General features: G+C 39.3%; 3 long non-coding RNA genes across 6 annotated transcripts; 1 reads left to right on the plus strand and 2 right to left on the minus strand.

Moving 5' to 3' along the window:
- Window positions 1–12771: 12771 nt before the first annotated feature.
- LOC136255640 (uncharacterized) lies at window positions 12772–18248 on the minus strand. Of its 3 annotated transcripts, XR_010701012.1 has the most exons (6): window positions 18110–18248; window positions 17922–18052; window positions 17760–17862; window positions 17556–17710; window positions 15881–15979; window positions 15549–15674 (listed from the first exon to the last, which is right to left on the minus strand). It is a non-coding gene; the product is annotated as an uncharacterized lncRNA (long non-coding RNA). The 3 variants fall into 3 exon arrangements; XR_010701013.1 differs by lacking the exons at window positions 15549–15674; window positions 15881–15979 and adding an exon at window positions 12772–12950; XR_010701014.1 differs by lacking the exon at window positions 15881–15979 and having other exon boundaries at window positions 15559–15674.
- Window positions 18249–18437: 189 nt separating this feature from the next.
- On the minus strand, window positions 18438–28635 carry LOC136255645 (uncharacterized). The gene is made up of 6 exons (XR_010701023.1): window positions 28559–28635; window positions 23511–23666; window positions 23235–23431; window positions 19925–20061; window positions 19630–19827; window positions 18438–18650 (listed from the first exon to the last, which is right to left on the minus strand). It is a non-coding gene; the product is annotated as an uncharacterized lncRNA (long non-coding RNA).
- A 2995-nt stretch (window positions 28636–31630) lies between these two features.
- Window positions 31631–33143, plus strand: LOC136255647 (uncharacterized). 2 transcript variants are annotated; one of them, XR_010701026.1, is made up of 5 exons: window positions 31634–31911; window positions 32009–32156; window positions 32409–32450; window positions 32554–32618; window positions 32704–33143. It is a non-coding gene; the product is annotated as an uncharacterized lncRNA (long non-coding RNA). The 2 variants fall into 2 exon arrangements; XR_010701025.1 differs by having other exon boundaries at window positions 31631–31911; window positions 32409–32618.
- The last annotated feature ends 38946 nt before the right edge of the window (window positions 33144–72089 follow it).

Raw genomic sequence — 72089 nt, forward strand, 5'->3', positions numbered from 1 at the left:
CTCTCTAAAATGGTCAACTTTAGATTTACCTACTGAAGAAGGTATAAACTAATTCACCCATCTAAAGCATGATAATAGGCTAAGCAACCAGGACAATGATGAAGGTGTTGGTTGGGTGACAATGTCATAGATAGTTTGACTTTGTTTCGCTTTGATTTCTGGTGAATTTACAACTCAATATTTTTTTAATAGTTCCCATTAAGCTTTAGCTTTAAAATTTCTTGTTTGTATGTATGTATGTATGTACTTGTATGTATGTTTGTTAGTTTTTTAAATTTTATAGGGTTTACTTGGTGAAGTTGGAGAGAGTGGCATAGACCCTGGCCCTAATGTATGTCTCCAGTAATTTCACTATGTCATTAATCCTGTTTTAGTCATACTCAGGGTAAGGATGGCAACCTTGAACCAACTGGTGCTACTGGAGCACAAGTGAGTCATCTTTTATTGTTTGTATAGTGTGTGTCATGTTGCCTTTGTTTCTGATTCTTTATTAAGAGCAAAATTATTGTAATTTCATACCATTAGGGAAGCCCATGATCATTTGGTCGGAAATGCTATAAGAATTGTTTATGAAACAATTCACGGCAGGGAACTGAGGGCTCCCAGGCCCAGCTGGCTTGCCTGGAGGGAAGGGAGCATCAGGACTCAATGGAACTGCCGGCTACCCCTCTGGAACCTGGTGATGATAGAGATGACATTGAAGATGGAGGCCAAGGAGAACTTGTGAGTGTCCGGTTTTTTATTGGTGTATGTTACATCGTGGAGACTTAGCTTACATACATTGCTTTATTATTGTTCGTGTGTTGTGTGTGTATGTGTGTGTGTTTGTGTGTGTGTGTTTGTATGTTTGTGTGTTTTGAAGTGTTCACTCAGTCATTTGTGTGTACCATTCGTACCTGTGTATATGCACACCTACATATGTAAATACACACTTAATAATAAATAAATAAACCCCACTCTTAATAAACCCCTCTGTGGTGGTTAACACGCCAGTTACAGTTGTGAATGTTGAATGTGCTGTACATGTATGTAATGGTTTTACAAAATTTAGTTATTTCTGTGTAACCAGACCCTAGTCTGGGTTTTGGTAGCATACAATAGAATTAAATCTGCACTCTTTTCCCCGTGCTGCAAGAGGTATGATACAGTTCCAATAGACAAGTTGTGATATCACCCTGTAGGAATGTGAGGTGTTGATAAGGTGGTAAAAATTTTGATCAGTTTTCATTCTTCTGCACTTTTCCAGTCAATACCTCAGTCCCATTGTGTTATACGTCCCACCATGCTTGCTTCACACACTATGACGGTACATCTCTATGTCTAATGGCCATGCAATTTTACAAGCAATTAGTATTCATAGGTGTGATCTACATATCAATTGAAAAAGTGCCCCAACGTCTTTTAAGTTCTGCCCCTCCTCTTGCCTTGAAAGACCTGTTTTGCCTCACCTGAAATTATTTTCTAGAAACATTCCTGCCAATGGTTGTTTTGATAATTGATTGAAAATTGAACAATCATTCATTCAATCATGTTTTGACAAAATTTTAAAAATTCTGGCACAAAAAGGCAGATTGGTCCAAACCGTGAGAATCCCCCTGGTCATGCCATTGATCATGTGATCATTTTTAAAGCAGGTCTTATTTATATTTGTAGTTGCTACTTGATGCTTTATACACAGGGTAGATGATCAACTATCACGCGCCATTGTTGGTTGAGGGCAAACAAGATCTTTGGCATAATATGGACAAATTTCGCGGATCTTCTGAAATAGGTAGTATTGACGATCTGTACTTAATCCATCTGGTACAACCTGAGATGGCAGACAATGGGGTGAGGGATGCCACAACGAATCCTTCACCAACACAATTTGGCACTCATTGCCAGAGTTGGAGCTCTTCACAAATACTGTGCCAGGTGAGGTAGCTTTAATATGAAAATGCTGCATTTGGGTAATCCCTTTTAAAGCAGTTTTCTTTGTGTGCTCCTCAAAGAACTCACTCCATTTGTAGGTTGGAACAAAATAATCCCCTTCAAGAGTGCCTACTAGTTGTGGAACATTGACAAATGAAGAGGTGCTGATCACATTGGCAATGTCATCCAGACTGCCAACCTTTGTGCGGCGAAAGGTCTGCTTTGCAAGTCAAGTCCAAAGCACCAATCAGATGCGAACTTTGTATGACCCACTGGTAAGAATGATATTTTTATCTCCCGATGTAAGCCAGTGAGTACACGCCACATTAGGTATCCCATCATGTATCTGTTTTTATTTTGTCCACAGCAATTATCTGCGTGCAATGTCTCCCCTAATCCATGGTTGGCAACAAAGTGATGATTGAATTAGCACCTTTTCCAACGTTGAAGGATTCATCTATCAAATATGTCACCAGCACAGTATGGGAGGTATTGGTTTGCTTTTGAAAACAGCTACAGTGCTTACTTGCCGTGGTATAACCTCGCAGCATACACCGAAGATGGCACATTTACGTGGCGTAAGGAAGTACACAGGTCCTGGCTGGAAAGGGTCGCTTGGATAATGCACCTATTGGAAACGAACATGTGTATGTAAGTTACAGTGAACATTTTTACCTGCTGCGCCATGTCAAAGTTGTAGTGCCTTTTCACTTCTGTACTCAGTTGGAGGGTTCCGTCTACTTCAAACTGGTCTTTCAAGTTTTGTCGAGTTGTCTTGCATATGGTCCGATATGCAGTCCTCTCCTCACTGATGATTTTAAGATGGTCCCTAGCCAAGCGTATCACCTGAAGAAGGTACAAAAATATAGTGATGTCTAAATCCAGTGTATAACATACTGTACGATGGATGTGGTTCAATGTCATCTCTTGTTTTTTTTGTTTTTGTTTTTTAATTCTGGTCTTCAGAATGGAACAAAATATGTTATTTTCATTGTCTATAGACTTTGTACCATACACACAATCCATTGTACAGTGTGTTATATAACCAGTAAATTTATGCAGGGTAAATCTCTCTAATCTGACACTTCTAACCCAAGATATTTCTGATAGCTAGCTAGACCTGTAGGATTTTACATCCTTTATAGTTAAGTGTCAGATTGTAGATTGCCAGAATATGAAAATACCCTCTCTTTTTCGTGGTCTGATCGGTTGGTGACCTTCATAATAGCAGTACTATTTTGCTGGCATGTCCAGCATAAGTCACTGCGTGGCTTGCTGATGATAACATGTGGGAGCAAGTCCTGCCAATATTTGCAAAATGTCCTGTAGGCCACAGGACCTAAACCCAAGGCAGCAGCACTTTCAGTTAAACAGCATTCCTTGTATCGCCGCCATATTTTCTATACAATAATACAAAGAATGTTTTAACTTCTGCAATGTTTCTCATGCATCAAAACATAATTTCATAATGCTTATAATGAATTCTTGATAAAAGGCTTTTCATACATAGTCCATTGGCTTTAGAGAAGTTGCTGAGAAATAAGCTAAGTTGTATATAAGTACATAAGCAGCTACATTATTGCATTTTTTTGTGGGAGAACAAAAGTACTACCACATATTGTCTTTTCCATGCAGTACAAAGTAGCTATATACTGTAAACTTGGGCAAATGCTGTCACTGGAATGACAGTGGTCGCCTCCCATGTCATAAATAATATAGTATAGGGATTGACAACAGTGACGTCACTACGGACAATCCTTGTCACGGGTTAGACTTGTCGTTAAGGGTTGACCAGTTTACAAAATATGACCTTCATACAAATCTTCAACCATTGTGGAGTTAGTTAATACCAAAAAAAAAATTGTACCTTGTCTTTGTCCTGAGCAATAGCACCACACAATTATTGGTGCCATGCCTGGGCAACCAAGGCGATGAAGTTCAGAGACAAACTGGTAGTGCACTGCTGTGATTTGATTGCACTCTCCCAATGAAACATTGAAAAAAAGTAAATTCACAGAGAAACCAAGTCAAGTTAGTAAGATATGACCACTCAAAGTCTGAACCTGTAATGAGTATTGTTGGTACATAAAACTATTAGTTCCTATGGAATGACATCACTGTTGTGAATCCTGTCCATACTATATCTGTGTTAGAATGCTGTGGCTAACTTTTTGTATTAACAGCTGCTTGGTGTGGGTTAATTAGGTTCATGAGGAAGGAGACAAACTTAACTTATGGCTAGCATCACTAGTAGCATTCTCTGACGCACTATACAGTGAAATTTGTCATAGCGGCTACCTGTTTATAAAGGCCATTACAGCTAAATAAAATTCTCTAATGGAGAATTTGTACATAAACTGCCTGTTTAAAATATTGGTCTGAAGGTAACCACTTATATGAGTATGTTTTGCTTACCTTATTGCTTTTAGATGATGGTAGCAGCTTTATGTCATCCCTCTTGTACCCGGGAATTCGGCACGCAACAGAATGGCATTCTGTTCTGAATAGTTCTGTATGAACTTTACCAGGTTGGTGATGTGTACATTTACAGCCCAAATTTGGTACACATTGGATAAAAAACAAGGGAGTTATGCGCAATATTCAAAAAATTCAATGCGATATTTTGTCATGGCCACAGGATAAACCGTTTAAAGTAATGACTTGAAAATTGCTCTGTACATGAAGTAACCATTGTAGTGCAAACCTTTTGTGGTTTGAAAGAAATCGCACTAACAGTCATGGAGTTATAACAAAAATGCCAACCATATGTAAAATGCGCACAATTGAGTTTTGTTAATAAAGAAAAGTAATACTTGCCACACCTACCAGGCAAACTAGTTAACGGAATGGCTGAAATCAGGTGGAGAGGTAGATAAATGTGATCTTTCAGTGGTTTACAAGGAATCAGATTAAAATCCACTGAGCTACACTATGAAGTGAACTAGGCGTAACAAGTGCACAATCAAGATACTCTAATAGTGCAGTCACCCTAATAGAACATTCAGCTGTGCAATTAGTCACTTTATTAGAACATTCAGCTACAATCAAGTCACCATATAGAGAGTTCAGCTAACAACATAGGGAGTTCAACTACAATCAAGTCACCTGTCAACTAGTATCAAAAACAAATATATAGTCCTGTAGAGAGTTCAACTACAAACAAGTCACCCTGTAGAGAGTTCAACTACAAACAAGTCACCCTGTAGAGAGTTCAACTACAAATAAGTCACCCTGAAGACAGTTTAGCAGCAAACAAATCACTCTGTAGAAATTTCAGCTACGTCTCACCGTAAAGAGCTTAGTAGTGATCAGCTAGAAACAATTCACCCTGTAGAGATCAGCTAGAAACATATCACCCTGTAGAGAGATCAGTTAGAGACAAGCCACCCTGTAGCGAGTTCAGCTGGAAACAAGCCACCCATAGAGATATCAGCTAGAAACAAGTCACCCTATACAGAGTTCAGCTACAAACAAACTTTTTCAGTAGAAAGATCAGCTAGAAGCAAGTTATCCTGCAAAGAGTTCAGATCCATTTGAAGTCACCCTGTAGAGAGCTATATGCATTTAAAATCATCCTGTTGAGAGATCAGCTCAAAACAAATCACCCTGTAGAGAGCTATATACATTTCAAATCATCCTGTAGAGAGATCAGCTCGAAACAAATCACCCTGTAGAGAGATCTGGTAGAAACAAGTCACCCTGTAGAGAAATCAGCTAGAAACAATTCACCCTGTTGAGATCAGCTGGAAACAAATCACCCTGTAGAGAGATCAGCCAGAAACAAGTTACCCTGTAGAGAGTTCAGCTGGAAACTGTAGAGAAATCAGCTAGAAACAATTCACCCTGTACAGATCAGCTAGAAACAAATCACCTTGTGGGAAGATCAGTTCAACACAAATCACCCTGTAGAGAGATCTGATAGAAACAAGTCACCTTGTAGAGAAATTAGCTAGAAACAATTCACCCTGTAGAGATCAGCTAGAAACAAATCATTCTGTAGAGAGATTAGCTAGAAATAAGTTACCCTGTAGACAGTTCAGCTGGAAACAAGTCACCCGTCAAGAGATCAGCTAAAAACAAACCACCTAGAGATAATTCAGCTACATTTCATACAGTGATTCAGCTAGAAATAAGCAACCCTGTAGAGAGTTCAGCTACAAACAAACTCTTTCAGTAGAGAGATCAGCTAGAAGCAAGTTATCTTGCAAAGGGTTCAACCACATTTGAAGTCACCCTGTAGAGAGAACAGCTAGAAACAAGTACGTATAGCCTTGTAAAGAGATAAGCTACATTTCAAATCACCCTGTAGAGAGATCAGCTCGAAACAATCACTCTGTAGAGAGATCTGGTAGAAACAAGTCATCCTGTTGAGAGTTCAGCCAGTAAGAAGTCACCCTGTACAGAAATCAGCTAGAAAAATATCACCTGTAGAAAGATCAGTTTCACCCTGTAGCAAAATTAGCTACATTTCAATCACCCTGTAGAAAGATCAGCTTGAAACAAATCATCCTATAGAAGGATCGGTTAGAAACAAGTTACCCTGTAGAGAGATAAGCTAGAAACAAATCACCCTGCAGAAAGATCAGTTTGAAACAAATCACTCTGTTGAAAGATTAGTCAGAAACAAGTCATTCTGTAGAGAGATCAGATAGAATGAAGTCCGCACAGTGTAGTACTACCAGAGAACAGTGCCATGAAATACCTATGGATAATCCATGTACAGTAAATTAATCCCCATGAAAGTCATTTGTGACCGGATCTGCGAAAACCCGACATAATGGCGCATTTTTCAAATCCTTTATTATTGAACATTTATAATCTACTTAGCCGAGTGTATGCTCTGGCCAAGTTTCAGCCTTGTATGCCAACAACTTTTGGAGTTACAGCCCTACAAAGTAGCAGCAACAGAAAGATCGATTTGTACAGCAAGTATTGGGAAAATATATTACAGCTGCTTACGAAAACGATTGTAACTTACAAACGCAATGCAGTACAGAGTTGTAACTTGCGCCATCGTGTTCGCCATGAATAGGGGAATCCATTACGTGGTAGGTTTTTCCACCTACCACCTTTCTTCACTACATACAGAGACGAATTCAGTGAAGAAAAATCGATCGCGTACGGTCGCTTCAACTTGACATAAACAAACGCCCATAACTCACGTATCCTTTAAGCTACTGCTACGAAACAAAACTTTTCGAACTCCCCTTGAGTAGGCGAATAAGATTATATCCATGTTTTTATCATTACACCCTTTCTTCACAAAGAACAAACCGTTTAAAAATTTACGAATTTTTTTTTCATTTACGCAAATATTTTATTCATTGCAATCAATAGCCTATACTGAAAATTTAGGCTTGCGCCATTATGTCGGGTTTTCGCAGATCCGGTCACATTTCATTGTAATATCCATGTCATGAAATATTCATGAAAAGTGGAGATTTCATGGTAATTTTATAGCACTGACAAATTATTTCATGGCACAAGAAAATTTCATGGTTGCAGTGGCTATGAATTGTCAAATTTTCATACGCAGTGTCCATGGCACCCTGTAGAGAGATCAACGTGATCAAGTCACCCTGTAAGAGCCCAACTGCTTTTCAAGTCACCCCATGGAGAATCCAGCTATGAATAAATCTCTCAGTAGAAAGATCAGCTAGAAATAAATCACCCTGCACAGTATTCAGTTAGAAACAAATCCCCCCGTAGAGAGATCAGTTAGGTAAGTTACCCTGTTGCCTGCAAAGAATTCAACTATTTTTCAAGTCACCCTGTAGAGAGCTCAGTAGAAACAAGCAGCCCTGTAGAGAGATCAGCTAGAAACAAATCACCCTGTAGAGAGATCAGCCAGAAACAAACCACCCTGTAAAGAGATCAAGTCACCCAGTAGGGTGTTCAACTACATTTCAAGTCACCCTGTAGAGAGTGCAGCTAGAAACAAGTCACCCTGTAGAGAGTTCAGCTGGAAACAAGTCACCCTGTATAAAGATCAGCTAGAAACAAATCACCCTGTAGAGAGACCAGCTAGAAACAAGTCACCCTGTAGATAGATCAGCTGGAAACAGGGAGAATTCAGCTACATTTCGTAGACTAGAAATAAGCCACCATGTGGTGAGTTCAACTACAAACCATTCACCATGTGGTGAGTTCAACTACAAACTATTCACCATGTAGTCAAAGAGTACAGTTACATTATGGGGCTCCTTGTAGGACTACATACACATTTCCCTTTAGAGTATACAGCTGTAAACAGTTTAATAACCTGTGTGACTTATTTTTATGATCAGACAACACAATTAAAAAAAATATTGCCTAAAGTATATGTAGCTAAACAAATCATTAAAATCTTCTTCATAATAATCTTCTCTCTAGATCCGTGGTAAAGAAAAAGACAAGTTAAAAGAAATACCTAAAGCTGGCTATAGGCTGGCTTTAGGTATGAAGTTACAAAAAGAAGTGATATCTAATCAAAAACAGCCAAGCTGTAAAAAAAAGGGTGCAGCCTCCTCCAAAGAAGCCAGGGTGAAAAAAGATGTGAAATCAAAGGTGGCAGCCAAGAAATGGCTGTGATGATAGGTTAATGGCAAAAATTTTAATAACGACAATTCAGGTGAATTTGGTGCTGAATCCTAGTGAAACTTGGAGGAGGCAACACAAATTCACCTGAATTGTCGTTGTTAAAATTTTTGCCATTAACCTACCATCACAGCCATTTCTTGGCTGCCACCTTTGATTTCACATCTTTTTTCACCCTGGCTTCTTTGGAGGCTGTTTTCTACCTAGAATTACCACTGAAGTCTTCACTCAGCATTGTATCAAGTAAACTAGATAACATACAGTTCATTAAAATTTATTGCAAGCTTTGAATGCCTTATCAGTTTACTAAAATTTTATGAGGCAGCTGCCTCACAAGCCATCCCGGAGACATGCATGGCTACAAGGGAAGCCTCGTGCACTGACATAACCTAGACCTAGTCAAAGGCTGTCCAGCCCCATGTATGAAAGTGAATACTGGTCCCTCTGGTATTGATGCTGCTGGTTGGCGGCGTATGTGTACTTCCTTCCAGTCTGCATCTGCTGATTTGTGTGATTCCCTTGCCTCTGTTGCTAGACGGATGGCATCCACTTACGTAAATCCTCATGGCCTTTCACCCCTCTTGGCTTGCCGCCTTATTGCCCTTGACAAGAATCCAGGCGTTCGTCTCATCGGTATAGGTGAGACGAGTCGTCGGATTATATCCAAAGCTATTCTTTTTATGGTGAAGACTGACATTTTGGAGGCTGCAGGCAACCTCCAACTTTGTGCTGGTCAAGAGGCTGGCTGTGAAGCTGCAGTCCATGCTATGCAAAGCCTTTTCCATTCTTCTAACACCCAGGCTGTGCTTTTGGCCGATGCCTCCAACGCTTTTAATTCCTTAAATCGGCATGTTTCTTTACACAATTTACACTTTATCTGCCCTCCACTTGCTGTTACTCTTACCAATGTGTATAGGGAGGCATCCTCTTTATTTATTGATGGTGAATGTCTACTCTCTGAAGAGGGGACCACTCAGGGTGATCCCTTGGCTATGGCCATGTATATGCGCTCTCTACTGTTCCTCTTATACGAAAGTTGGATGGCTTGGCCACCCAAGTATGATTTGCAGATGATGCTGCTGCTGCCGGGTCTCTTGCTGACCTGCTGGTCTGGTGGAAACAGTTGTCTGGTTTGGGTCCTGGTTATGGTTATTACGTGAATGCTTCCAAGTCCTGGTTGGTCGTTAAAGAAGATTACTATGACACTGCCTGCACTTTATTTGCTGGTACTTCCCTGCGCATTACAACTGAAGGTCGTCCCTACTTGGGAGCTCCTCTTGATTCCCCTGAATTTAAATCCATCTTTCTTCAGGAAAGGGTATGTCAATGGCGGAATGACATTATTCAGCTTTCCAATTTTGCCTCCAGTCAGCCACATGCTGCATATTCCGCTATGATTCACGGCCTGTCATCTCGTTGGACCTTTTTAACTAGGACTGTGCAGGCCCGTAGCCAGGGGGGGTTCGGGGGGTTCGGAAGAACCGCCTTCTTGGAAAAAAGGTCCACAATTTTTGGTATACAAGTCCAAATTTTCAGGAGCAAAAGTCCATTAGCTACAGTTTACTAGATACCACTAATAAGAAACTAAATTAAGCGCTTCGAGTAACTCATTCATTGCATGGATTAAATGCAATGCAAGATCGAGATACTCTAATAGAGCAGTCAACCACTCTAATAGAACAGTCACAATATTTGGACCTTTACTAAAGGTCCACTTTTGGTCAAAAAGAACCCCTCTTTCAAAATCCCTGGCTACGGGCCTGCTGTGTGTGATTTGTCCTCTCAACTCGCTCCCCTTGAGGAGGCTATTCGTCTGCACTTGCTGCCAAAGTTATGTCTCCATGCCCCTAATGACTCTGAACGGGCTATGTTTGCTTTGCCAATCCGTCAAGGGGGCCTTGGTGTATTTGACCCTTGTAAATCTTCCCAAGACAACTATCAGTTTTCCACATCTGTTACATCCCCCCTAGCATCTGCCATCCTGAATCAGCTTTCTTGCTTTGATTCCTCCATCCTACAACAACAGCGTGCTCTTAAACAAGAAGCTCTATCCATCAAACGTCAGAATCTCTCTCAAAGATTTTCAGAGTTTTTCTCGACTTTGTCCAACAATCTCCAACTGTCCCTGAAACTTGCTGGTGAGAAAGGTGCATCCTCCTGGCTTTCCACTTTGCCTTTGGAATGTCATGGATTTGCTCTGCACAAAGGTGGCTTTTGTGATGCGTTAGCTCTCCATTATGGTTGGTCTCCTAAGAATCTTCCTGTCAGCTGTGTCTGTGGCAGATCCAACAACATTGAACATGCTCTCAGCTGTCCGAATGGAGCCTTCCCTACCATCCGCCACAATGACATCCGAGATTTGACTGCAGAATTAATGTCAGAGGTTTGTCATGATGTATCTACTGAACCTCCCCTTCAGCCCTTGAGTGGTGAATCTCTCTCCCTACGTACAGCTAACCAAGATGTCGGTGCTCACTTGGACATCAAGGCTTCTGGATTCTGGGGTTCTCGGTTTGAACCTACTTTTTTTGATGTTAGAATATTTAACCCTTATGCCCCTTCAAACCATTGTAATCCCTATCGCCAGCATGAAACTTCGAAGCGCCGTCAGTATGAGGAGAGAGTGTGAGAGGTGGAACATGGTAATTTTAGTCCTCTTGTTTTTTCAACTTCTGGAGGCATGGGTGCCTCCACCCTTGTGGCTTACAAACGCCTGGCCTTCCTCCTATCCTGTAAGTGGAAATCACCGTACTGTAGGGTGATGAGCTGGCTTCGCTGCCGTCTTGGCTTCTCCTTATTGCACTCTGCCATCATGTGCATAAGGGGTTCTCACTCCTCCTCTGGTCATCCCTTTAAGGGTCATGTTCCAGCATCAGTTGACCTTGCACTGGGGGAGGGGCGTCTTGGGGCCGTTTAAGCCCCATTTCCTTTTTTTTTCTATTCTGTGTTCTGTAGGTTCTGTTTCAGTAGCTCTGTAGGTGTAGGAAAAGGCTAAACCCATTTTATAGAACATCTTAGCGTAGAGTAGAGTGTGGTGGATGGGAGTGCCAACTTGGGCCGGTTCTTCTTTCTTTAAAAAAAAAAAATGAAAGTGAATAGAGGGGGAGAGGTATTCACGATGTGTTCCTTGGGATTAGCTAAAGCCGGGTAGTATCGCAATGCTGTATAGAAACCTTATAGCTAGCCACTCAGAATATTGTAATGGTGTATGTGTATAATGGCTTCAATTAATGGAGCAATTAACGCTGGGTGGCCACAAAAGCCAAGCAAACCAGACATGGTTAAACTTAAAAGCTCAAAATTAATTTGGAAATTGAATTTGGCAAAATCCAATTTTCAAAACTTCAAAAGAATAAGACTTTAGCTCGTTGCGCGCTGTGTGAGCAAAGCACTAAAGTTTAATGCTTTTATGTAGTAATAATTGGATGATGGAAAGATCCCCGATAAGGGGATCTTTCCATCATCCAATTATTACTACATAAAAGCATTAAACTTTAGCGCTTTGCTCACACAGCGCGCAACGAGCTAAAGTCTCATTGTTTATAGTTTAGGAAGTTGGATTTCGCCAAATCCAATTTCCAAATTTGAACTTTTAAGCTTAACCATGTCTGGTTTGCTTGGCTTTTGTGGCCACCCAGCGTTAATTGCTCCATTAATTGAAGCCATTATACGCATACACCATTACACTGCTCTGAGTGGCTATAAGGTTTCTATACAGCATTGCGATACTACCTTTAGCTAATCCCAAGGAACACATCGTGAATGCCTCTCCCCCTCTACTCACTTTCATACATGGGGCTGGACAGCCTTTGACTAGGTCTAGGTTATGTCAGTGCACGAGGCTTCCCTTCTATAGCCCGGGACGGCTTGTGAGGCAGCTGCCTCACTAAAATTTTGGTTGATAAGGCATTCAAAGCTTGCAATAAATTTTAATGAACTGTATGTTATCTAGTTTACTTGATACAATGCTGAGTGAAGACTTCTGTGGTAATTCTAGGTAGGTTTCAGAAATTTGACATGCAAGATCGATATACCCTAATAGAGCAGTCAGCGTATTAAAAAATCCTGGCAAAGCCCTTGATATCACTGACTTGGCAGAGCAAGTTCCATGCATGTGGGAAGGGGTTGCCCCCGCATGATTCACGATCTGAAAAGATGGAAGATGATCTGGAAAGATGTTAAAGTTTCATATACCTTTAAGCTTACTAAATTTCACTGGCTCCCATCCGAGCTACCAACAATGTTACCTTAACAAAATCTTAGCTATTTTTCGAATACATAATATTGATCATAGGCACAATCAAAGTATTTTTATAATAATTTACAGCAAAATTTATTCTGTACACTTAAAAATAGGCGCTTGTTCAATCCATGATAACGCCTTCCACTAAGCTGCACATCCACCACCATAGATTCTGAGGACTTTAAGCCAATACCACCAGTGGTAGAAGGCTGCCACAAACCTGCAAAAAGACAGAAAACATGTATTGCCTACATGCACAGTGGACAACAGTTGTGCAGAAAAACATACAACTTTCTGCATAGTGTGGGGAAACACAGGGTTCCAGCCATTAAGAAGAGTTACCTCAATAATGGTCTATGTCCCCGGACTCATGGAAACAGCAAAGTTACCCCACACACAGTACACTGAGACCTCATTTAGTGACCACTTCTGCAATTAGATCATGCAAGTTATAGTTAAATCATTAAACTCAGTGACTGGTCATTTACGAATATACCGACTGTTCTATTAGGGTAGTTCGATCTTTAGCAAGGGCTACCTGTATAATATAGATATATAATGTAGATAATACATTTAGCATGCTTCCTTAAAGCATTAGCCACAAGGAAACCATATCGTAGAGAGTAAATCTTACAGTAATGTCTATATTCAATGGCTTCAATTATCACCTATAAGCCACTGCAACCACTGTCACCATATTATTAAAGGTTGGAAGCACTTTAAATTGAAACTTTGGAAATTGGAATTCATTAATTCCAACTTCCAAATACTATATCTATGCAAAGCATAAAACTTTAGCGCTTGGCGCGCTGCGCGCTGCGCGCGCCAAGCGCTAAAGTTTTATGCTTTGCATAGATATAGTATTTGGATGGCGGAAAGATCCCTGCATCCTATATACTAGCTATCATTTCTTAAAAGGTGTACAAAGGAATTTGGCATTTGGATTTAAACTAATTCCAATTACCTTAGGAATAAGCTCTTCGCGTGCGATTTAACACGCCAACTGCTGATTGCCTTTCAGCTCTGATTTAAGAATCATGATGGCGGGGAAATGCACGCATCCTGCATGCATCCATGTAATGGAAACCCTATAAAGCAACTCTTACAACACAAGGATCTTGGTATCATTTTCTCCTACAATCTCAATTGGACAGGCCACTATAAAACTATCTGACTACTAAAGCATATCAGATTCTAGGCTTGATCAGACGTACATTTAGGGTCAATTGTATAGAAGCTAAAAAGCAACTCTACATTTCCTTGGTTAGATCACAAATAATGTATTGCTCACAAATATGGAGACCTCAACTAATAATAGATATAACTACCTTGGAACGTGTGCAGCGTAGAGCTACTAAATTCATACTTAATGACTACATCTCACCTTATAAATCAAGGCTACAACAACTAAATTTATTACCGTTAATGTACATCTATGAACCGACTGAATTAATGTCTCTGATCAAATCCTTGAATACACCAACAGACAACTTTGACATCAAAATTTTTATCTCTTTTAACACCAACAACACTAGATCTGGAAGTCACTTAAAACTACGCCATCCTAGGACATTATCCACCTCTCATCATCATTTCTATTTCAATCGAATTGTAAGAATTTGGAATCATCTACCTGTTATAAACTTATCTTTACCACCTCATGTCATCAAACAAAAGCTAACAAAACATCTATGGGACCATTTTACAGTTAACTTTAACTCTGATTGATCCTGTTCATTTCATTACTTATGTCCATGCCACCGATGCTCAAGACAACCAATCTCCACCAATTTTCTCCCTCTTTAATGACACTGAACTGCAAATTAGTAATAAATACATAGTTACTCTACATAGTTAAGCAATAAGTAATTGTAATGTAGTTAATTATAATTAATGTATAGCTGTACATTTCTGGCTGTGGGCACAGGTTGCCCACAGACTTTTGATGCAGGTTCTCCTGGATAAGGGGATCTTTCCATCATCCAATTATTACTACATAAAAGCATTAAACTTTAGTGCTTTGCTCACACAGCGCGCAACGAGCTAAAGTCTTATTCTTTTCAGTGAAGTTTTGAAAATTGGATTTCGCCAAATCCAATTTCCAAATTTGAGCTTTTAAGCTTAACCATGTCTGGTCTGCTTGGATGTTGTGGCCACCCAGCATTAATTGAAGCCATTATACGCATACACCATTACAATATTCTGAGTGGCTAGCTATAAGGTTTCTATACAGCATTGCGATACTACCCGGCTTTAGCTAATCCCAAGGAACACATCGTGAATACCTCTCCCCCTCTATTCACTTTCATACATGGGGCTGGACAGCCTTTGACTAGGTCTAGGTTATGTCAGTGCACGCAGCTGCCTCATAAAATTTTAGTAAACTGATAAGGCATTCAAAGCTTGCAATAAATTTTAATGAACTGTATGTTATCTAGTTTACTTGATATAATGCTGAGTGAAGACTTCAGTGGTAATTTTAGGTAGATTTCAGAAATTTGATGCAAGATCGATATACCCTAATAGAGCAGTCAGCGTATTAAAAAATCCTGGCAAAGCCCTTGATCTCACTGATCATGACTTGGCAGAGCAAGTGCCATGCATGTGGGAAGGGGTTGCCCCACGATCTGAAAAGATGGTAGATGATCTTGAAAGATGCTAAAGTTTTATATACCCTTAAGCTTACTAAATTTCACTAGCTCCCATCCGAGCTACCAACAATGTTACCTTAACAAAATCTTAGCTATTTTTTCGAATACATAATATTGATCATAGGCACAATCAAAGTATTTTTATAATAATTTACAGCAAAATTTATTCTGTACACTTAAAAATAGGCACTTGTTCAATCCATGATAACGCCTTCCACTAAGCTGCACATCCACCACCATAGATTCTGAGGACTTTAAGCCAATACCACCAGTGGTAGAAGGCCGCCACAAACCTGCAAAAAGACAGAAAACATGTATTGCCTACATGCACAGTGGACAACAGTTGTGCAGAAAAACATACAACTTTCTGCATAGTGTGGGGAAACACAGGGTTCCAGCCATTAAGAAGAGTTACCTCAATAATGGTCTATGTCCCCGGACTCATGGAAACAGCAAAGTTACCCCACACAATGCACTTTCTTTTAAGCACATCACCAACCTGGTAAAGTTCATACAGAACTATTCAGAACAGAATGCCATTCTGTTACGTGCTGAATTCCCGGGTACAAGATGGATGACATAAAGCTGCTACCATCATCTAAAAGCAATAAGGTAAGCAAAACATACTCATATAAGTGGTCACCTTCAGACCAATATTTTAAACAGGCAGTTTATGTATAAATTCTCCATTAGTGAATTTTATTTAGCTGTAATGGCCTTTATAAACAGGTAGCCGCTATGACAAATTTCACTGTATAGTGCGTCAGAGAATGCTACTAGTGATGCTAGCCATAAGTTAAGTTTGTCTCCTTCCTCATGAATCTAATTAACCCACAACAAGCAGCTGTTAATACAAAAAGTTAGCCACAGCATTCTAACACAGATATAGTATGGGCAGGATTCACAACAGTGATGTCATTCCATACGAACTAATAGTTTTATGTACCAACAATACTCATTACATGTTCAGACTTTGAGTGGTCATATCTTACTAACTTGACTTGGTATCTCTGTGAATTTACTTTTTTTCAATGTTTCATTGGGAGAGTGCAATCAAATCACAGCAGTGCACTACCAGTTTGTCTCTGAACTTCATCACCTTGGTTGCCCAGGCATGGCACCAATAATTGTGTGGTGCTATTACTCAGGACAAAGACAAGGTACAATTTTTTTTGGTATTAACTAACTCCACAATGGTTGAAGATTTGTATGAAGGTCATAGTTTGTAAACTGGTCAACCCTTAACGACAAGTCTAACCCGTGACAAGGATTGTCCGTAGTGACGTCACTGTTGTCAATCCCTATTTTATACTATATTAATTATGACATGGGAGGCAACCACTGTCATTCCAGTGATAACATTTGCCCAAGTTTACAGTATATAGCTACTTTGTACTGCATGGAAAAGACAATATGTGGTAGGGCTTTTGTTCTCCCACAAAAAAATGCAATAATGTAGCTGCTTATGTACTTATATACAACTTAGCTTATTTCTCAGCAACTTCTCTAAAGCCAATGGACTATGTATGAAAAGCCTTTTATCAAGAATTCATTATAAGTATTATGAATTAAGTATTATTACTTGTGAAACATTGCAGAAGTTAAAACATTCTTTGTATTATTGTATAGAAAATATGGCGGCGATACAAGGAATGCTGTTTAACTGAAAGTGCTGCTGCCTTGGGTTTAGGTCCTGTGGCCTACAGGACATTTTGCAAATATTGGCAGGACTTGCTCCCGCACGTTATCATCAGCAAGCCATGCAGTGACTTATGCTGGACATGCCAGCAAAATAGTACTGCTATTATGAAGGTCACCAACCGATCAGACCACGAAAAAGAGAGGGTATTTTCATATTCTGGCAATCTACAATCTGACACTTAACTATAAAGGATGTAAAATCCTACAGGTCTAGCTAGCTATCAGAAATATCTTGGGTTAGAAGTGTCAGATTAGAGAGATTTACCCTGCATAAATTTACTGGTTATATAACACACTATACAATGGATTGTGTGTATGGTACAAAGTCTATAGACAATGAAAATAACATATTTTGTTCCATTCTGAAGACCAGAATTAAAAAACAAAAACAAAAAAAACAAGAGATGACATTGAACCACATCCATCGTACAGTATGTTATACACTGGATTTAGACATCACTGTATTTTTGTACCTTCTTCAGGTGATACGCTTGGCTAGGGACCATCTTAAAATCATCAGTGAGGAGAGGACTGCATATCGGACCATATCCAAGACAACTCGACAAAACTTGAAAGACCAGTTTGAAGTAGACGGAACCCTCCAACTGAGTACAGAAGTGAAAAGGCACTACAGCTTTGACATGGCGCAGCAGGTAAAAATGTTCACTGTAACTTACATACACATGTTCGTTTCCAATAGGTGCATTATCCAAGCGACCCTTTCCAGCCAGGACCTGTGTACTTCCTTACGCCACGCAAATGTGCCATCTTCGGTGTATGCTGCGAGGTTATACCACGGCAAGTAAGCACTGTAGCTGTTTTCAAAAGCAAACCAATACCTCCCATACTGTGCTGGTGACATATTTGATAGATGAATCATTCAACGTTGGAAAAGGTGCTAATTCAATCATCACTTTTTTGCCAACCATGGATTAGGGGAGACATCGGTCCACTTGCACGCAGATAATTGCTGTGGACAAAATAAAAACAGATACATGATGGGATACCTAATGTGGCGTGTACTCACTGGCTTACATCGGGAGATAAAAATATCATTCCTACCAGTGGGTCATACAAAGTTCGCATCTGATTGGTGCTTTGGACTTGACTTGCAAAGCAGACCTTTCGCCGCACAAAGGTTGGCAGTCTGGATGACATTGCCAATGTGATCAATGTTCCACAACTAGTAGGCACTCTTGAAGGGGATTACTTTGTTCCAACCTACAAATGGAGTGAGTTCTTTGAGGAGCACACAAAGAAAATTGCTTTAAAAGGGATTACCCAAATGCAGCATTTTCATATTAAAGCTACCTCACCTGGCACAGTATTTGTGAAGAGCTCCAACTCTGGCCAAATTGTGTTGGTGAAGGATTCGTTGTGGCATCCCTCACCCCATTGTCTGCCATCTCAGGTTGTACCAGATGGATTAAGTACAGATTGTCAATACTACCTATTTCAGAAGATCCGCGAAATTTGTCCAGATTATGCCAAAGATCTTGTTTGCCCTCAACCAACAATGGCGCGTGATAGTTGATCATCTACCTTGTGTATAAAGCATCAAGTAGCAACTACAAATATAAATAAGACTTGCTTTAAAAATGATCACATGATCAAGGGCATGGCGTCAAGTAACAACTACAAATATAAATAAGACCTGCTTTAAAAATGATCACATGATCAATGGCATGACCAGGGGGATTCTTACGGTTTGGACCAATCTGCCTTTTTGTGCCAGAATTTTTAAAATCTTGTCAAAACATGATTGAATGAGTGATTGTTCAATTTTTAATCAATTATCAAAACAACTATTGGCAGGAATGTTTCTAGAAAATAATTTCAGATGAGGCAAAACAGGTCTTTCAAGGCAGGAGGAGGGGCAGAACTTAAAAGACGTTGGGGCACTTTTTCAATTGACATGTAGATCACAGCCTATGAATATTATTTGCTTGTAAAATACATGGCCATAGACATAGAGATGTACCGTCATAGTGTGTGAAACAAGCATGGTGGGACGTATAACACAATGGGACTGAGGTATTGACTGGAAAAGTGCAGAAGAATGAAAACTGATCAAAATTCACATTCCTACAGGGTGATATCACAACCTGTCTATTGGAAATGTATCATACCTCTTGCAGCACGGGGAAAAGAGTGCAGATTTAATTCTATTGTATGCTACCAAAACCCAGACTAGGGTCTGGTTACACAGAAATAACTAAATTTTGTAAAACCACTATATACATGTACAGCACATTCAACATTCACAACTGTAACTGGCATGTTAACCACCACAGAGGGGTTTATTAAGAGTGGGGTTTATTTATTTATTATTAAGTGTGTATTTACATATGTACGTGTGCATATACACAGGTACGAATGGTATACACAAATGACTGAGTGAACACTTCAAAACACACACACACACAAACATACAAACACACACAAACACACACACATACACACACAACACACGCACAATAATAAAGCAATGTATGTAAGCTAAGTCTCCATGATGTAACATACACCAATAAAAAACCGGACACTCACAAGTTCTCCTTGGTCTCCATCTTCAACGTCATCTCTATCATCACCAGGTTCCAGAGGGGTAGCCGGCAGTTCCAGTGAGTCCTGATGCTCCCTTCCCTCCAGGCAAGCCAGCTGGGCCTGGGAGCCCTCAGTTCCCTGCCGTGAATTGTTTCATAAACAATTCTTATATCATTTCCAACCAAATGATCATGGGCTTCCCTCATGGTGTGAAATTACAAATAATTTTGCTCTTAATGAAGAATCAGAAACAAAGGCAACATGACACACACTATACAAACAATAAAAGATGACTCACTTGTGCTCCAGTAGCACCAGTTGGTTCAAGGTTGCCATCCTCACCCTGAGTATGACTAAAACAGGATTAATGACTTACTGGAGACATACATTAGGGCCAGGGTCTATGCCACTCTCTCCAACTTCACCAAGTAAACCCTATAAAATTTAAAAAACTAACAAACATACATACAAGTACATACATACATACAAGAAATTTTAAAGCTAAAGCTTCATGGGAACTATTAAAAAAAATATTGAGTTGTAAATTCACCAAAAATCAAAGCGAAACAAAGTCAAACTATCTATGACATTGTCACCCAACCAACACCTTCATCATTGTCCTGGTCGCTTAGGCTATTATCATGCTTTAGATGGGTGAATTAGTTTATACCTTCTTCAGTAGGTAAATCTAAAGTTGACCATTTTAGAGAGGTGGTCTTACCATAGAGGTGGTAGTTAAGACAGGTTCCACTGTAGTCCAAAACACTCCAACATAAAATTTAAGTATCTCAACATCTAAGTATCTTTATAAGTGTATGTGACGAAATTTTACAAAAACTTCGATCTACGCACACAACCTTGAAGTTGACTTTTCACCATAAATGGATAGCCACATCAATACACTACACTTTTGCACCACAGCCAAGCCAATACTTTGCCAAGGCTGCTTTCTCGAGTGGATTTGTACGGGCGTGTGTGAGCTACTGGGAGCACACTGGCACCTTGGAATGGCACTGGGCAGCTGGAGCACGAAGCTACAGACGTGGACTGTCTTGAGAAGCTGTCCAGACATTTTCTAAGTGTATTTCCTTCACTTTGAACGGTGCTGGTGGCAATGAGCAGTGCTGGTGGAAATGGTGGCCCTATAATAAGGCTGGACACTCCGTATAACCCGCTCAGCCATTTTCTCTTCATATATCAATTGCCCTCCCACCGCCGCCACACCACCCTAGGTAATGTACGTGTAATATAGATACCGTGGTGAAAAAGGTTCCTCAAAATCATGGTTATGTCAATAACTAGCCTACTGCTGACTAAAGTGTGTTAAATAGCATACACTACTGGACAATAAATCCATGCTGTTACCATGGAAATACCATGATCCTCATGAAATACCCATGGAAGTTGTACTTGGTATTTTTCACGGGTAATGAAATACCTATGAAATGCACGGAGCAAAATAATGTACCCACGAACAACCCATGAACAAGTGAGTTTTCATGGGTTTGTATGTATGCACAACCCATGAAAAGCCTGTGAAATCTCACCTATGAAAAACCTGTGGAAAGCCAATGAATATTATTCATAGGTTTTCAACAGGTTGTTCATGGCTGTGATTCACAGATTTTCATGGTATACAAACCCATGAAAACTCACTCGTTCATGGGTTGTTCGTGGGTACATTATTTTACTCCAGCATTTCATGGGTATTTCATTACCCATGGAAAAAAAACCAACTGCAGCTTTCATGCGTAATTCATAGGATCATGGGAATTTCATGGTAATAGCATGGATCATTGTCCAGTAGTGATAGGTGGCTGCATTCACGGTGAAAATTTCAAACTCGTAACTTTTGTCCTTCCCGAGCTATACTCGATTAAAATCTTTAAAACCGTGTATCTCACAATCTATTCTTGTGCATAGATCGACGGTTTTCTCAAATTCAGTCACATATAAGTATCTAAGTATCTTTGAAAATTTCCACGATACCTATTATGAACCCACTATTGTGGTTCATGACATTCAGCTAAAGGCTAGTGTATATGATTTATGTAAGAAAGTGTTTCCAACATTACTTACTTTCAAGGACACATGTTTGCATGCATGTGTAATGGTTGTGTGCATAAGCATGCATAGGATATTGTAGCACGAACATGTTCCTTAAAGTGTCTTCAAAAGACTTACAATTTCTCTTAATCCCTTAGTTGATAGCAATGTATTCTCAATAGGTCAAGGACAATCCTTCCTGAAGATGAACAAACGATGCTGCTAGCTGTAACACTTTGTGTTGGGTGTATACAGTGTGTGTGTGTGTAGAAGCTGTATGCGTGAGTATTTGTGTGTGCTTGTGCATGTACAAAGAGGGAGTTGACATACACATTATACTAGATAAATTAAAAATATGGTATTTTAAAAAGGTAAATAGGCTGTGGCGTAGCTACCATTGAGGCAACCAAAGTAGCTGCCTTGGTAAAAATGCTTAACAGCAGGCTGAGCAGGCCTGAGTTTTGGCACTCCGGATTTTCTACTCAAACGTTACTAGACAGAATTGCTGTACCCCAGTAGCTGAAAAGTGGTCCAGCACCATCAAGGTACCATAGGCTCCAGCCCTGATAAGTACTACAGCCATACATTTTATTTTGTGTGGTTTGAATTTGTAAAAGATCGAGATACTCTAATAGAGCAGTCATCGTAATATACTCTAATAGAGCATTCAATACAGATTATAGCCACTATTCCCATTACACTGCTTGATCATTTACATTTATGTCTATAGTCTTTACATTACTTTTTAACTGCATGGCATTACATTGAGATAATTGATTATGCATTAGCTGTCACAATAAAAAAAAAAGCTTGCTCCACATTCCATTTCAAAGTAAAATTTCCTTGAGGGGGAGCATTCCCCCAGACTCCCTAGCTCGACATGCTTAACACATGTAGTTGAACATCACAAGAATTATCTCTGACTTAAACATCACATCAGATCAATAAAAAGTAGTGTGCATGACTACGACCTCCATTACAGTTCATGGATGGCCTGACTGTTCAAAATATCTCCAGAGTAAGTTGTGTTGCATGTAATTAAACTACTCTTATGATTGAAGCATGGTATACTATAGCATTAACTATGCTGGAGCATCACTTATGACATGTAGAAAAACGTTCAGAGTCTTCTGAAACAGTTTCCTCCATCCAACCAGATAGTCAACCTGCAAATGCTGTACCACCCATACTTGAAAAGTATTTGTGAATCAGTTGAGTCAGAAGCAGACCCTCAATTTGGTCAACGTATAAACTTTGGGTCGGTAAAATTTTTTCCTGGCTACGCCACTGATAGGGATTGCTTGAAAAAGCAACAAAACAAGAAGGGATCACTGAAAAAAGTGATCCACTTCTAGCAACTTCTTTACTCTGCGCTATTATATATCACATCGTGCCCAAGCTGATCTTTTGAGTCACAAGGACCTTGACATGGCACTTACTGGAGCTATGATGGCATTGACCAACAACAGAGAGCACATCACAGATGGTGGACACACAGTTGAAGAAAGACAAAGAGCACACACAACATACATGCATAATGGCCGTAAAGTGTGCCAGCAAACCTTAGATTCCTTCACGGGATCAGCAGGAGAGACTGCTGGCATTAAAAATCATTACATCACCGATATTTGATGGCTTGAGCATTCATGTACTGGGAAGTTACCACCCAATGTCACTCCATATGAGGTCTTCCAGCATATAGTCCGTTTTATCAGCGATCACCCTGAAGAAAATGGCATCCTTCTTCCTGCACGGATTCCTGGATACAAGCGGGACGATATTAAGATATTGCCATCAAGCATAAGCAAAAAGGTAACACTGTAGAGTTGATGACTTACTTTATTTTAAATTTTCTAACTCCAGAACACCCTTTATGATGAATCGTGTATAGTCAGTGGCATGTTATCAGTCGGTCTATCAACATTTTGCAGATACTGGAAGACACGTCTGCCTCATATCATCATAGGGAAGCCAATGTCTGACCTGTGCTGGACCTGTCACCAAAATAGTGAAATGATTACAAGATCAATGAATCGATGTGAAGGTGAAAAATCACAGGTAGTCTGTTAGTATACACTTGCTATGGGGGCAGAAAGTGATATCGATCAGAGCACTGCAATGCATGCTGGCCTTCATGTAACTCAATTCCAAAGATTAATGTACCTAGTTTGTTCATCACTGTAGATTAGCATAAGTATGATAAGCCTTCTTAAATGGCAACTAACCACAAACATGTATAGGTCAGTCCCTTGCACATGATTGAAGGACATTGTTTGCATTCCTAATATGGTTTGTGGCAGTCCTAGTTTGAGAACAAAATTGTTTGTTCAGTTTAAGAAGCCATACGAGACTTTTACTAACTTTCTTGTTTATTAAAATTAGAGATGTACCAATACCACCTTTACCGATACTTCCGATATCAATATTTTTAGCAAATAATTTGCCAACACCGACACTAATATTAAGCACTGAAGCCTAGACAGCATTAAATCTAGGGTTGTTAGGCAGGATAACCCCCTAACAGGAAGCAATCAGTACTTAATACAATGACATGATTGCCAGCAAGTTGCTCAACTTGATCTCAAAAAATTATACTGGCTGTGAACTTAACTTTGTGATCACTTGAATTAAGATCTCATCTTTACACAGAAAGGGAGGATAACTCCAGATTGAGTCAACCCCAAAACAAACTAATCCTCGAATAAACACTAAGCCTATATCACCATTTAAAAGTCAGACTCCTACAAATTAACATCTGTGCTTTGCCTTTACACATTGTATATTACTGCAAACTCCATAAAACTTGCTTCTTTCTGAGGAATAGCTGCACTGGCATTTTTACAAAGAATTCATGAGTTCTAATTTATTAGAATACACACGAAGCCAATGTAGCAGGTTAAACACATAATTATTTGCTACTTTGTTAGCCCAGCCAACTCATTCCCTACTGGAAACGTAGTCAGGGATGGTTGAAGATACAGTACATGAGATGAGTGTCCTCTGGTGGTATCAAAAGCTTTGTATTGCCGATACCAATCTGTTCCAATACATTGGTATTGACTAGGGCTCTTAGTTTCAATTAATTTATAAATTAATTAGCCATCAATTATCAAAACAACTATTGGCAGGAATGTTTCTAGAAAATAATTTCAGGGGAGGCAAAACAGGTCTTTCAAAATTATGGCCAGGAGGAAGGGGGGGGGGGATTTAAATGATGTTGGGGCACTTTTTCAACTGACATGTAGATCATAGCTTACGAGTACAAAACAAGTATAAATACACTCTAATTGCTTGTAAAACTGCATGGCCATTAGACATAGTGTGTGAAGCAAACATGTATAGAAAATTCTGCCAGAAACAAATTGCCCTGTAGAAAGATCAGTTAGAAGAAGTTACCTTTTAGAGAGTTCAGCTACAAAGAAACCATTCTGTAAAGAGCTCAGCTGCAAACAATTCACCTATACAAAATTCAGCTACAAACACATCACCCTGTAGAGAGATCAGCTAGAAGAAGTTACCTTGTAGATCGTTCAGCTACAAATAATTCACCCTGTAGAGAGAGCAATTAGAAGAAGTCACCTTGTAGAGTGTTCAGTTACAAAGAAACCACCATGGAGATTTCTGTAATCAATATATGTGACCGGATTTGCGAAAAGGGGTCTTCCACACACATCCAATTCCGTAAACGGTGGAGACCATAACTCAGTGTTCAAGTAACATATTAACCTGAAAATTTAACCATGTATTCAGCTATAGTGGTGCTCACCACTGCCCAAACATCAAGGCAACAGCTCTTTCCAATCTGAAGTTATCAATTGTCAAAGTTGGCAAATTGGATGTGTGTGGAAGACCCCTTTTCGCAAATCTGGTCATATATGTATTATACAGTATATATAATTTGTACATTTACTGATAAAATATTTAAAGTACATCTACTTCATCTTTTCTTCTTCCTGTAGTAAAGAAAAAAACATAGGTTAAAAAAGTCCCAAAGCTGGCCATAGGCCAGCTTTGGGGTATACAAATACAAAAAGAAATGAAATCTAATCCAAAACAGCCAAGCTGTAAAAAAAGTGTGCGGCCCTCAGAAAGGCTATGGTGAAAAAAGATGTGAAATCCAAGGTGGCGGCCAAGAAATGGCTGTGATGGTAGGTTAATGGTAATAATTTTAATAATGACAATTTAGGTAAATTTTGTGAAGCGGCACAAAAATTCACCTGAATTGTCGTTATTAAAATTTTTACCATTAACCTACCATCACAGCCATTTCTTGGCCGCCACCTTGGATTTCACATCTTTTTTCACCATAGCCTTTCTGAGGGCCGCACACTTTTTTTACAGCTTGGCTGTTTTGGATTAGATTGTATATTACTGCAAACTCCATAAAACTTGCTTCTTTCTGAGGAATAGCTGCACTGGCATTTTCACAAAGAATTCATGAGTTCTAATTTATTAGAATACACACGAAGCCAATGTAGCAGGTTAAACACATAATTATTTGCTACTTTGTTAGCCCAGCCAACTCATTCCCTACTGGAAACGTAGTCAGGGATGGTTGAAGATACAGTACATGAGATGAGTGTCCTCTGGTGGTATCGACAGCTTTGTATTGCCGATACCAATCTGTTCCAATACATTGGTATTGACTAGGGCTCTTAGTTTCAATTAATTTATAAATCAATTAGCCATCAATTATCAAAACAACTATGGCAGGAATGTTTCTAGAAAATAATTTCAGGGGAGGCAAAACAGGTCTTTCAAAATTATGGGCAGGAGGAAGGGGGGATTTAAATGATGTTGGGGCACTTTTTCAACTGACATGTAGATCATAGCCTACGAGTACAATACAAGTATAAATACACTCTAATTGCTTGTAAATTGCATGGCCATTAGACATAGAGATGTACTATCATAGTGTGTGAAGCAAGCATGATGGGGCCGCAGTACAGTTGCTAATGAACCTGTTAAGACTGGTACAGTCTCAAAGGTTATAGCTTTCACATTACAGACTTTACATGTGGTTAAGGTTTTTTTCTCTACCTAGCATAAGATTGGCTTATTCTGCATGCACACACACACACAAGAAGTAAACAGCACTAGGGAATCATTTCATACGAGTAGTGATGATGATTTTGTGTGTTTATATGTGTAACTGCATATTTGAGGTCAGTCAGATTCTGCGGTGGCTAACTGAAAGACAGATGAAAGTTTTATGTGCTGTCTATCTTTCGCTGTAGATATACAACCATTTCATAATGATGTTAACATAGATCATCACTGATGGACAATGTGTTAAAAAAATTTACACAAAGAAAAAGAGAAGGTGAATGATGATGACTAATTAAGAAAAATAATGTTTAATTTATTTTCTTTTTTTGTTTGTAATCTGTAGACCCATGTTGGATTCAAGGTTTATCACCAATAATGAGAGTATATCATCACTTGATGAGTCTAATAATATGGGTGGAGTTATGGCTTTGAATTTATAGCGTAATGCAGGGCAAACTTGTTTAATTATTTTCTCATCCTGACCCATGCACATCACTTTTACCTGGCCTCCTCAAATGCTGATATTAGTCTTGTGTCCATGTATCGTGCTCAGATGTGGGCTTTCACTTTACAGCACAAGAAATGTACCTAGCAGCTCAGTAAAAGAGTATAGTGTGAATATCACTTTTAAGAAGGCATTAGTTAACCTTTAATTTACAGTTACAGATAGATTGTTATTGTTGTGGTTTGGAGCATTTTCTTTCAAAATGAATAACAAAAATTGACCCCCCGCCAGCATCCAAATTCCATATTTTGTGGATGAAAAAAATGATCAAGTTTGCATGCCTAGCTTAAGTACTAAGCAGATTCAGGGACAACCCCAGACAAACCCCAACCCCTTATAACTCTAAATTTTTATGTTCAGTAATTCTTATGCATAACTATAGCATCTTATTGCATTTGGTTGGTGATGTATTCTGAACAGTTTTGACATAATATTATGCATATGCTTATATATCTTTTGGATAAGAAATACTCACAACTTTGTTTACCATGCATGTAATGGGAACATTTAGGGTGATAAAGGGGATATAAGCTAATTGCATGATGGTAAGAGATGACTGTTTTATGACAGTTTAGATTGTTCTAATACAGTATCTTGATATTGTTAATATAACTTTAAGGACATGGCTGAAGAAGTGGGCACTCCTTGTACCCTCTTCGATTTTTAAGCCCACTACCAAGTTGCTTTTGTTAGCTAGCTAGCTAATGTTTTTAACATTAAATGTGACTGGGCCTGCGATAATAGGGTACGTGGGCACAAACTACACCACACCACATAACTTCCCATATCTCAGTAGTGGGATAAAATAGTTTCATTCTGTAACTAATATTGTAAAGCCAACTAAATGCTTAATAAGTGCTGAACATTTCATGGCCAAACAATAATAGAATACGAAGTTATCACACATCAAAGTTTGAAAAAGTAGGTAATTTTTATGTGCCCACATGCCCTATTTTTGCAGGCCCAGTCACATTTATGAATAGCACTGAAGGGAAGGTTGCATTTATTTATATTTCATTTATTTCAGTATTAAGGCTGTACAGCACTTTGTGCTATCTTATATTGCTACCAATAACGTTTAACTAGCCCATATAAAGGTAGGCAAGAAATTGACACATTAGTTACTAGTATGAATTCAGTTGTTACCACAATTAAAACCCTTAAACCCGCAGAACACTTTTCGGAAATGCGTGTTTACACAATATGGGCATACATGGTGACACTAGGTGGGGTAACTTAATTCTTACAGCCTACAAATACACATAGATTAAAAGTGTGTTTACTGGGCTACTTGGAGAAGGTTAAATGAACACTATAACTACAGTGGCTTACTTGATATGAAGCGGTGAACGACAAGTCACATCTCCGTGGTTCCAAAATTTTTGCCACGTGTTTAATTTCGATTGTGGGTTTACTCACGTGAGTCTTAGTATTCATTTTTGTTCTTGTAGTAGTTTTGTTTATAGGTGTATTTGCTTATATCATTGTTTTTGTAATTTCTGGTGTGTATGTGCTTTTTGTGGGAAGTACGCCTACAGGCCTGTCCTTTTGTACAACCCGGTCTTTTGACAAAATTGATCATAGCATAACATAACATATATGGCCTGATGCAGAAATTCACAAAGAGTTGCTGTTGCAAAGCGATAGGATCAGCTACCATCGAGTTATCGACCATTTTATAAAGGTATGTAAAGGTTTTGCGTGTTTTCTTACAGAAAAGTTATTTTCACGGCTGGTTTTGACTTCACCATTTAGCGTTAGCGGGTAAAACTCTAGGTATCATTTCGACCCTTGCTACATCACGAGTAGAATGACATAAATTGCATAACCATAGAATGGACGTTCCGAAAGTTACAGTGCTTTGTGCAAAGCATGCGTATTTATTAAGTGTAAATCCAGTTTTTTGGATTGTGAGGGTTTAAGGGTTAAGTAGGTATCTAACCACTTATCTAGTATATATAAGTTATCTACACCATGCAAGATCTACAGTTCATAATAGTAATAAGCTTGCAATAATGTCTGGGAAATGCTTGCTAGACGAAATGGAAGCATTTATAAGGGAGAAAATAAAAAAGGAGAGATGGACCCACAAAAGACTTAGTCTTCACTTAGCTCTTAGGACTTAGTCTTCACTTACAGCACAGGTTTCCTGGCAAGAGAGGACTGAGCGTTTCCTCTTTGGATCAGTTTGCAGCAGTGTTCTTTTTCATTTATTACTGCATTAGCTAGTCAATATACGGTATGGCATGACTAAATCAGTAGCTAGCTAAGCATGCTAGCTATATGGCTCCACTGCCCGCTATATGGCATGCCAGCAACTAGTGCTGGTGTTCTGATCGGCTAATAAAGCTTATAGTTACCAATGGCGGATCCAGCATGGGGCATTTGGGGCAAATGCCCCCCCCCCCCCCCCCCCACCTTGTGGAGGAGCCATGCGTCTGATTAAAATAGCTACTAGTCAGACCAAGATCAGTTTATTAACTCATGAAAATGTGCACATTTTACTAACATAAATTACAAATTCACCTGAAACCAAAGCAAACCAGTCAAACTAGCTGTAAAATGTCCACCCAGCACCTTCGTGCGTACTAAGCGCCTCTAGAATTAAATTATCGTATTGCTATTAAAAAGATATTCAGAGCCTTTTAAAAAGCTAAGAGTTCACAACCATCCTAAAAGGCCAGAATGGCAAAAATCAACTGTGAGACACTACTAAGAGGTGATTATTTGCTGCTTAAAATGCAGCAACTAACAAGAGAATCTGGCTCTCCCCAACCACCTACAACTTAGACTGTTTGTGCCCCTCCCCTTGCCAGCTCCTGGATCCGCCCCTGGTTACAATCACAGTCGATTTGAGAAAAAAACCATCATTACATGAGAAAAATAAAAAGTATGTGTGACCTCAGACTGCATGCGACCACAAAGTAGGCTGCTTTAGCTAAAGTCAGTATTCGAGTCGGGAAGCTTGCACCAGCTTACAGCAGTGCAAAGTGATATTGTAACACCATAAAACCATTGTTTATCTCTAAGAGAGGGATCTAAAGAGTGAAAACGAGCCCCCTTCACTCCATTTTCTTTGAAGATCGAGATACTCTAATTGAACAGTCAGTTATACTCTATTCAGGGGCGGCGGATCCAAGGGGAGGGAGAGGCTAAAGGGTTATGCCCCACCTTTGCTTTATCAACTTGTAGTTGCCCCTTATAGCCCTAGATTCTGTATAATTATACATCGTTTTTGACACAAAGCATGTGATGCTTTTAATATTAGAGGTCATAAGTTATAGCACATATAGTTATGATATTGCTCTATTTAAAAAAAATCATGCTGAAACCACTCTCAAATTCACTTTAGAGAGCCTAATTTCCAAAGTTGTCATGACCATATGACTATGCATTGATGAACATGATCTCTTAATATCTGCATAATAACCATTCAGCATCACAAAAATTATTTCTCAGTCACCTGTGCATGTGTTGTTATGTCTGTAACCAGTTCCCCCCCCCCCCCCCCCCCCCCCCCCCATTTGGAAAAATCCTATATCCACCCCTGATATTTATTTATTATTACTGTACATGGAAGCACCCAGTGCTGGTTAGCTACAAACATTTACATAGTTACAAAGATTATACATGTAACAAAACAGTCATGCACATCACATTATCATTATCAACTGGCAAGGTTTGCAAGTGAGTACATGATGGCGAGAGTAATGTAGATTCTATAAAGACAATCTATTAAAAGACTAAAAAAGAGTCAGATTGAAAAATGTAGGTAGCCATATTGGGACTGACAACAGCTTTAAATTCTTCCGACCATGAATCTCATTGTCACTTCACTTAATGATTGGATTAATGTATAGATCATAAGATGACATAATGCATTAGTTTATATATACGTATACAGTCAGCTAGTTATTTCATTCTGTAGATTTTGTCGTGAAAGAGACATACAAAAGACAAGCAGGCTCACAAAAACTGAATTAGATAGGATTGTAACCGCTGCTGTCAGTGAGGTGAGTTAGCTCTTTCCATTGTGTCAATTTATCTTTTGACATTCATTGACATTAATACATATAAATGTGTTATACATTTAAATATATCATAGTGTGCAAACCCAGCGATATGTAGTACTGGAATTAGTTGAATTTAATTTTTAAAACATCATGAGCCTTTACACATGGCAAGGTTGCTCAACAGGTAGTTAGCTAGTATATACAGTAATATGCAATTGGATTGGATAAGTGATAAAGTGATATTATACTATCTTAACATGAAAAAAATACAACAAATAATATTACATTGTTTAGTTTATTTCATTGTTAGTATTATCAGATTTGTCTAACATTTGAAAACCAGGTGGGTCCAGTGTATGGACGTTGAACATTGACTAGGGTATTGGCATCCGAAGGACTCAAAGCTGGAGAGAAGAGAGTAGGGGAGTCTCTGAAGCTTGTTTCGCCTCTGTACTCTCAAGCCTGCCTACACTCTGTTGCTCGGATGACAAACCCTGGAACCTACCAGGCAGATTGTTTTGGTCAGAAACTGCACATCGACCAAAACGAGAAGAACGTGATGTTCAGAGCAATGCACATATGTGCAGTTGAAGGATTTAGCTGTAAAATTGTGGCATTTACTACTATGCCAATCAAAACAACTACACTGTTTACGAGACAGTGTATATACAGGTATTACGTTATGCACTGCAAGTATAATACGTGCTATATGTACTGTACATACTACCATCTCATGTATATGTACAAGTGTCTGTTTATTATTGTTTAGACAGATCATCTGCCACTATGGATTGTGGGATCAACTCAGGGTTGATCAGGGGAAGTAGTGGTATCTAATGCTGTACATGCAGGAACAGCTGGCAGAATATAGAAGAAACCCTTCTGCACCACCTCATTTGCAAACATCCTCAACCCAGGTGAGATTTTGTGACGTGATGAAATAACCTTAACCTTCTGATAGTAAAATTAACAATGTCAGCAACTAGCTAAAGTAGATATTTCAATTGGATACACATACAGGATAAATAACTTTGATACATTTTAAAGATCGGATAAAATATTAGCATTGATGCAAAATTAAATTTTAATTAACAAGCAGTACATACACACTATTATGCTATACAGTGTACTTGTTAGCATTGGATAACGTGTTGACTTTTGTATAATAGAATCATGTGGTTGAAAGGATCCGGGTTGAAGTCAATGGAAGGGTAAACTATCCGATTAAGGCCATCCTAATTGAATGCAAGAAAACCACAATTTTAACTTGGAACATCATCATGACGATGTCAAATTTTGTGTCTCCTGGTATAGCATCCAAGTTAGCCAAGTAGGGATGAAAAAGTTTGTGGCTGCCTGGAATGAGCATCGGATCCAAGGTATATCAAAAAAAATTAATGCACAGTGTTTATGCATAACTGTCACTAAATCTTATAAGTTATATCATCATTTCTTTTTGTACAGGCAGGGGTATTCCAAACATGCTGATGGCTCAAAACAATCAGACAAAACCTATTGACAACTCCGTGGTCCCAGCAGCCAACGAAGCTGGCAGACAATATGAAGAAAATGGAGGTACTGTTCAGTGAGTTTGGACAAGATCCATTGGCAGAATGGGAGGATTTGGTGACTACTAGGATGGAGACAACATTTACTGAACAATTGCCAAGCTTTGAAGATATTTTTCACAGCTTAGTGAACAATAACAAAACAATGTTTCGTGATGGACTTTTATGTTTTATTGCTATAACCATGCAGCTTAAAGCGCAACTGTAAGAATCTTGTACATGTATGTTACTTTTTTCACTGAATCTAGTTTATCTGCAGTATTATACATGCGTAATTGGTGTAATCTTGTATATCTTTAAAATTCCAATAATAGTGGAGTCATCCAGCAGTGGTATTGTGACCAATGTTTGAAATTTCTACATTTTGGTTTTAGATATTGTGATTCTCAAATGTGACATCATGATACTTTGTTAAATAAGTGATGTCAGTAATATGATACATTATAATGGTCTAATTCAATGTTGGTCCATCAATCTGACTCATTTGATGATCCAGATTCAATGTCAACATCAAAATTGATTCAGATGCAGCTTCAGATTTTTAGACTCGAACTCTGTACTGGTCTAATAGTCATAGTGACAGTAACTCTGTTGGATTGGTGGGACTGGAAGCAAATTTGAGAGGGCACATTTTGTGTGGCTCACTGGTGTCTGACCCGTATGAGATGGGCATCTCCTTAAATCAGAATGTCACTGCATGTAGACCATAAAGATGGCACGTAAGATATTATGCTTGATAATGTTATGATAGCATCTAAAGCAAAAAGGCTAATGGGTCAATTCTTTTGTCTTTTACACCTGGTAGCACAAGCTAGAATAAGAGAGGATTTTTTTGTGTCAACATAAATGCAGAGGATGACAGTGTACTTAAGGTCATTTAAATGATAAGCATGATACATCTATCAAACTATTAAAGGATAGCACTGCCACCTTTACTGTAATCAGGGGGACCTTTAGTTTTTACTCTAATCAGGGGTCAAGATATCCATTTTGATATTATTTTTATATGGATGTATGTATACTAAAGATGTGTCAATCATCAAGTAGCTAGAATGGTCAGTAGTTGTCTGTGTAGACCACCTCACATGCAATGATTGACGGTGATGTGTCAACCATCAAGTAGCTAAAATGGTTAATGGTTGTGTGTGTAGACCACCTCACATGCAATGATTGATGGTGATGCGTCAACCATCAAGTAGCTAGAATAGTCAGTGGTTGTGTGTGTAGACCACCTCACATGCAATGATTGATGGTGATGTGTCAACCATCAAGTAGCTAGAATAGTCAGTGGTTGTGAGTGTAGACCACCTCACATGCAATGATCAATGGTGATGTGTCAACTATCAAGTAACTAGAATAGTCAGTAGTTGTCTGTGTAGACCACCTCACATGCAATGATCGATGGTGATGTGTTAACTATCAAGTAGCTAGAATAGTCAGTGGTTGTGTGTGTAGACCACCTCACATGTAATGATCGATGGTGATGTGTCAACCATCAAGTAGCTAGAATAGTCAGTGGTTTTCTGTGTAGACCACGTCACATGCAATGATCAATGGTGATGTGTCAACTATCAAGTAGCTAGAATAGTCAGTGGTTGTGTGTGTAGACCACCTCACATGTAATGATCGATGGTGATGTGTCAACCATCAAGTAGCTAGAATAGTCAATGGTCATATGTCTAAAAATCATCTCACAATGCAATGGTTGATGATTAAGAGTCAACCGCCAAGTAGCTAGAATAGTCAATGGTTGTGTGTGTAGACTACCTCAAATTCAATGATCGATGATGGCACAACAAAAAATTATGATATGGTGATCTATTATAAATGTACAACCACAGTAATCTTGTGTGTCTTAAAAGAATTCTGATAATAGCAGGGTAAAAAAACTGTAGTGCAATGTCTAGCTAATGACTTTAAACTGTTTTTTTTTAAGTGGCCAAGTCAAGTAGGTCTGGAACACAGCTATGGTACATTTTATGACCTCATTAATAATATCACCTAATTATACTGACCATTTCCTGTATATTATCATAAATTACTCTTGTATATATAACATCCCATGGCCAGCAGGATATTATTGATTTGAGAAGTTGTGGTTGACTATTGTTGTAATTTAGTGTAGCTACATCGTACACCATACATATTTATGAGTTAAACTGAGCTTTTAGTAAACAACTGAACTGACTTTAGTAGCGTGCATTTTAGTATTATATCAATACAACACTTACAGTGGGGAATAAACTTTTCCTATAGAGACATGCACTTCATTTTCGAAAGCGGAAGACAGAGCTACCTGTATATATCATGGTAATTCTATGCTGGAAGGTGTCCATTATCATCATCTCAATGTAACAGTCAGTGATAAGCTAGAATCTTTATAATATCAGAGTCCATCTGTTTGTCTAAAATGGTTTTCGGGCCGAAACTTTTTGGCCTTCATAGGCCAAAGGTTGTGGTGGGTTAACATAAAAATGTCTATCTAGAGAAACTTTTTTTAGAGGTGGTCTTTTTAGCAGGTGGCTACTAAGACAGGTGTCACTGTAGATTCAATCCATGTCAAGTATCAGACGTAATGTATCAAACATCAAGTAACCAGGTGGCATGTAAACCTTTGCTATTCCAACTACGTGATGCTTGATGCATCACCATAGACTGTTGTGAGATAGTTTAACACCAGTGGGCAATTGACCATTCTAGCTACTTGATCTCTGACACTTCACTGACTATTATGAGGTGGTTTACACAACACTATTGACTATTCTAGCTGCTTGATCCTTGAAAGATAACCATGGACTGCTGTAAGTGAGGTGGTTTACACACTGTGTGTAAACCATCTCACAACAGTCAATGAAACTTCAAGTAGCTTTAATAACTAATGTTGGTGTGTAACACCCCACCCTTGACCATTCTAGATACTTGATGTATGACACGTCACATGGCGATCGACTGTTGTGAGATGGTTTACACACCACCGGACCATTGACTATTCTAGTTACTTGATGTTTGACACATCATTGACTATTGTGAAATAGTTAACACACCTGCATTGACTATTCTAGCTATTCAAACATCAATATAGACTGTTCTGAGAAGGGTTACACACCACCATTGACTATTAATTACATCCACTTGATATTTGACACATCATTGACTATTGTGAGATGGTTTACACATCACCATTGACTAGTAAAGCTTCTTGATGTTTGATACACCACCTCGGTCTGTTGTAGCTACTGATGCTTGATGGATCGCCATTGACTGTTTACATGACACTATTGACTAGTCTAGCTACTTGATGTTTGATACATCATTGACTATAGTGAGATACCACTTCAAGTGATTTAATCACCAACACTGAATACTGTATGTATTGTACATGCAGAATATACAGTAATCATGCAGACATCAAGTCAGTAGTCCGATGATTGTGTTCTGCTGCAAATTTTGAATGTACCATGGTTGAGAAGTGAGGAAATTAAGAGGTTAATGCAGTGGAAACTATAGTCCGTTCTGTGGTGCCAACATATGGTACGTTTTCTGCAATGATGTTTTGTCCTACATAGTACTTCTGCATTGGATTCCTCATGCAGGTTTTTTTTGGCAGAATAGTTAAAAATCTAAGTTTAAATTTTACCTATATGAAAGAAATAAAGTAACTGAACAATTATTGGTAGTTTCAGTTTTACTGGTGGTGCACACTGTGATGAACTGCATACTATGTGTTTACTTTCTACTCTTGCTTCTCCAGACCAAGCACAAGTATGTATACTGGAGTATTAACTAGATCCCTGAATCACCCTGTACATGTGTTAAAATAGTATGATGTGACTTTGTATTTTTTTTGCAATTTTGGTCACTGTAGCTTGCATGGAGCCTGTCAACAAGATCAGTTACTCACCCATGCTTGTGTAGTTTGATTTTACCTGCCTTGTTGCTGTAATGTACATCTATATCTGCATCCAGGCCCGATAGTGTATTGTGCTTCAGGTAAGTCAGCAGCAGCAGTTAAGATGGAGTGGTATGTCATAAAGATGTGTTTGGTGAGTAGAGGTATGTGTCAGTGTAATAGGGTGTGTAGTAAATATAGTAACTGTTCTATCAGGTTTATTTTACTTTATTAAATGAATTATGTAAGGAAAGAGTTTGTGTGTTGAAACTCTAGCCCATTCTTTGGTATATATGGTATCAATTATTTGATTGTTTTATCCTCAATATTATTTCTTGCATTGGGTCCCTCGTACAGGTATATAATTATTTTTGTTGGGAAGTGTTAACAACATTAATTTAAGTTAAACTGAGCAGTATGAAAATATAACTGACATATGTGGGTAGTATTAGTTCCAAGGTTAAACCACTGGTGGTGCACACAGACCACATGCTTTAATAATTATAATATTATGTGCTTACTTTGTAATTTCTTTTATTTGTTTATTTTATCCTCTTGATTCTCCAGTACAAATTTGTACACTGGAGTTATCAACAATGCCAGTGAATAACCTTATGTTACAGCCTGTTTTTATCACCCTAACAAGTTAACTGCTTCACCCATTCTAGTGTAATATTTTTTTAATTTAATACATTGCCTTGTTGTAGTAGCATACATTTAGATGGGCATCCAAGGTGGTTAGTGCTTTTACTTGAAATAAGCCAAGGAAAAGGGCCATGATGGAGTGGTGTGTCATAACAAAGTAGTTGGTGTGTAGTGGCATGTGTCAGTGTGACAGGAAATGTAGTGAACATGTCAATCTAATGTTGACTGTTCTATTAGGTATATTTGACTTTCGTTGCTCTGGTAGGCAGTTGAATTGCTAGGTATAAAAAATGTCTTCTTTCAGTTCACAGGACTTCACAGGTGCATACAACTACTCAATCAAACCAGAGTAGAATACTGCTGCCATCCGTACTAGATTTTAAATAAGGGCAGAGTGGCTTGATTTTGAAAATATGGACAGGGTGTATTTATGATACATAATGTCCTGTAATCATATTTTACACAAAATAAGAATCCTCAATCACTTTCCATACTGATGCCTATAAAATTTATAAGCATCACTGGGTCATATTCCCTCAACTGCACAACATATATATCTATCTACATCAGTGAATAAATTTAGAAATACAATTATGTTTGTATGCAGTGAGATACAGTGTACATAGTAATCTTACCATAATATTATAACACATCTAGTAAACTCTACCAAGCAGATGCCGCCTTGACATTAAAGTGACCGGTGCATGAACTTTACCCTGGTGCACCCTACCACCTTAAGTGGTGATTCTAGACCTGGGGGAGATGTGACCGGATTTGCGAAAAGGGGTCTTCCACACACATCTAATTTACCAACTTTGACGATCCATAAAATTGAAATACAACAAGTTATTGACCTGAAATTTGGTCAGTGGTTAGTGCCAACATTGCATAATGGCTAGGGAAAATTTCAGATTTGTGCGTCTCTTAAACACAAAGTTATGGCCTTCCAAGTTCATGGAATTGGATGTGTGTGGAAGACCCTTTTTTGTAAATCCGGTCACAATACTGTTGCATATAGATTTAGTATAAATTGGAATTTTGAGGGAGTGGGGGAATGTAAATTAACACTTAGGTTGTTTGACTTTTGCAATTTAAAGGCTTAAAATGGTCTAATTGATAATTGTTAAGAATGCTAAGAACAATGCCGGGCCTATCTATAGCTAGCTGTACTATAACTTACCCCAATAGTTTAAGTAATTCATTGCTCAGCAAGGGAAGGAGGTACATGTCTCTCCAGGCCCACTTCCTTAGAATAGCCTATGCTACCAACTCTCAGATTACGGATAAGATCCCAGGGGTAGCTCACCCCCTTCCCTCTACCTAGTGCATACACTTATTCTACTCGTGCATACACTTATTCTACTGAGTCTGTCAGTGAAGCATATAGCTGTAAGGGAAGCCTCGGCCTAGACGGAAGGAAGGAAGGGGAGATGCATTCAATGTGCTTCTTTTAAAGGAGGATAAGCTAATATCACGATAGTGTGTAGAAACCTTATTGTAACTGAGAGCAGTGTAATAACGTGCATGCATAATGGCTTCAATTAATTGGCCAATTAACGCTGGGTGGCCACAAAAGCAAGCCAACCAGATATGGTAAAGCTCAACAGTTTCAAGTTTGGAAATTGGATTTGGTGAAATCGAGTTTCCAAAACTACAAAGCAAAAAACTTTAGCGCTTGGCGCGCGCAGCGCTCCAAGCGCTAAAGTTTTTTGCTTTGTAGGTATAATAATAGGATGATGGAAAGATACCTCTATCCTCCTGCTTCAAGATGCATTATAAATAAATAAATAAATAAATGTAAGCAATAGATTCTTCCGTGTCAAATCCTGATGCAAGAAAACATTTGTGTACATATCCTGGTAACTTTTCTTTCATCAATGATAACAACTTTGGTGAAGAAACATCCGGCGAGGCAAAATTCGAGGCAAAATCAGAATCACTACGAACAAAAACTAAATAAAAAAGCCATCACAAATAAAATTTTAAAATGCATACCATCACTGCATGGCCACGGAGCTGGCGAAGGGCGAGGCTCTGGGTTAGCTATCGCACTATTGCTCGTTGCTCACTAGGCTACTGGTATCTCGAGTTAGACACATCAACCACGTCGCCTCGCACGTCGCGGACCACGTTCTATCTCTCTTGAATCCGTAAAAAGTCAGCTCAAACACTTTGAAGTAACGTTCAAAGTTATAGGTTCAAAGAACAACTCGGGCAGAACAGGCCCAGCGAGGCCCAGATACAGAACGTAGGCGCGCGCTATTAAATTATCCTGAAGTCTCCTGAAATAAACGGATTTCTATCGAGCCAAATATTCCAGATTCCAAGGCAAGATTCCTGATTCCGTGTGGGATTCCGAGGGATTCCAAACGAGTTGTGCGGGATTCCAGCTCGTGACGGACCCCTCGCCCTGTCATTCTATATATTTATAAGAACGTTCCTATTTCTAAAGGATTTATGATTCCAGGTGGACTAAGGGGGCATCGCCAAACTGATTTTGTTACGCTTAACGTCATAATGACGTTAAGGGGGGGAGGGGGTTCAGCCCATGACGTTATTAATTTTTATTAAAGCAGTTATAGTGTAAACAGCTATATAGAACAGAGAAAGTGATGTGATTAAGCAGCTATACTGTTTGTAGACTATGTTTTCATGTAAAGAAATTAACGTTTTGTGCTTCTATTGCCAGCGAATTGTTTTCATAGTGTGACGTTAAGGAGGGGGGTCTGAAGTTAGCGTCATTATGACGTTAAGCGTACCAAAATCAGTTTGGAGATGCCCCCTAAATTTCCTAAAACATGTTAACAGTAACTCAGGTAGAATCTGGTGACCATACGGTTAACAACTACCGGGTAAGTACCCGGATAACAATGCGAGAACCGGGTGGAAATAGTGGTCTGGCTGGGCGAGACTATGTCCTTGGGCACACGTGACCACAACATGGAAAACCATAAGATGGGCATCTCAAGGTCGTTACATCAAAAGTGCTCCTTTGGCCTTGGTGCAATCAGAGACTCAGTTTTTGATTTAATTGTTTAACTGTTATTTGTATGTTCTAATCTTATTTTCTTTATATCTTCAAAAAAAAAAGATGGGCGTGGTACGGAGAGAAATCACAGTAAAATAATAACAAAACAATTTAAAACTATTAAATTGTGGACTCATTCAGTTTAACCCATCATACAATTATTATAGCCGTATAGCTTTTTTTTTTAAAGAAAGAAGAACCGGCCCTAGTTGGCACTACCATCCACCACGCTCTACTCTACGCTAAGATGTTCTATAAAATGGGTTTAGCCTATTCCTACACCTACAGAGCTACTGAAACAGAACCTACATAGCTAGCTATGCTATGCTACCAAGAGTTCATAATAGTTTTTTTTAGAGTTCATAATAGTAGTAAGAGAAAGTATCTAACTGAGATGCATTTATCAAACTCACTGCCACTAGTGCAGTATCAACACCTCACTCTGTTGTATAGAATAGAGCGAGTTCATCACCTATCAACAGTTCTCTCATACCAGGGTATATTGAGCGTCTGATACCAGGGTCATCCGGATGACCCACTGACCCGGATGACCCACTGACCCGGATAGCAATCCGGGTCAGACCCGGATGTGACCCGGATTAATTAAAGCCGAGGCGTGCGATAAGAGCTACCGTATAGGGGGTTATTTTCGAAACAGAAATTTTCGTACAAGAAGCAAAATATGAATTTTGAAAGATTTTAATTTCGAAGAGTGCATATTTCGAAGTCCGGATGGATTTCAAATAAACGGAAAATCGTGTCATAAATTATGAAGATGCGTGAATGTTTGCTGAAAACTGACTTACTGATGGAATAATCCCCATTCCTGTGCACTGGAGAGAAGACTTATGGAGTCTCGGGTGGAGTGAACTCACTAGCACGATCACGCTCGATCATAGCTAGCTCATAGTATCCTAATCACCATAGATTGTAGAGCAGACGGCATCAATTACCATTGTGGATCACCTGTTTTCTGGTTATTGGTACAGTAATGATACAGTTTACCCATTATCATCAGCAATACTGAGCTAAAACTCGAGGAATACACGAACGAATCACCAAAAGCCGGTTAGACGGTTGCTTTCACTTGTGGGAATTTATTTTCGTAAAACAACCGGACGTGTAAATTTATTTTCGAAGAGAAGGGCCTCTTCGAAATATCCGAAAATAAAAACCTTTCGAAAATTACCAGCTATACGGTATGTTTCGGCTAGTCTCGAGCGAGCGGACGAGACCATAGATTATATATTCCTTATGACGACACTACGTTTTGAGCGTTCGATTCGTGATGAGCAAGTATTGCAACTTCAAAGACCAAAAAAAAGGTCATCACCTACTGACAATAGCTACCCCTCACCATAGATACCCTCAGTTTCGTGCTACATACTGCACTTACTAATAAATGGGCTTTGCTGAGCGTATGTTGGTAACGCGATAAGTGGGCGTGGCTCACGAAAGAGCTCCACGATAGCGTTTATAAGTTTCCACGTCGTCAAACGAAAATTTTCGTTTCTCACGTGATCCAATCCGGGTCAGACCCGGACAATTTGTAAACCGGGTCGGACCCGAATGACCCGGAGAAAATGTGACCCGGTTGACCCGACCCGGTTTCAACGCTGTTTGATACTCTCCATTTTCTAATATTATGAACTCTTGATGCTGCTAACTGAATTATCTCTATTTCTTAAAAGAATAAATAAATAAATAAAAGATCTATTCCTTTACAGCGAAATATCCGGCTATAACGCGGAAATCTGGCTCTGTTGGAACGTGTTCTTAAGGTGGCGGTAACCGCAAAATTATTAATCGATACACGGATTTATAAGATTCATAAAACACAGAATAAAGAGTGCACGAAGTTATATGCTGTATCATGTTTTAGCACGACCATTACACTGTTGCCATAAGAAATTTCACACCGCTAAAACACGTGGAAATGTGGATACAGAGCAATTCAGGAACCCCTTTTATAATCATCTTCACGTCAATTTACTCGCAGCCTTATACCAAGACGGATCAAACGATGGGTTATTCAGGTTTTCCCAGGCAATGCCTAGGGCGTAATGCGTTTACCATAGTAATAGCGTAAGCAGACATCCTTCTATTTATATAGTTTCCTTGTGCCAAGCGTCCACGACTATGAAAAGTTGACGGTAGTGCCAGGATTACGTACACGGAAATTTTTTTCGGGTATTGCTCCCTTCGCCCACCTTTGTTGCACAACTGCATCTTGTTATACAAGGATTTAAGCTAGTATACTAGAAAAAATTTACGTAGAAAAGCCGTCTTCACCATTTAGGATACCATACTAAAACCACAAATTACCCCTGCCACCAAAACTTCGCGCAAAGGATACGAATCCCCTTAAACTAAGTTTCTATACTACTCTACTTACTTTTGTGAATGTCTTCTTTACTACTACATATTAAACAACGATGAATTTCTTCTTACAACAAAGCCACGCGCTTTAACACGCAACGTAGCCATTTTATTATTACGTAAGTGTAATCGCGTGATCTAATAAAGCTAATTCTTGTGGTAATATTATGGCTTCACTTCATAAGGCTTCCCATTAGATGGGTTTCCGGTATACCGCTACCTTAATTACGGCACATTAAAGAAAGCAATAGCTAAATCTAATTAACTGAGTTTTTCAGAGCTAGCTGTTGAACGAAGTCTTGGATCAGTGAGAGATGAAATTTCACTGGATAGTGGACCTTTTGGCTGTGGTGTGGAGCTTTCAGTGTGAGTCGGGTTTATATGATATGCATGCAACGAATGCAGTCAGTAGCTAAGGTGTGGGTTTGGACTACGCATTTAAAAATCACATGATTGTGTTGTTTTATCGATGATCCACAGTAGCAAGTTACCTGCATCATCATGGCTCCGTCGCATGGCGACAGTACTTTTAGAGTTGTCCTTGTTTGTTATGACTTTCAGTATGGACTAACTCCTGCATAGTCTTTCAATTAACTATAGCTACCGCGTTCGTGATCTGCATGCGCGTGCGGATGCTCAGCTCACCAGAAGGTATCGGCTATAGCTACAGAGAGTCAGAGTAATACAGTATATATATAACACACGAAGTTATTTCCGGGCAAAGGTACGGTATGTAGCTATCGCAATCTAACTAGCTATTAACCAAGTGCTCAGAAAAGATACTGAGATAGGCGCTACTATATCTAGGGAATTTGTGATAGCTAGCTTTATGATGGACAATAATGGAAAATACTCCAAGTTGACGGCCCTTTTTGCTGATCTCCAAGATGTCAGGGCGTATGCTGACTTAAACGGTTTTCGCTTTAATGAATCGCCACAGGAAATCATTCCTTCAACAGTATTGATCACACCTTATCGTCCTGACCTCATTCTCTATAATTCCCATTCTTCTTTGATGGGTATTATTGAATTAACCTGTCCTCTTGACTCACGACAGCACCTTGAGTCTGCTCACTGTCCAGTGGCGGATCCAGAGGGGTTTCTGGGGTTTCGACAGAAACCCCCTTTTAAATTTTTGCTTAGTGGCATTTTATTGTCAATACATAAACAACAATTTGTCTTATCAAACAACTATCACTGGGCGAAAAGTTCCATGTCCGCTTGTAGGTAATGCGTATAAAATGGCCATGAAATTTGTCATTTCAGCCACATTTCATACTTAAAACATTAGTAGATTTCAGTAAAGTTTCATACAGAGGATAGAGAAAGATTTACTGCATCTAGAATGGTGCTGGAAATGAGGCAGTGAAGAAATGTACATTTTAACACTGTGAAATGCATACAGGATGTAAAAAATCCTGTAGCTGAAATCAACATTTTCTATATTGTGCATCTGCTTTATACTGCGCTAGTAATATAGCTAGCAATGTCTCGCTCCTGTGTTGTATTTACTACCCACAATACGTATTTCATTAATAAGTAAAAAAGCACATCATTTGTACAGCAACTATAATTTTCAGTTCACAAGATTCTTTTTTTCTGAGGGATGTTACATCACTAAAATTAATGTAGATTTGCTCTTTTACTTCTGTCCGTTCAGTGCAGCTTTCTTCTCCTAATCTGTTTCATCACCAGTTATATATAGTTCTTATAGGTAGTATCTGTAAAAATGTTGTTACAATAAAAATATTGCTATAGCAATTTTTTTCTGTGACACACCTTGAATTAATGTATACTATTCCTTGTACAATGTCATTCATAGCTTTCACAAGATCCAGCCATGATCACAGGTTTCTACACTGCCTAACTTCAAAAACCACAAAATACTCATTTCCAAGAACTATAGCAGAACTTACTATCTGATTTCATCTACATGATGCAGTACTACCACAAGACATTATCAGCAGTCCAAGTTTTGAAAGCATCAGTAACTACTTTGTAACTTCCTTTGACAACTTTATGTAGCTAGGTGATGTTGATGGCAGATCCCACTGCCATGCAGTGATAGATATCAAATTAATAATGAATTAGCCACATCTTCTTACCTCACAATTGCAGCTCTTCCTATATGTCTTTCTGCAAAGTTCCCTATGTCAGGGTAGCTTGCACTTGCAGTCATCTATAAAGTAGACTTAACCAATTCACTGTGAGGTAGTTGTACTAGAGATGATGAGTGCTTGTGGAATGCACCCAGTTGTCTCTCGACCCAGGTGGTGTTATCCTCTACTCCTTTTGCCAGCAAGCAACATGCGATTTTGTAGCCGCCAAATGCGTGTAGCACTGTAGCTAGCTACTGTAGCAAAGGTATACAATTGTGGCGTCGCTAGAAATTGGCGGAAAAGGATAGAAGAGGCGATATCTATGAACGATCATAAATGCTGTGACAGTCTTTATAGCTATACCTGCAGGTAAGTCTGCCATGGAGCACAAGCACTGTTCTAGTTCTGGATGACAACAAGCTGCATCATTGCTAGAGCCTCGTTATTAACTGCGACTAGAACAATCGGAAGAAACATGCAGCGAAGGTGATTGTGTGCAATCTGTGCATGCATGCATGCTGTTGGTATATATATATATATGAGCATGATAGAGTAGTGACCTCATCCATGCGCAGCCATATAGCTAGTGCGGTTGATGCACTGTGGCTAATTAGATTGTCCACACTGATTAGTAAAAATATTCATGTACTTGAATGCATTCCTGTCAACTTCTTAGTCAGCCTTAGCCTACACTAACAGAGCAAAGCCCAACACACACACACACACACACACACACACACACACACACACACACACACACATACAAACACACACACAAAAGACAATACCTTCAGCTACCACTTGCCTACCTGACTGCATCTGTGTGCTAGCTACTCATGTAGGCTGGTGCTAAGAGTCATCGTAAGCATAATCCTTCGAGGGCAGGACTAGTATTATATGTAACTCACAGAAAGGTGTACCATACAGTACCTCATGTGAATGTGTGGGCATGGCAGCCCAATTAAGTACACTGTTAAAATGAAGAGTAACCACAACTCTCAAGGAGTTCCCAGTGTAGGGAGGATTTAACAATCCTGGAGAGTAACCATTACTCCAAAGGAGTAACTAGGGAGTAACACATGCTCTGAAGGTGGTGTCACTTACTCTTCAGAGTAATGGTTATTCTCTTCAGAGTGTTGGTTACTCTCCATGGGGTGTTAAATCCTCCCTACACTGGGAACTCTCAGAGTGGTGGTTACTCTTTATTTTTAACAGTGTATCACCTGTACCTTCACCCACTACATATGTTATATTAGAGCTATGGATGGTCTGCCTCCCCAGTTGTCATTAGGTTGCCACTTAACACCTGGGTAACTGTACTGGGCATCAAACCTGGCTGAAACCTTTCAATTACCAAACTCAGACCACTTATCTTAACTGCCTCATTTACTCTCTCTCTCTCTTTCTCTCTCGCACACACTCACACACACACACACACACACACACACACACACACACACACACACACACACACACACACACACACACACACACACACACACACACACACACACACACACACACACACACACACATACACAAACACACACACACGCACACAAACACACACACACACACACTAGCTACTACACAACATTAAATTTTTCCATGTATCAAAGCACTGATTGTGCCTACCAAAGGTAATGGATTTGATAGTGACAGACTGTTAGCAGCTACAGAATTTTTTTGTGATTTATAATTTCCATGCTTGCATGCATGCATGAGTCAAAAGTAATAGCAAAGTATAAGTCCTTTCAAACTATTGGCACACAGACTAACAGCTGTTCCTTCAAGCCATTAAAATGAATATAACCATTAACACTAATGAAATAATGTGCTGTGGTGGATTCCCAGTATGCAAATTCATAGAATTTTTTGCACTACACATCACTGCCTGCTTCGAAGAGCTTTTGCTCAATATGCTTCACACATCACTGTGGAGATTATTGTGAACACTTGGCACTTTTAAGTTAGTTTTAATATAGAAAAAGCTAGCTACCACCATTAGCAGGACACATGTGCATAGATGGATTGCATTCCATCTTAAGAGCCTCTGTAATTGAAACTTACTTTGCTACATGCTTAATGCATGTTCCTGACATGTAGATATGTATTATAGTGCACACAATAATTGCTAACAGGTGACTAGAAATTCATTTACAACAGAACAAAATAATGTTATAGTTTAATATGTATTCAACCAAAAGCATTTAAAAGTAGGGCTACCAAAAAAGTCACCATTTAAGAAAGGTCCCTATTTAATAACTGGGTAAACCGGAGCAATGTGAGTAACCTTTCTTGCTCAAGGAAGCAGTAACAGCAACTAAGCATTAACCCTGGCTGAAACCTTACAATTACCAAACTTTGATTGTGCTTACTAAAATTCATGCATTTGATAGTGACAGACCGTTAGCAGCTATAGAAGTTTTTTTTGTGATTCAAAATGTCTATAGACCATGCTTACATGAATGAATAGCAAAGTATATAAGTCCCTTCCAAGCATTGGCGACACAAACACACTAACAGCTGTTACTTCAAGCCACTAATTGGATATAACCACTAATGAAATAACGCTAACGTGCTGTGGTGGATGCCCAGTATGGAAATTCATAGAGTAGTTTACTAAGCTACACTTCACTGCCTGCTTTGAAGAGCAATGTGTTTCACATATTGCTCAGGGGCGTAGCTAGCCAGAAGGTGATGGAGGGGCAGGATGCCCCACGAAACACTCAAAATCATTCATGATTGCAAAAAAGGCTAATGACCCAATGGTGGGCTAGCCAACATACGGTGTTGTATTATTACAGCTTAAATAACTAGCTACGTAACTATTTCAGTACTGACTGCTTCCAATCGAGGTATATTCGTCAAGCATCATCGCACATGCCACAACCGTACTCCAACAAATTCATCCACAGTCCGGTAAAGTGCAAATACAAATTACTTTACGTTAGCCACAACCTGTGCTGCAGTCCTACCACACTGCTGATAGGATGACATATTCACTCACTTCACCCGGCGAAATTCAAATGCCATGTATTGCACGAAATCCTACCCGTCTTGCTAGCAGAACTTGTAAGCTAGACTGATCCACCTGACTGACTGACAAAGTAAAAACAGACTGACTGGCAAAGTAAAAACAGACTGCACTGCCATATGTACAAAGGTCCAGTGTGATCGACTCGATAAAATAAACTTGGTACATTTATTTAGCTAACACTTTATCATCTCATAGGCAGTAGGTTCGTAGCGTCATCTGGTCTCCTTTGTCACTTGAGAGTTGTGACTCCTGTCGCGGAGATGTGGGTCAATCTTTTTAGATTCAAAAATGTTCTATCACGTGAGTAATCTAGGCTAAATATAGAAGTATGTCTCTAATATTTTCATTAGATGGATTTACGAGCGAGTTGAATGTTGTGTGTGCACATTCACTAGCAACCTCTGGTGATACCGCATAGTAGTGTACATGATTTACAGTCATTTGCGTGTCAGTTTAATACTGGTAAACTTGTGACGAAGGTTTAAAAAAAAATCATTTAGTGATGGGGGGGAAAATGCCCCCCCCTTGCCCCCCCTTAGCTACGCCTCTGATATTGCTGTGAAAAAATTGTGAACACTTGACACTTTAAACACATAAAGCTGCAGCTACCACCATGCAGGATCAGGTAACATAGTTAAGCAGGACACATGTACATAGATGGATTGCATTCCATCTTACGAGCCTCTGAGATTAAACTCTTACCTTGCTGACATGATAGAATTTTGTTCACACATTGCTGCTAAGAGGTGACCTGAAACTCATTTACAACAGAACAAAGAAATGGGAAGGTAGCTATAGTTTATGTATTTAACCAAAAGGTCTACCAAAATATTTGAATATAGTTATGTGTAATTCTTCAACTCTATGAATATGACCAAGAGTTATATGAGCAAGAGTTAGCTGCCACCACCCTTCTCACTTATGCAGTTTCTTAGCAAATAGCTAATTTTAAGAGAACTTTATTCCTCATGCAAGTCCTTGCACATTACTAGCTACTAGTTACATGTGAATGATGATCACATCTAGTTGGTCTCATAATGTTATTAAGGTATACAGGTCTCCAAATCTGTATAGCAAATCTGTTTAATGTGATACTAGCTATAGATCACCATATGAGAGTGCTGTAATCCAAACATTTTGTTTTCTTACTACATCATAATTCTTGCATGGCTTCTATTTAACTGTAAACCAACATTGCAATTAATAAACCATCTAAGTGTCATTAGTGTTTTTTCCTGCAATAAAGTTCTACCAATAACCTCTTGTACCAAGAGTCCATACTATAAGATCTCTTTATTATGAACTATTGATAGTACACATATATAATCAAAAATCAGTAATTTATTGTTATACATTACATACACTTGTCAGAAAGTTCCCAGTGGCAGTGACACAAAGACTAACACCTTTTAGTTTGACAACCATCCACTATAGGATTGCGGGAAAGACTATACCACAGTTGGCTGTGGTGCCTCAACAGAGACTAGGGGAGGTCACAACATTACAGTATACTGTGTTAACGTCATCCATGACTGACCAAAGAGTTGAGATTAGCCATATTGTATATTGTCAATGTAGACTTGCGTGCATCATGTATCAGGTAATGTAGACAGTATGATGCAGCTATTGCACACAGAAACTAGCTATATGTAAAATGATGTGATATCATCATAGCTAAGTTGATAGCTTGCTTCAGTTATAAAATTAATGTAAAGCAACATTACAATAATATGTCACCCGAGCGATAACCGGGAATGCTAGGATGGCATCAACTTAGTCACTGCACTGTAGCTATGTTACACATAATCACCCACATAATTGTAAAGGCATATATTCCCATTCCTTATATATACACTAGGGGAAATTTTTATGGTGTACATGTATAATATTCATAGCCACTTACATTTCCTTTATTATTATATTCATGAAATGCACTATTTCTTTTTTATCTCCTGGCAACCAAGTGCAGGTTATTTTACCGTAGTAATCAGTACCTTTCCACAAATCCAGGTATATCATTGTAGTATACATTAAAGTACATAGCATGAAGATGGTGAACCGCTGAAACAGTAAGTAAAGCCATCGCTAGATATTTACTAAAATAAACACTTTGTCACAACGCCATACTCCCCAGCTGTCTGTCACTATTCATGACAAATTCTAACATCCATATTGTACAAAGACACAAAGTGTAACACACAATTAAGGCCATAATATTTACCTTGGCATACAGTACATAACTATCCAGCTCCGTGTGTTGACTGTTTACATTGTCATGTTGAAAGCCCTAAAGGGTTGAGTATCATCACTGTATGCCATAGCTTGTTTTTTCTGTAGCACAGTAAGTCACTGAGAAATATGATTTAGATACAATTCTGGCATCACGTAAAGTTAATTTTATTGTTGTACACATTCATCATAATCATGATGGTCTTTTCTCTTCAGTAGCTTACGGAGGCTAGTGGGTAGGGAAGTTGTAACATGTATGGGGGAACTAACATGTTCGCGGAAAATGATGGTAAAGGTAATTGTGAATCTCATTTGTGGCTGAGTACTTTCATTATTGTCTGTTTCAAGAAGACGGAAAGTATGCAAGGGAACTTTTTGGCTTCTTGTATGGCTACATGCTTTGCCACATAGAACTAAAATCACATGTTGTTTAATTTCTGTTTAGTTCGTAACCAGAACTAAACTGGCTATAGCTATTATGTATTACATGTAACTAAAACCTTGTAAAGCTGGTTTTCGTTCAAACACAACCTCTGAAATAGACTCATAGTTTTGATCCCTAAAGTTCATAGTATCTAATGCAAAAGATACAAACTTAGTGAACTCTATACATACTTTATCCTGTATGTGCATGGATTATCTCTGAGGTCATCTCATATGCATATGGGATGCTTGAACTTCATCATAAAGTTCGAGCTTCAAGTTCCCATACATGTATATCGCAACATATACAGGTTTATAAGAAATTTTAACTCCTTCAGTTCTTATGCTAAACTTGTTGTTGCTTAAAGACAGTAATAACTTCGCCATACTGCTTTTGCTTACATGTTCCATGGATTTCTTGTCAGCGCTATATAACTACCATTATAGCCAAGCTACTTCCTTGATGGCCATGTATAAGTAATTTCAGAATTATAGGCAATACCAGTATACAAGTTTATATCTAATGGTGGTATACATAGGCGGATCTGAGGGGGGGCCAAGGGGTGCTGTGCCCCCTGGCCCTTCTCTTGCCCCCCCTTGGACTCACAGTACTATGATGGTTGATACCAGAAACTGGAATGATTCATGCATTCACACTGTATTCAGAAGTATAGAAAACCAATAGGAAAATAGAAGACAATAGTTATAAATGTACTTTGTAGTTATACTGTACATTGTAAAGAAAGTGAGGCAAATAAGTTTGAATTTTTGTGCCAAGATTGAGATACTCTAATAGAGCAGTCACTACTCTAATAGAACAGTCACAATTCTAATGTCATTATAACAATACTATACATCTTTATATTTTGATTTAGTACACTTTACAGGTTTTATTTCAGATAGGCTAACTAATCTTTATATGCATTGCAAGCATACACTTTTAAAGCTTAATTCTATCAAAAATGCTCCCAAATTTAAACCTAGGAGGTCTAATTTTTAAAACTTTTCTCTAACTACAGCCTTACAACTGTATGTCTATCATTCATCCAGCTATACTCAATAAAGTTATGCAACTGAATATAACTTGTATAGTAGAATTCCTCTTAGTGGAATAAACACTGTTGTACACTCTCCCCCCCCGACAGTGCCTCCTAGATCCGCCTATGGTGGTATAACCAACTACCTTGGAGTGCATAGTGTCAGCTATCCATTTGCAATATTATATACATGTAGAAGAATAATATATCTATAGTGGCTTTTTATTTTTGGTCTACATGGGATCATTACAGTAGCCATTTCCAACAAAAATTTAAACTTCATTGTAAATACCTTAAATTTATGTCAAAGTATTGCAGCAGTAAAATTTTCAGGTTAATATCACTTTTATGGCTGTTTAAATGTCAGTCACTGTTGTAAACATTTTACATACTGTAGGAAAAATTGCACTGAAACAACAAAAAATCCAACTGATTTTTATACTTATTAACATATACTCTGATGTAAACAGTATTTATTAGTTATGATATTTTATGATTCAAAACATGACATATTACACATTTCACACCTCTTAGCACATCATTAAGCTGCTGTTGCATGCTGTCACAATTATAACTCTGAAACAACCTCTAAATATTCATGTATGCTTAGAGTTAAAAACCTTCATATTGTACATTATGCCACTCTTCCATACCTAAAACCTTGTTCAAAACTTTACCACAATACCACTGTTTAATTCCAGTTTCATCCCACTACTTATGCTTGATCTTCTTACCAACAAAGGATTCTTGTGCATAGCTAGCTCTTTCTTGCACTGGCCTTTGTCACATACTATATCACCTTGGTAAGGTTCTCAACCAGTTTACCGACTAGATACTGCTTCCAGCTTTTAGAAAACAACAACAAATCTTTTTCAAGATAGCTTTTCTGGCTTGCTTTCTAAAGTCCAGTTGAGCCTTCAGTGCATTTTTCTTTGCTGTATTAGATTTTTGTCTGGCTACACCTCTAGAATGTCTTCTTTGGTCTGCCACAAACCATATAATGAACAATGTCTTTCCTTACTTTTTAAACCTCTGTTACAGACAGCATCTTGCTTTTCATTAAGTACTTTGATATGTCCTTCTAGAATATCCTCCCTTATATATTATGTTATTTGCATTAGTATGTACAAGTACATGTATAGCTTTGCTGACAGCTGTAGAGTTTGCTTTGTGTACTTGAATAAGGCATGCACAAACTCCAGAATTTATACAGAGTGCTATAAATTTCTAGCACAGTTGGCTTGAAAATTTCTTTTTTTTATAAAAGCACTACAAAACAAGTGCACTTGTGTATACGTGTACTGTGAGCACAACCAATTGTATGTGACCTACAAGTATACTGCTGCATGATGTACTAAATTATATTGTATAGTCTTTTTTGTAGCAATAAAGTATCTTGCTTTTACATTCATATACAGATACAGATGCTCAGATGTCATACACAGTCACCATAGTCAGTAATCCAGATGGTACACCAGTTAGTGGGTCTAATAACACGTTTGACTATCCCATATTGAGTAGTGTAACTCTGACATGCATGGTGACATCAAGTGATGGGTCAACACCTACAGAACTAGTGACCAACTACCAGTGGGACACTACAGGATGTTACACTAACACTGCTCATAATAGTGGAAATCCAACATGTTTTCCTACTGGTCAGACAACACAAAGTGTAACTGAGAATGATCTCACTGCAGAGGATGCTGGTACCATCACTTGTACTATAACAATTGGTCATTTTGTCTATATCAGTGAACCATTTACACTTCGTATATCAGGTAAAATGCAGCATAACATTATTTGTGACCCAGTCTGGGAAAACTGGTCTTATCGCCCATGTCAGCAAATTCAACATTTCACCCAAAACACAAAGCTACATGAATCTAATTTCACAAACAAAATCAACTAAACTTGAGTGGTCTGGTTTTGCTGGTTGCTTTCCCCAAGCCCAGTGGTAATTCGTACATACAGTGTGGGGCCCTAATGAAGCTCTGGTCAGCATGAGGATGCATGCTGTATGTGGCTGTACAGCTCTGTGGTGTTGAATAACTACTTCTGTAGTGAATAGCCTTTCAGTTTAGCCAGTTTTGAGACCTGAATGACCCGTAACTTCATCCCTATGCTTTCCTTTTAATTTTTTGAACAGCCTCTTGCCCTCCTTTCAGGCCCCTGCCTCCCTCCCCTTTTGGAGCTCGCCTGATACAGTCAACCATGGTTCAAAAACTATCTAAAATGGCTGGAAACATAGGTGTTGGCTACTTGTACAGTTGATGCTCTGCAAGGTAAGGAATTGGTGTAAAACGTGTGAACATTTGGTACACATAGCTTCAACCATTGGTGAGCTACTACACACTAAATACTTAAATCGATACTAAATAGGTGATAAGACTGGTTCTCCCAGACTGGGTCACATACAACTACAGATTTATAGCCAGATACTCCAGAACAGCTAATTTACCAATTTCAGCCATAAAACACATCCAGAAGTAGTACTAGCCACTTACAACAGTAACAGCCGCCAGTTTACAACTTTGTATCATTGGGTGGATCACGTGATCTCATGTGATGCAGTTGTATGTGACCCAGTTTGGGAAAACTGGTCTTATTTCCCATGTCAATAGATTTGATTTTCACCCAAAACACAATGCTACATGAATAAACTATCTAATTTCACTAACAAAATCAGCTGGACTTGAGTGGTCTGGTTTGCTGGCTGCTTTTCCCAAGCCCAGTGGCGATCCATACGTGCGGTGTGGGGCCTTAATGGAGCTCTGGTCAGCCTGGGGATGACTGTATGTGGCTGTACAGCTTTGTGGTTTTGAATAAGTACTTCTACTGTGAATTTCCTTTCACTTTAGCCAATTTTGAGACCTGAATGGTCCAAAACGTAGCCTAATTCATCCCTACGCCTTCCTTTTCAATTTTTGAACACCATCTTGCCCACTTTCCAGGCTTCCCACCTCCCACCCATTTTGCAATTCACCTGATACAGTCAACCTCAATTTAAAAACTATCTAAAATCACATGCAGTGTCAGCTAGAAATAAGCCAAGGTTGGTGGCTGGCCCAGATTTTAAAATGAGAGTCTTGAATGTCTTGGTAGTTACATCAGGAAAGAAGGGCTGACAATGTTATCATCTAGCTTTTACAGTGAAGCACATAGCTAGTAGCATTCCCTTGTGAACATAATAAATGTATTTTGTAATCCCAATCAGGCTGATCATGAGTTAACACCAGTGGTCAAAACAAACTGTAATACACCTGTACACATACTACATATTCCTCTCTTTTGTATGTGATATTATGATGATTATGATTAAAGTACCTGGTAAAGGCAGAGCCTGTATACCAGAAGGCCTTATAAAGGCCTAAGATGTTTGTATTAATTGCACTAAGTATACTCATAATAAGTATGTGATATGTAGGAGATGATAGTTTAGGTATGCTCCATTGAATAACTAAATGTGAACTATCATCTCCTACTGATCACACGCCCCACAGGAAGAAACATTACATTAAAGGTTATAGCTATAATATTCCCTGCATGTTTTTCACTACTTATCTAACTTAAACATTTAACTGATTTTGAGGCAGTTGCATTATTCCACAGCCTTAGGGTGATTTTCTGCAGACATAAAAGTAAACTTGACTCAACCCTAAAGGAGACCCCATATTTTCCTTCAAGAAGTCCTCTGTCTGGTGATAGTTAATACTGCCCATGATCATAGATAAATTCATGTATACTGCTACCATATACTGTAAGGTTATAGACTGGGTAGCCATTTACAGTGTAGCATTGGAATCTGATGCAATGCAGGGATTTAGTTACATTCACATTGATATAATGAAAGAGTGTTCATGATCAGCATAATTAAATATTGCATGTCTGAGTGGCTGCAAGGCCATGCATGGTGGGTGGCAAGCCACCCCATCCCCCCTCCCTCTGGATCGGTCCCTGAGTATGGGGCCCTAATGGAGCTTTGTTCAGTGTGAGGATGGCTGTATGTAGCTGTACAGTTCCATGGTGTTGAATAAACACTTCTGCTGTGAATTGCCTTTCAGTTTAGTCAGTTTTGAGACCCAAATGGCCCATAACTTGGTCTAACTCATCTCTATACCTTCCTTTTCATTTTTTGAACAGCCTCTTGCCTTCCATCCGGGCCCCCGCCTCTCTCCCCTTTTTGAGCTCACCTGATACAGTCAACCACGGTTCAATGACTATCTAAAAATGGTGAGAAACTTAGTTATTGGCTACTTGCACAGTGGATGCTCTGGAAGGTAAGGAATTGGTGTAAAATGCATGAAAACTTGGTACACATAGCTTCAACCATTGGCGAGCTGCTACACACTAAAATTCTAAATCAATATTTCTAAATAGGTGATAAGACAGACTGGGTCACATACAACTACAGATTTATAGCCAGATACCCAGGAACAATTTACTTACCAATTTCAGCCATGAAACACATCCGGAAGTAGTACTTGCTGCTTACAACAGTCACAGCAGCCAGTTTACATCATTGTATTATTGGGTGGATCACGTGATCTCATGTGATACAGTTGTATGTGACTCAGTCTGGGAAAACCGGTGTCGCTAAAAGTAGAAATGGGAAATTAGGGGACCAGAAATGGGAAATGAGGAAATGGGAAATCAAGTATTTCTCTATAGTCCGTTTTTGTCAAATGGGCAGTATTGCTAGCAAGTGAGGGTGTCAGAAGCCATCAGTGATGGTGCAAGCTGGACATAAAGCCAAGTGCATGATTGAAACTTACTATTTCAATCCATTATTTGGCGTTCCACAGTCTTTGCTAGGAGTAGTTAGAGTGACAATGAGCAAGTCTGATTGAAAGCATAAGTAGCTCTTCAAGTGTTCTCAGTATTTTGCAAATCCTTCTGGCATGTGCACGTGATCTCATATTTGTGTAGCTACCTCCTACTGTGATTATATTATAGTGTGATTACCCAGGCCAGTGTCACAAGTTCCCCTGTCACTGCTGCTAACACTGCTATATTGTACATAATTATGATGATGTAACTATCAGATGATAGTTCATGACATTGTGACGTGTCTCAGGTGTAGTGGTAGGTGAAGAAACTTATAGTATTACACCTTGCAATGTTTGTAGTACACATTATAAGCATATTTTGTAATCATGATAGAGTATAAGAGATTCTCTTTTGAGTTACCATAGTCCACTATACAGTCATGATAGCACAGAGCTGTTAGTAGTGCATTGGTGTCTTGACATCACCAAATACATTTGGATCAGCTTTCTTGGAACACATTTTTACTTTTTGAAAGAAGCGAGTACCAGTAGCTGACTAGTAAGATTTCACTCTACCCAAGCTACTATCAGGCTATGCTGATTGCACGTGTGTCATATTTACGTACGTAGCTAGCTACATAATTATAATCATATTATGTGGCCATGCATATGTGTCGTTAGTAGCTAGCTACTTTAGCTCATAATTCTTGATGAATCATAATCTGATTAATGCCAAACTTCAAAACAAAAGAATTCTTGTCGATCCAGTGGTTGCTCTAATGCCATGGCAGTAGGCTGCACAGTTGTTGATGCAGTGACTGCAGAACTTGAGTTGTGACGCTGGGTATAGACATATGTAGCCGAATATGATGTATATTTTGTCTTACTTTTGCTTTTATTCTTTTATTTATTTTTATTTATTAAAGCTTTTCAGCACAAGTGCTGAGGGTCTGTAGGACACCTGGTCCTACAGCCTGCTCAAAGACGTTAGATACTAAGACATTAGCTACTTAAGGTGTGTTTGAAAAGTTGCAGAAAGGAGAAAAAATCCATGACTGGACATAGGTAGCCTCGAACCTGCAGCCATCTGATTTACGCTCGAACGCTTACAGGAGCCTACCAGGTGGTCAGGATGTTTTCTCCTTGATATTTTCATGTAATTATATCCATGGGAATTCTAGAGAGTGACTCATTATCTCTAAGTACCCCAAGTAGAACCAAATAGACACTAGTTATTTTTTCTCCCTGTAACCAGTTATAAAGGTTACCGCAAGGTTACAGATATCTTAAACCCTCATCCATTCTTCATACTACTGCTTATTGTCAATCTCACTGCTGTTCATTGTCATGATTACACATGTTTTCTCTTGAAGACACCGATTTATGAATTAGCAGTAGTACATAGGTTTTACTGTACCCATACAGTACAACAGGTTCATTGTGATGATTACAACAGGTTACGGTAGGTTAACAGGTTACAATGGTTACGGTAGGTTACAACAGGTTACAATGGGTTACAACAGGCCCTGGTCTGTTATGCTCAAATTTCTATTTATTATGCTTATAGCGCTAAAGCCATGCAAGCCTTTTATGCTCAAAATTATGCTTTCAAATTATACTCAACAGCTGACTGTTTTATTAGAGTTTCCTGACTGTTTAGAGTGGGTGATGTGTTTTAAATTAAGTGATATGTTAAGTGAAGTGTTTTAAATGTGAAATGCAATAAAAGCACATTAAATATGTTCTCTATTTGCTTTCTTTTTAAAGCACACTGCTAATTTTAATATGTAATTATGCTGGGATGATGCTTGAGGCTTTTGACTACCTATTATGCTTCATATCATAATCAGCCAGGACTTACTGTACAGTATGCTGGCAAAGGACAGTCTAATAGTCAAGTGTTCTTGTATTTCTAGTGACTGACTGTATGGAAGGAAACCATTATGTGATGGTGATATATATGTACACTAGTTTATCAACCGCTGTTTATGCTCGAGCTCATAAAAAAGTACGTAACAATTTTATAAACATTTGAAGATGTACAGGTGCAGTAGTAGTAGTATTGTATAGTGAACTTTAATTGTGTAAGTTTCTTGGCCTCTGCACATGTAAAAGACTAATCATAGCATTTTTATATTGTATACAGGAATTGCCATTATTGGGGGCCCAGAAAGTACTCAAAGTAGTGATGTGTCTGCTTCCAACATAATTGAAGATGGTTCAAAAATCACTCCGATCGGTACTGGATTGCTATTTCGTTGTATTAGTGGATTGGGACCTACTAGTAATAATAACATCGAACTTGGTGGATTACTTTTTGATAGTACAATGATTCAAGCTGGAGGATGTAATGGTCCTGTGATACAGCCTCGTGGAGCAACTATTAGTAATTTTATTGGAGTCATCAATGTGTTTTTATGTAGATCACCTAACACAAACACAAATATTGAAGATGTTTATTACACTTACACTACTTACACTACTTACACGTGTATGATGACGAACAGTAGCATGATGGAAGAGAGTGTTGAAATCAATTTGTCAAGTGAGTTTTAATAGTGAGATCATCACAGGGATGGAAAAATAGGGGGGGCAACTGCCCCCCCTACTTTCAACAGTGGAGGGGCAGTGCCCCCCCCCCCCCCACACACACACACACACTTTTCTAATACCCAGTTGCCAAAGTAATACAACTACCATAGTCATTAGCTAACTTACTTTAGCTAAATGTTACGCATGAATCAGTAGAAGATTGATATACTCTAATAGAACAGTCATCTAACTACTCTAATAGAACATTCAGTGGAATCATATGAGTTGGTCCTGCTATACAATCAATTCAATATGTCTTCACTAACACATATATCTATACATAATCAAGAGCATGACTCTGTCTGAAATGTCTTCAATTACTGGTGTATCTAATCGTACAGTATCTTAATGATAGTCATTGCCATATTCAAGTACACATGTACCACCGAATATGCTCTCAGATTCAATCTCAAAGGATTCAAATTTTAAACTTTTCCTGTGGGGACATGCCCCAGACCCCCTAGTATTAACATGCTTCGCATGCTAGTGTACTTTGCACACTAAAACACTAAAGTAAAGTTAATGATTTTAAAACACTCTGTAACTTACAGCCACCCCACATGACTTGCCCCCCACTTTTGAGTACTGTTCTCCACCCCTGGATTATCACAGTTGTTTGCAGCCTGCATGTACAGTATATACTCCAATGAAGTAGTCTGACACATCCAACATTTCATTTGCCTAGTAATAACTAATAAGCAAATGAATGTTTTTGTTACTCTATTCATGACTGAATTTTGTGGCAGACTACATACAATACATCTTGCCGAATTGCTCAATACAACACTACCTGTATGCTGATCTAATTAGTAACCATACTTCAAAATAATCAATCTACACTTACCAACTTAGTTATAATTATTGTTAATGGACTGGTATAGTGATTTGCTACTTGTACTTGACTCTTTGTATCAGATGTTTATATTGTTTCTTGAGTCAACTTTGTTGTGTTGTAACCACATGTACTTTGTTACTCTATTAAACAGTTTTGCATTATTTGTTCTGGCTGGTTTTGCCAAGATTTAGCACAATTACTTTATTGCATACTGTATGTGTATATGCATAGTTGAATATCACACCACATTTTTGAAATACACTCATGCCTTTTCTGACTGTCATAACCTGATCCTGAGAATTTAATAACGTACTAGTATCTACTCAAGGAAAAATTCAACCAGACAATTATTTGAGGAACAAATTTTGCCAAGTTATGTAATAATCCAATTATCCCAGGATTATTATGTCTATGGGAGTGTGCATTTCAGGATAGGCTGGCACACCATGCCAATAAATGCATAATACCCAGTGAGTGTTTTATTGTAGCAATCCATACATGGGTTAGAGTGTTTCCTCGAGTGGTTATAGAAGTAAATTATAATCCAAGTAATAGATAAACCTGAATGCTTTATATTTGTTTAGAGATATGTTCCTGAGTAGTTAATTAATTATGGCAGCGCTCAAATGCAGCATGGCACTTGCTCACTATTTGGCACACATGGGTTTTATATTTTGCTCTAGACAAACTATGTTTAAAGTACACTTGTCTTGAACTAATGCAGCACTCATCATATACTGAATAGCTGAATGGTAGACTGCATGTGATCGTATTTGCAAACTGGTATATACCTTTTCCAAGTATTTAAAATGCTAGCAAATAAAATATTGTAACAGATGACTCCTTGTACTAAAGTAAATTTCTTTTATACACTGTAGCTTCACTTATGGAATTTTTTTGGAAATAAGATTAAAAGGTTATGAAGTGTCAAAGTTCAAAAATTGGCCAAAGTTTTGCATGTGAAAAAGATACCTTATTACAAATTTGGTCACATATGAATGTAGTTAGTCTAAAAATAGGTAGATACATATTGATGAGTATGGACTTTGAGGAGAATAGACTTCTATTAGTTTATCATGACACATGGTAGTGTGTCATGCAGCCAAGAAAGCTGGAGTGCTATACAGTACCGTGCATATAGTCATAGCAGGAAAGAAGAAAATGCAATTTTCATACAATCTAGCTCCATAGACCCTTCTCCAAAGCACACCATTTTAAATTACATTATAGCTGTTTGCCAAGTGGAGTAAGCCCTCGAGTAGGGTACACAGCAAGTTTAATTGTTTTCACTCTAGTCATGGGCAATCAAGGTTTCGATTTTTTTTCTTCATATTATGGGGTCTACAGAAACCTATAGACTTTTTGCATGCTTTGCAATATTTTTCTTATAAAATGTAAATACGTACTTTGATTACCTTGAAATGTGGTACAGATAAAGAGTGTATAAAGGTGAATTCCTGTACTATGTTTGTGTTGAATCTATGGTGCTATGAACGTTTATTTGCTTTGATCTAAATTTTGTTACAGCTGCAGGGTAAACCGCTTACGAGTACAATTTGAAATTTGGTGTATAAATTGTAGCAGTACTAGTGCCTTTTTGATGGTTTGAAAACCAATAGAGTAATGGCTACAGAGTTCCAAAACAAAAACCAAACCAGTGTAAAATATCGTGGTGGAAGTACTCTAATAGAACAGTTACTGTGGGGTAAAAGATGTCAGAAAACGTACGCAGGGTTTGAACTAGAGATGTCCATACGGAGCTCAGCCATCTCAACAAATATACCATCCTCCACATGTTTCACTAGTCTTGCTGGTATTGGAGGTAGCCCGTTGCTGATCAATATCAGTTTCTCGGTTTGGGGTCAAATCTCCTGTGTCATCGCTATCGATGCTGGCAATCTCGTCATTAAGTTCCGGGATATGTGACAGCCGGCTGCTGTTGGGGAGGTCATCAGGTGCTGCAGGCAAGACACAGAACGAATGTGCACATTAGCTACATGGCAGTAATTCAGCCTTACAATGGGGGTGAGCATTAATAAGAACACCAGTGCGGGAGAGGGGGAATTATTTAAAGAATAAAAAAAATTATTTTTTTGATTGCGTGCTGCAAAAGCTAGGGCATAGTGCGCTTTATTTGAAAGCAGCACATGCAGTGACTAATTACGCAAAGTACAGTTTATACTGTTGCTTACTGAAGTCTTCGTTTTCTATATCCTCCTTGTTGGTGCTGTCTTGAGGTTCCAGGCTTACAGTGGTTCCAGTTCTGCGGCATGACGTCTGCTCAGTCTGGGTGGATTGGATCGTCTCGGCTGGGTTGCTTCTTTTCCGTCGGCTAGATCTCACTGGGTCCATTTGTGTTCGCGGCGGGAGAGCTCGTACTATCGCTGAGACAATATCTGGGATATCAGTGGTCGTCAAGGGGCGTATCTTCGGTTGCTTCAGCCGAGAGCCTCCCATACTGTTGGCTTGTTGTCTCTTTCTGCCAGTCATTGTGGTGGCGGGTGAATCCTCTTGTGTTGGCGAATTATTTGGCGGAGTCGCCATCTTCCTTCTTCCTGCAGTGCTCTTGTTCGCGCTTTCCTTCTTCTTCGGACCATTCTTCTCCTTTGGCTTTGGGGGCATAATTTGACGCCTTGCACTTGATCGCCGCTCAAAATACAACTGACTGTTGTCACGTGTTACTGTGCATGTGCTAGTGTTCTTATTGATTCCCTATTACTCCAAATATTGCCTCACGTCCTTGGTGGCAGCTGTCAACTTCAACATTAACTTTGTCTAAAGGTATTTAAACTACATTTTGCTTTGCCAATGCATGTTACAGGATGCAGATGTTTCTGACCTGTTATCATACAGTACGATAGTACTGTATAGTAGGGGTTGGTAAGAAATTATTGTTTTGTCGATTTTTGCACCTTAAAAACTAACCTTGCAATAAGTTTTACCCCCCCCCCCCCCCCCAAAAAAAAACCACCTGGAATACATTAGTACTGCTGTAATGATGGTTAAACGAAGCGAAAAGTCAAATGTTTTGATGTACAGTGAGTTTAAAAATTTCAAAATTCATCTGAATGTCATCTGCCTGCCTGCTATAAGACCCAGTTGTGCTAGGTGTACTGCTCCAGAAATTTCAGACAGCTAAGGTAATGACGGCAGATTTACAAATCTGTTGTTTCGATTATGTTCTGTCCACTGCACCATGCTGTTTGCTTTAATCATTCACTCACTTCTTTGTTCTTCTCGAAGAGTAATTAATAATGAGGCGCTTAATAGTTGCAGCGTGCACCACAACTAATCACGTGATTTTAATGAAGTGTGAGTACGTGTATGTAAGTAGTACCCAAGGAGTTGTCTCTAGCATTTATTAACACTGGGTAGTCGTGTTATATAGTCTTAATTACCAGTTAGGCTTTTTGTGAGGTAGCTAGTTAATAATGTCCTTGAGTGGCATGTCCACCTCAGGATCCAGACTTTTAAAAGTGAGGGTTCCACTCTTAATGGTGGACTATCCAGCAATGCTTTTCTGTAAAATCATCAGTATTTAGGCCATTAGAAATGCAGCTGAATCCTTTAACAGTTGCTGTAATAGCTTTAAAAGACAAGACGACAATTATTTTAGAGGCGCTTATTGCGTATGAGGGTGAAAGGTAGCTGCTTCAAGTGATATTTATACTATGTGGAAAACAAAAAGAGCATAATATAGATAGCCAGCTAGCTAGACAAAAAAGTAAACAAACTAGCTATTTAAAAATTAAAAATTTTAAAAGGAAGTAGGGATTGGTATAATATCCATGCTACAAAAAGTAAGGAAACAAGCTCAAAACTGTTACAGCTGAAATGAGAAAGGATCCAGCAGTAAAAAGTAAGATAACATCTTAGGCAAGCCACAGACTCCAATATTTTTAGCTTGCAGGCTAAGTTGGGGACAAAATTGGGCAAGCCCAGGACTTTGTTGGGGTGTGCAAAATCTCTTAGGCAAAAGGGGCAGTGCCACTGTTAATATCTGTTTGATTTGCTGCATCTGAGAGATGGCTATGCCAATCAGCATTACAGTTATTATTCAAGCAGTATTACTGCACCCATTTTACCCCAAAATTCAAGATTCTGGAACCACTGGGTGTATCTACAATACATGAGCAATTATATAAAGTAGAACTAGCACACAATGTGTAGCAATTACATATTCTTCAGCAATAACTGTTATAGTATACTGTCACTATATCTATGGAGTTGAGACAGCGTGCAGCAATGCATATATAACACTGTGACCTTCAGTAACAGCAACTGCACAGCATGCAGTGAGAAGAAAATACTGGCAAACACAGTGGCAGCAACTATACAACCTGAGCAACTGTATAGCACACAGTAAACACATACCTAACACTGTGGCATACACAGTGGCTGCAACTGTACAACATGGGCAATGGCATGTGGCAACACAGAACCCTGGCATACAAAATGGCAGCCACTGTACAACCACACCATATGGCAACACATAGTACTGCGTGACATACAGTGGCAGCGAAAACACATAACACTGTGACGTACACAGTGGCAGTAACTGTACAACATGAGCAACTGTATGACATGCGGCAACCCAGAATATTGGCATACACAATGGCAACAACTATATGACATGCAGCACCGTGGCTGGAACTGTACAACATGAGGCAACTGCATGGCATGCGGCAACACAGTGGCAGTGACACATGACATTGTGTCATATGCAGTAGTGGCAGCTGTGTGGCACATGGCAATGAAGAATGTTGGCATATAAAATGGCAGGTGACTGTACAATGTGAAGAAAACTGTATGGCATGTCGCAATGCAGAAAACTGGAATATACAATGGCAGCAACTGTACAACATGAAGAGCTGTACGGCATGTGGAAGCACAACATTGTGGCATATATAGTAGCAGCAGCTGCACAGCATGAGCAACTGTACGGCATGTGGCCGCGCATGGCATACACAGTGGCAGCAACTGTACAATATGGGCAACTGTACAACATAGGCAACTGTACAGCACATGGCAACACAGAACACTAGTACACAAAATGGCAGCAACTGAACAACATGAAGCAACTGTACAGCATGCATTAGCACATAACACTGTGGCATACACAGTAGCACTGTGGCATACACAGTAGCACTGTGGCATACACAGTAGCACTGTGGCATACACATAACACTGTATGGCATGTGGTAACACAGAACACTGGTGTACAAAATGACATCAACTGTATAATATGAAGCAACTGCATGGCAAGCGGCAACACATAACACTGTGGCGTACACAGTGGCAGCAACTGTACACAACTGTATGCAACTGAATGGCATGTGGCAACATGGAACACTGGAATATAAAATGGCATCAACTGTACAACATAAAGCAGCTGCACAGCAACACATGACACTGTGGAATACGCAGTGTAAGCAAATGTACGGCACATGGCATCACAGAACACTGGCATACACAATGGCAGCAACTGTACAACATGAGCAACTGTATGGAACATGGCAACACAGAACACTGGCATATGCAATAGCATCAACTGTACAATATCAGCGACTGTACGGCATGTGGCGACACCTAACACTGTGGCATACACAGCGGCGGCAGCAACACAGAACATTGTGGCATACACAGTGGCAGCAACTGTATGGCACATGGCAACACAGAACACTGGCATACACAATGGCATCAACCGTACAACATGAGCAACTGTACGGCATGCGGCAACACTTAACACTGTGGCATACACAGTGGCAGCAGCAACACATAACACTGTGGCATACACAGTGGCAGCAACTGTACAGCATGGGAAACTGTATGGCACATGGCAACACAGAACACTGGCATACACAATGGCATCAACCGTACAACATGAGCAACTGTACGGCATGTGGCAACACTTAACACTGTGGCATACACAGTGGCGGCAGCAACACATAACACTGTGGCATACACAGTGGCAGCAACTGTACAACATGGGCAACTGTACGGCATGTGGAAACACAGAACACTGGCATACACAATGGCATCAACTGTACAACATGAGCGACTGTACGGCATGTGGCAACACTTACTCCGTGGCATACACAGTGGCAGCGGCAACACTTAACACTGTGGCATACACAATGGTGGCAGCAACACATAATACAGTGGCATACACAGTGGCAGCAACTGTACAACATGGGCAACTGTATGGCACGTGGCAACACAGAACACTGGCATACACAATGGCATCAACTGTACAGCATGAGCGACTGTATGGCATGTGGCAACACTTAACACTGTGGCATACACAGTGGTGGCAGCAACATATAACACTGTAGCATACACAGTGGCAGCAACTGTACAACATGAGCAACTGTACGGCATGTGGCAACACTTAACACTGTGGCATACACAGTGGCGGCAGCAACACATAACACTGTGGCATACACAGTGGCATCAACTGTACAACATGAGCAACTGTACGGCATGCAACAACACTTAACACTGTGGCATACACAGTGATGGCAGCAACATATAACACTGTGGTATACACAGTGGCAGCAACTGTACAACATGAGCAACTATACTGCACGTGGCAACACAGAACACTGGCATACAAAATGGCATCAAATGTACAACATGAAGCAACTGCACGGCATGCGGCAACACATAACACTGTGGAATACACAGTGGCAGCAACTGTACAACATGGACAACTGTACAGCACATGGCAACACAGAACACTGGCATACAGAATGGCATAAACTGTACAACAGGAGCGGCTGTACAGCATGCGGCAATACTTAACACTGTGGCATACACAGTGGCAGCAACTGTATGGAACATGGCAACACAGAACACCAGCATACACATTGGCATGAACTGTACAACATGAAGCAACTGTACGGCATGCAGCAACACATAACACTGTGGCATACACAGTGGCAGCAACTGTACAACATGAGCAATTGTACGGCACGTGGCAACACAGAACACTGGCATACACAATGGCATCAACTGTACAACATGAGCGACTGTACGGCATGCGGCAACACTTACTCTGTGGCATACACAGTGGCGGCGGCAACACTTAACACTGTGGCATACACAGTGGTGGCAGCAACACATAATACAGTGGCATACACAGTGGCAGCAACTGTACAACATGGGCAACTGTACAGCACATGGCAACACAGAACACTGGCATACAGAATGGCATTAACTGTACAACATGAGTGACTGTATAGCATGTGGCAACACTTAACACTGTGGCATACACAGTGGCAGCAACTGTACAACAACTGTATGGCACATGGCAACACAGAACACTGACATACAAGATGGAATCAACCATCCAACATGGAGCAACTGTATGGCATGTGGCAACACATAACACTGGCATACACAGTGGCAGCAACTGTACAACACAACATGGGCTACTGTATGGCACGTGGGAACACAGAACACTGGCATACAGAAGGCATCAACTGTGCAACATGAAGCAACTTCATGGCATGCAGCAACGCATAACCACCGTGGCATACACAGTGGCAGCAACTCAATGTGCAACATGGGCAATTGTACAACACGTGGCAACACAGAACATTGGCATACAAAATGGCAGCAACTGTATGGCAGGTTGCAACACAGAGCACTGGCATACAAAATGGCAGCAACTGCTCAATATGAAGCAACTGTACAGCATGCAGCAACACATAATACTGTGGCATACACTGTGTCAGAAACTGTACAGCATGAGCCACTGTACAGCATGTTAACACTGGCATTTACGGTGGTGGCAACTGAACCACATGAAGCAACTCTATGGCATGTGCCAACACAATACTGCGCAGTACACAGTGGAGGAATGAAATGATATGAAATAACTGTGGCAACACAGAACACTGCAGGTACGAGTGTACACAGTGGCAGTGACTGCAACACGTACAACATGAAGTGAAATGTGATAAACCAATGCATACAAGTGTAATGAGGAATGTAAAACAACATTGGGAGAGAATGTAGTACGAAATAACTCAATGGAAATGTAATAAGAAATGTAAAACAACATTGGGAGAGAATGTAGTTATAAAATAACTCAAAGGAATTGTAAGCAGTTACATGCCTATAGTAACATGGCAGTAGCAAGATGATAGCAGCAATAACAGCAAGGCAGCAGTAACACATTAAAAGTAACATGACATCAAAGGACTATACTTACCTTGCGATATCTCAGAATATTGGTGTCTCAATGCCAACAACATATTAAACAAGCAATGGCTGCAGCAACATATAGAGACAGCACTGTGACTTGCATAGTGGCACTGAGGCACAAGAAGCATGCAAAAAAAAAAAAAATACAAAATGGAATACAAACAATGGTGGCAATATTTTCGAAGTGTATATTTAGCCGGTACCGGTTTGCAAACACTAACGGCTATTGTGCCGGCACTAGTAGGTTGCCCCGAGCATTCAACTTTAGGGCACGCGTCTAGTAGGTTGCCCCGAGCATTCAACTTTAGGGGATGTGAAAAGTAGTTCCTTAGCATTAGGGGTAGGCTAGGGTTCAGCTTTGGTTTCTTCTTCACTCTTGTTATATATAGAAGTCACTTCAGTTGGATGTTTATAACGTAGAAACTAAATAATATGACTAGCTGCAGCACCGGTGGTATAATCGTTACAAACATTGCTTATGAGTACGGATGCCCGGGTTCAAACCCTCGCTTAGACAACTTTTTTTTTTTGCTTTCTTAGGTTTTTTGTACAAGTTTTTTTTTAATGCACGTAACATTCTAAGTATTATACCCTCCACTGCCGGCAAAATAGCCGGCAAAACAGTGTACCCGGTACCGGCTCTATATAACCTGCCCAATATTTTAGTTGAGCAGTTAACATATCTGTGGCAGTGCTATGAATATAACAGCGACAACAACCACACTACCGTATAGAGGGAAAATTTGACGCCGGTTTAAATTTGACGAATTTGGCGAATGCAAAAATTCGCCAAATTTTTCCTCACCCAAAATTTGTAAAGTCCTGCACGTGATATTTTAAGAAAGCCGCGTGGTGATGTCGATATGGAAGTATTTTAAGCGTGTCTCTTCTGAACTGGTGAAACGCGATGAGGGACTACCTGAACCAACAGGTCCGTTGAGCAAGTCTGTGCCAGTGAAGGCTATTGAACTCGCTAACGCTGAAGTTAAGAAAGTACAGGCGCGTGACAGCGGAGGCTCGGCGAGTGGAGGTAAAAGAGGACCGTATCAAATCCTGACACCTGCCCAGAGATATGAAATTGGCAAGAGGGCAGCGGAACACAACACAACGGTTTCCTTATGTTACTATGCCGAAACGTATCCGAAGCTAAAATTAACAGAACCTAGTGTGCGGAGGTTTAAGAACTTGTACAAAGAGTTATTAGGCAATCCGGACCAGCAATGGGCTTCCAATTACTTATTTCTGTGCGTAGTTTTCAACTACAACAACTCTGGATACGATTTAGCTAAGTAACAAGTTTCATCCGTTTCTTTGTGTGGAGCACGAAATTTTAAAAATAAATCCGGCTTGCATCTTGTGAGATACTGAAAATGATATTTCTGTGAAGAAAATAATCGTGCCTCCGGTTTCATGGTGGATCAAGCAATGGGATACTACAATGAACATCCCACAATGGTAGGGGGATTGATTTGTAGAAGTTGATTTTTCGGATTGCGGACCCTAACTGTAGGAAGGGCGCGCGAAACCTGGATAATTCGTCAAATTTTATTCCGCCAAAGATCATCAGGAAAGCAATTCGTCAAATTTTCCCTCCGGCAAAATTTTCCTCTGCACGGTATAAGATGCAACATAAACAGTGGCAGCAACATAATTATTTGGCAGCACCAACATGCGTGTAAAGACAGCACTGTAATAATTATGCATAATGGCACTGAGCATGCAAAAAAAAAACAGTACAATGATAATAGCACAGCATGTTAAACAAAGCAACAGAACTATGGCATGCATATATAGTGGCACTGCAATATAAGTAGTGGCACCATGCAATAACTGCAGTACAACCATGATGGCAACATACAAACAAAGCAATTAGAGCACTAGCAACTGCAAAATACATGCAAACAAGCCATGACAAATGACACTGGCAGCTGTGTGCAACCAATAATAGCAGCAACAGCAGCAGTTATGCATGGCATACAGCACATAAAATGGTGCTCTGACCGCATGATGTTGACAGATGCTGGCAATCTAGTGATGCAGTTGCAGAGGAGCTTTGATGGGGACAGAGACATGATTACCTCTGGAAGGCTTAAATGATAGCTAATGATGGGGTGTGGTCAACAGCACTAGTCTGTTGTGGGGACAATTAACAAATGGCTGAAAGGTGTTGTTGCTGGCAATAGACTGTAGGGGAGTGGCAATGGTCAACTGAAGGAGGGTGGTTAACACAATCTATGACTGCAGAGAAGTGATGATGATTGTTGTCACATATGCATGTTGTAGCATGTTAACTGTCTAGACAAGGGCTAGTGGAGCAAGCAGTCTGCTGATTGGTATGGTGGTATACAAGAATTAGGCTACTAGCAGCGATAGCTGGCCTGAATCCCGAGTTGATGATAGTGACACAATCGTTGAGTTGGCAAAAGTTGGCCGAGTTGGTGGGTGACAAAGTGGCTTGCAATACTATGATGCAACTCTGCATATGAGCTGGAGCAGGCAATGTATAGGAATCTAACACATGTGTGATAGTAGGCAAGCCAGATGAAACTTGGCTTTGCCGTACAATGTTGCAACATAGAGGCAGCGAACCTTTCTAAGTATTGATGAGGGTAGTGACAATCATCCTACAGTTAAGTGAGATGCTGGGTCAAGTACTGAGCTGTGTTGATGGGTTCCTCTGTAGATGGTCCACAGGTAGTTTTCAGCATTGTAACTGGCCAGGGTTGGAATCACTAGGAAGCACGAGATGAAATGCAGCAAGTGTAGTAGTGATGCAGAGAACTTGCTATAAGCAGAATTGCATCGTAATACTGTTGTGAGACTCAACATGATACACAGGACTAGCTGATACACAAGGTTTGATAAAGTACTAGCTGATACATACATAGGACTTGCTGATACATGTGCTAGCTGATACATAGGACTTGCTGCTACACAAAGCTTGCTAATACAAGGTGCTAGATGATACAAATTGCTAGCTGGTACATAGGATTTGCTGCTACACAAAGCTTACTGATACAAGTGCTAGCTGATACATAGGACTTGCTGCTACACGTAGCTTGCTAATACAAAGTGCTAGATGATACAAAGTGCTAGCTGATACATAGATTTGCTGCTACACAAAGCTTGCTAATACAAGGTGTGATACAAGTGCTAGCTGATACACAGGACTTGCTGATATACAAGACATGGTGATACAAGCACCCTGAAACACTCCAATCACTGCAACTAGCTACTGATCATGAGGCAGACTGAACACTAGGTGCCAATACAAGTAGACTGACAGGTGCTACAAGTTGTGGCTTATGGTAGCATGAAACTGCTATCCCATAGTATGCATGGAGGTGATGCAATGCTTTGTTAGCACATTCCAGATGGGTTGGGCCTGTTTCCATGTGATTGCATCATGCACTCCCATAGTGCCTGTGTTCTGTTAACTTCAATTTACAAGTAAATTTGTATGAAACAAGATTAGACGACTACTTACTAAAATGAGATACATTTTATCCCTACTTTTGGCTAATTTGATGGTCTGATTTAAAGATGCTAAAGTTGGCATTAAAGTGTGTCTCTTTTCAGCAAGTAGTCATCTAATCTTGTTTCCTTACTTTTTACTGCTGGATCCTTTCTCATTTCACCTGTAACAGTCTTGAGCTTGTTTCCTTACTTTATGTAGCATGGATATCATATCAATCCCTACTTCCTTTTAAAATTTTTAAGTTTTAAATAGCTAGTATAATAGTGTATAGTTTGTGCCAACATGTCTGGTTTATGCAGACCCAGTAACGTGATAGTCTTATAAAATTGTGGGCATGTTTATATTATTATTAGTGTTGATTTTCCACTTAGTTTTTTAATATGGCTGCAATCTTCTTCACAGCTTGCATGGCTATTTTTGAATACCGTAATTTGCTTTTTTTTGTTGTAAAATAATTTTTGTATGCAAAACTTCTACAAAAATTTCTTACACAAAATTTTTATGTAAGATCAAACTACTCTAATAGAGCAGTCATTCACATAAATCATACGAAAATATCTTTACATGAAAATTTTTATCACAAAATTTTTTGCACAAAATTGAAGCGAATTACAGTACATACTAACTA

Source organism: Dysidea avara, chromosome 5 (genome assembly GCF_963678975.1).
Source record: "Dysidea avara chromosome 5, odDysAvar1.4, whole genome shotgun sequence".
NCBI classification, from domain to species: domain Eukaryota; kingdom Metazoa; phylum Porifera; class Demospongiae; order Dictyoceratida; family Dysideidae; genus Dysidea; species Dysidea avara.